The sequence below is a fragment of the Canis lupus genome, chromosome 31, assembly GCF_003254725.2.
Source record: "Canis lupus dingo isolate Sandy chromosome 31, ASM325472v2, whole genome shotgun sequence".
In the NCBI taxonomy this organism is placed as follows: Eukaryota; Metazoa; Chordata; class Mammalia; order Carnivora; family Canidae; genus Canis; species Canis lupus.
Genome location: NC_064273.1, coordinates 5,097,820 through 5,169,908, shown reverse-complemented (window position 1 = coordinate 5,169,908; position 72,089 = coordinate 5,097,820). Strand labels below are relative to the sequence as shown.

At 35.4% G+C, this 72,089-nt stretch overlaps 1 long non-coding RNA gene across 3 annotated transcripts; it reads right to left on the bottom strand.

Moving 5' to 3' along the window:
• Positions 1–22,697: 22,697 nt before the first annotated feature.
• LOC112661808 (uncharacterized) lies at positions 22,698–54,050 on the bottom strand. 3 transcript variants are annotated; one of them, XR_007407569.1, is made up of 4 exons: positions 53,979–54,029; positions 37,923–38,000; positions 31,605–31,682; positions 22,698–24,385 (listed from the first exon to the last, which is right to left on the bottom strand). It is a non-coding gene; the product is annotated as an uncharacterized LOC112661808 (long non-coding RNA). The 3 variants fall into 3 exon arrangements; XR_003137991.2 differs by having other exon boundaries at positions 31,605–31,743; positions 53,979–54,021; XR_003137990.2 differs by lacking the exon at positions 37,923–38,000 and having other exon boundaries at positions 31,605–31,743; positions 53,979–54,050.
• Between the last annotated feature and the right edge of the window lie 18,039 nt (positions 54,051–72,089).

The following is a 72,089-nucleotide window of genomic DNA, read 5'->3' as shown; positions in this document are numbered from 1 at the left end:
GGGATCGAATCCCACGTCGGGCTCCCTGCATGGAGCCTGCTTCTCCCTCTGCCTGTGTCTCTGCCTCTCTCTCTCTCTCTGTGACTATCATAAATAAATAAAAATAAAAAAAATTTTTAAAAAAATACAAAGTAGGAAAGTAGGAAAAAGTGCCACTGTGTCCTTCCCTTATAGTAGGCAACTTATTCTGGAGTAGTCTAAGCAGCAGAAGGAGAGAACCCTTGCTTAGAATAAAGACTTAAATGCTAATTTCTTACTGGATAGATAAATTAACTATTGAACAAATGCATGTTTTAATACTGGAGGAGCCAAAAAAGTATTATGTAACTAAGAGTTATCAGAAATGATATTATCTCTTCTAGTTTCCCTCCAAAATGGAAGGAAAAGGAGCATGTGGAGTGATGAATAGATTGTGGGGAAAATATGTTGTTTTCTGTATACAGTCAATAAGTATCACTATTTATGAAACATATTCTTTCTCTTCTAACCAGGAATTCTATATTATACTATTAAATTAAATATTTATTATACTATTAAAATCTTAAATTTAACTATTAAATAGTTAAATATAAGTATCCCCCTTTAATAAATGAGAAAATAGAGGCTTAGAATAATTAAATAATTAAACCAAGGATACATGATCTATAAAGATAGGAAAGATTCTGATTCAGTACCCAATACAAACATACACAGATTTGGACATTTTATTTTATAAATTTACATAAGTGCTTCACATTTGAAATTTCTTCCTTACAACTCTTAGAAAGATTGCAGAGTGCAAGTACAGGGGATGGCTATAAATAGACATGGTATATCTCTGAAATGTGTCATATCAGGCACTGTGAAATATGGACATAGACAAGAGGTGGATGTGTCCTTCTGTCTACATATCTGTCATCTATCGATTACTTTCATTATTCTAAAAGTGATTTGGATAACTGATAGTACTCTACTTAAAAATATAATTCTACAAATTAAAACTTCTAGCCAATTTTTAATAGCAATTTATTTTTTAAAAGATTTCTGGGATGCCTGGGTGGCTCAGCGGTTTAGCACCTGCCTACAGCCCAGGGCATGATCCTGGAGTCCCAGGATCGAGTCCCACATCAGGCTCCCTGCATGGAGCCTGCTTCTCCCTCTGCCTGTCTCTCTCTCTCTCTCTCTCTCTCTCTCTCTCTTTCCCTCTCTCTTTCTGTGTGTGTCTCTCATGAATAAATAAAATCTTAAAAAAAGATTTCTTATAAAAACCAGAGTTAAAGTAAAATTCTTAAAAGCTATTCTATTTTAGATAGACATATTTAATCTAGTTTCTCAGAATACCATCTTCATGGTTTTTATCTTTTGGAAGCCTAGGGAATCTAATCCCATATGGTCAAAAATTCTTTTTTCAGTTTACTCATTTTTGTCAACTTTCAGTGTAGTGGGTGTTATATTAATTTTGTCAAAATTGTGTGTATCCTTGTGGAGTTTTCAATTTTAAATGGGTAAATAATCTTTCCATAGTGAATTTTTACTACCTTATGTGTCAATTTGACTTTTAAACAGATCACCTGAGAAAACAAAGAGCTTAACATTAGGCAATAGTGGATATCATTTTCAGAGTCACTAAAGGTATTAAGGTTTGTTTCATTCTGGTTGTTTCAAATTTGAAGATAAATGGGCTAAGGCAAAAATCCAACTGTCTAAATAAATAAGAGAGGCATTTGGGGAATGCAGCTGCTCTACCAAGCAGTTGTTATTTCTGTCTTGGTTTCAGAAGGACCAAATTAACTATATATTATGAATCTCATTGAAGGGGCATTTGATGTGAAAATAATTTTTTTAAGATTTTATTTATTTATTCATGAGAGACACATAGAGAGAGAGAGAGAGAGAGAGAGAGGCAGAGACACAGGCAGAGGGAGAAGCAGGCTCCACACAGGGATCCAGATGTGGGATTTGATCCCAGGACTCCAGGATCATGTCCTGGGCTAAAGGCAGGTGCTAAACCACTGAGCCATCCAGGAATCCCTAAAAGAAGTTCTTTTAATTTGTTTCTTCATCTGAGTACTTAAATGAATAGGTATAAATATGTTTTTTTTTAATTTACAAATATGTTTTAACTTTATGTATTTATCATGCATATTTCCAATTAGGATGTTATATTTCACAATTGGAAAAAAAATAAATTTTTAACTGAAAGGGAACCATAAAGATATTAAGGAAAAAATATACCTATGAAAGCAATTGGAGGGGAAATGGTAGAAAACAATGAACAAAGATAAAATGATAAGTTAAACAAAAAGCAATTAAAGAATGTTAATCCAGCATAATACCATGTTCTTTCAACTTCTTAACCAGAGTCTGGTTTATTTCAACTTCTTAACCAGAGTCTCTATTCAAGTCTTATTATACAATGAAGTCTGTATTATCTATAGAAATGTCATATAAAAAAGCCCCAAACATGTATTTTTTGAGGTAATATCTACACAATGTCATACATATAAAGCTTCATTATTGGAGTGCCTGGGTGCCTCAGTTCATGTTGCACTCTTGATTTTGGCTCAGGTCATGATCTCAGAGTTGTGAGATGAGCCCTGGGCTGGGCTCCATGCTGTGCATGGAGTCTGTTTGAGATTCTCTCTTCCCAACTCTCCATCTCTCCCTCTCCTTCTGCCCTCCCCTTCACGTGCTTTCTCTTCCACTCAAAAATAAATAAAATCTTAAAATAAAAGTTTACTATTTGCTAGTATAATTAACTATTTATATTTTTAGGTTGCTCCAAAGTTTTGTCATCAAAAGACATATACAATTTTTAAAAATATAGCTACAGGGAGGAGGGGCAAGACGGCAGAAGAGCAGGGTCCCCAATCACCTGTCCCCACCAAATTACCTAGATAACCTTCAAATCTACTGAAAATCTACGAATTCGGCCTGAGATTTAAAGAGAGACCATCTGGAACGCTACAGTGAGAAGAGTTCGCGCTTCTATCAAGGTAGGAAGACGGGGAAAAAGAAATAAAGACACAAAAGGCCTCCAAGGGGGAGGGGCCCGCGAGGAGCCGGGCTGAGGCCGGGGCGAGTGTCCCCAGGACAGGAGAGCCCCGTCCCGGAGGAGCAGGAGCTGCACCGACCTTCCCGGGGGAAAGGGGCTCGAGGGGAGGTGGAGCAGGACGCAGGAGGGGGGGAAGCCCTCGGGCTCCCGGGACACTAACAGACACCTGCGCCCCGGGAGAGTGCGCCGAGCTCCCTAAGGGCTGCAGCGCGCACGGCGGGACCCGGAGCAGCTCGGGGGGCTCGGGGGCGGCTCCGCGAGGGGGCTGCGGGGCGGGAGCAGCTCGGGGGGCTCGGGGGCGGCTCCGCGGAGGGGGCTGCGGGGCGGGAGCAGCTCGGGGGGCTCGGGGGCGGCTCCGCGGAGGGGGCTGCGGGGCGGGAGCAGCTCGGGGGGCTCGGGGGCGGCTCCGCGGAGGGGGCTGCTGGGCGGGAGCAGCTCGGGGAGCTCGGGGGCGGCTCCGCGGAGGGGGCTGCGGGGCGGGAGCGCGAATCCACCAGCGCAGGCCTCGGAGCACAGGGCGCCGGGACACAGCCCAGGACCCGCCTCCCCCGGGACAGGCAGAGGCCGGGAGGGCCCAGGACAGCGAGGACGCTCCTGCCCCAGCTGAGCAGATCAGCGGCCCCGCCCGGAGCCTCCAGGCCCTGCAGACGGAGAGCTGCGGAGCTACTGCGGGGGCTGACTCCAGGGCTGCAGAGCTGGCCCCGCCACTGCGGTTGTTCCTCCTGGGGCCTCACGGGGTGAACAACCCCCAAGGAGCCCTGCACCAGGCAGGGGCAGAGCAGCTCCCCCAAGTGCTCACACCTGAAAATCAGCACAGCAGGCCCCTCCCCCAGAAGACCAGCTGGACGGACAAGTTCCAGGGGAAGTCAAGGGACTGAAAGTATACAGAATCAGAAGATATTCCCCTGTGGTTTTTGTTTGTTTGTTTGTTTGCTTTTTGATTTCTGTTTGCTTCCCCCACCCTTTTTTTTTAATTTTCTTTCTTTTTCTTTCTCTTTTTCTTCTCATTTTTTTCTTTTTTTCTTCCTTTTTTCTTTTTTCTTTTTCTTTTCTTTCCTTCTTTCTCTCCTCTCTTTTTCTCCTTTTCCCAATACAACTTTGATTTTGGCCACTCTGCACTGAGCAAAATGACTAGAAGGAAAACCTCAAATCAAAAGAAAGAATCAGAAACAGTCCCCTCTTCACAGAGTTACAAAATCTGGATTACAATTCCATGTCAGAAAGCCAATTCAGAAGCACTGTTATACAGCTATTGGTGGCTCTAGAAAAAACCATAAAGGACTCAAGAGACTTCATGACTGCAGAATTTAGATCTAATCAGACAGAAATTAAAAATCAATTGAATGAGATGCAATCCAAACTAGAAGTCCTAACGACGAGGGTTAACGAGGTGGAAGAACGACTGACTGACATAGAAGACAAGTTGATGGCAAAGACGGAAACTGAGGAAAAAAGAGACAAACAAAAGACCATGAAGATAGATTAAGGGAAATAACCGACATCCTGAGGAAGAAAAATCTACGTTTAATTGGGGTTCCCAAGGGAACCGAAAGGGACAAAGGGCCAGAATATGTATTTGAACAAATCATAGCTGAAAACTTTCCTAATCTGGGAAGGGAAACAGGCATTCAGATCCAGGAAATAGAGAGATCCCCCCCCCTAAAATCAATAAAAACCGTTCAACACCTCGACATTTAGTAGGTAAGCTTGCAAATTCCAGGGATAAAGAGAAGATCCTTAAAGCAGCAAGAGACAAGAAATCCCTGACTTTTATGGGGAGGAGTATTAGGGTAACCGAAGACCTCTCCACAGAGACCTGGCAGGCCAGAAAGGGCTGGCAGGATATATTCAGGGTCCTAAATGAGAAGAACATGCAACCAAGAATACTTTATCCCGCAAGGCTCTCATTCAGAATGGAAGGAGAGATAAAGAGCTTCCAAGACAGGCAGGAACTGAAAGAATATGTGACCACCAAACCAGCTCTGCAAGAAATTTTAAGGGGGACTCTTAAAATCCCCTTTTAAGAAGAAGTTCAGTGGAACAATCCACAAAAACAAGGATTGAATAGATACCATGATGACACTAAACTCATATCTCTCAATAGTAACTCTGAACGTGAACGGGCTTAATGACCCCATCAAAAGGCGCAGGGTTTCAGACTGGATAAAAAAGCAGGACCCATCTATTTGCTGTCTACAAGAGACTCATTTTAGACAGAAGGACACCTGCAACCTGAAAATAAAAGGTTGGAGAACCATTTACCATTCAAATGGTCCTCAAAAGAAAGCAGGGGTAGCCATCCTAATATCAGACAAACTAAAATTTACCCAAAAGACTGTAGTGAGAGATAAAGAAGGACACTCTATCATACTTAAAGGATCTATCCAACAAGAGGACTTAACAATCTTCAATATATATGCCCCGAATGTGGGAGCTGCCAAATATTTAAATCAATATATAACCAAAGTGAAGAAATACTTAGATAATAATACACTTATACTTGGTGACTTCAATCTAGCTCTTTCTACCTTAATAGGTCTTCTAAGCACAACATCTCCAAAGAAACGAGAGCTTTAAATGATACACTGGACCAGATGGATTTCACAGATATCTACAGAACTTTACATTCAAACTCAACTGAATACACATTCTTCTCAAGTGCACATGGAACTTTCTCCAGAATTGACCACATACTGGGTCACAAATCGGGTCTGAACCGATACCAAAAGATTGGGATCATCCCCTGCATACTCTCAGACCATAATGCCTTGAAATTAGAACTAAATCACAACAAGAAGTTTGGAAGGACCTCAAACACATGGAGGTTAAGGACCATCCTGCTAAAAGATGAAAGGGTCAACCAGGAAATTAGATAAGAATTAAAAAGATTCATGGAAACTAATGAGAATGAAGATACAACCGTTCAAAATCTTTGGGATGCAGCAAAAGCAGTCCTAAGGGGGAAATACAAGGCAATACAAGCATCCATTCAAAAACTGGAAAGAACTCAAATACAAAAGCTAACCTTACACATAAAGGAGCTAGAGAAAAAACAGCAGATAGATCCTACACCCAGGAGAAGAAGAGAGTTAATAAAGATTCAAGCAGAACTCAACGAAATCGAGACCAGAAGAACTGTGGAACAGATCAATAGAACCAGGAGTTGGTTCTTTGAAAGAATTAATAAGATAGATAAACCATTAGCCAGCCTTATTAAAAAGAAGAGAGAGAAGACTCAAATTAATAAAATCATGAATGAGAAAGGAGAGATCACTACCAACACCAAGGAAATACAAACGATTTTAAAAACATATTATGAACAGCTATACGCCAATAAATTAGGCAATCTAGAAGAAATGGACGCATTCCTGGAAAGCCACAAACTACCAAAACTGGAACAGGAAGAAATAGAAAACCTGAACAGGTCAATAACCAGGGAGGAAATTGAAGCAGTCATCAAAAACCTCTCAAGACACAAGAGTCCAGGACCAGATGGCTTCCCAGGGGAATTCTATCAAACGTTTAAAGAAGAAACCATACCTATTCTACTAAAGCTGTTTGGAAAGATAGAAAGAGATGGAGTACTTCCAAATTCGTTCTACTAGGCCAGCATCACCTTAATTCCAAAACCAGACAAAGACCCCACCATAAAGGATAATTACACCAATATCCCTGATGAACATGGATGCAAAAATTCTCAACAAGATACTAGCCAATCGGATCCAACAATACATTAAGAAAATTATTCACCATGACCAAGTAGGATTTATCCCCGGGACACAAGGCTGGTTCAACACTCGTAAAACAATCAATGTGATTCATCATATCAGCAAGAGAAAAACCAAGAACCATATGATCCTCTCATTAGATGCAGAGAAAGCATTTGACAAAATACAGCATCCATTCCTGATCCAAACTCTTCAGAGTGTAGGGATAGAGGGAACATTCCTCAACATCTTAAAAGCCATCTACGAAAAGCCCACAGCAAATATTCTCAATGGGGAAGCACTGGGAGCCTTTCCCCTAAGATCAGGAACAAGACAGGGATGTCCACTCTCACCACTGCTATTCAACATAGTACTGGAAGTCCTGCCTCAGCAATCAGACAACAAAAAGACATTAAAGGCATTTAAACTGACAGAGGAAGGCAAACTCTCCCTCTTTGCCGATGATATGATAATGTACATAGAAAGCCCAAAAGACTTCACCCAAGATTGCTAGAACTCATACAGCAATTCGGTAGTGTGGCAGGATACAAAATCAATGCCCAGAAATCAGTGGCATTTCTATACACTAACAATGAGACTGAAGAAAGAGAAATCAAGGAGTCAATCCCATTTACAATTGCACCCAAAAGCATAAGAAACCTAGGAATAAACCTAACCAAAGGATCTATACCCTCAAAACTATAGAACACTTCTGAAAGAAATTGAGGAAGACACAAAGAAATGGAAAAATATTCCATGCTCTTGGATTGGCAGAATTAATATTGTGAAAATGTCAATGTTACCCAGGGCAATATACACGTTTAATGCAAGCCCTATCAAAATACCATGGACTTTCTTCAGAGAGTTAGAACAAATTATTTTAAGATTTGTGTGGAATCAGGAAAGATCCCAAATAGGCAGGGGAATTTTAAAAAAGAAAACCATATCTGGGGGCATCACAATGCCAGATTTCAGGTTGTACTACAAAGCTGTGGTCATCAAGACAGTGTGGTACTGGCACAAAAACAGACACATAGATCAATGGAACAGAATAGAGAACCCAGAAGTGGACCCTGAACTTTATGGTCAACTAATATTCGATAAAGGAGGAAAGACTATCCACTGGAAAAAAGACAGTCTCTTCAATCAATGGTGTTGGGAAAATTGGACATCCACATGCAGAAGAATGAAACTAGACCACTCTCTTGCACCATACACAAAGATAAACTCAAAATGGATGAAAGATCTAAATGTGAGACAAGATTCCATCAAAATCCTAGAGAAGAACACAGGCAACACCCTTTTTGATCTCAGCCACAGTAACTTCTTGCAAGATACATCCACGAATCCACGAAGGCAAAAGAAACAAAAGCAAAAATGAACTATTGGGACTTCATCAAGATAAGAAGCTTTTGCACAGCAAAGGATACAGTCAACAAAACTAAAAGACAACCTACAGAATGGGAGAAGATATTTGCAAATCACGTTATCAGATAAAGGGCTAGTTTCCAAGATCTATAAAGAACTTCTTAAACTCAACACCGAAGAAACATACAATCCAATCATGAAATGGGCAAAGACATGAAGAGAAATCTCACAGAGGAAGACATAGACATGGCCAACATGCACATGAGAAAATGCTCTGCATCACTTGCCATCAGAGAAATACAAATCCAAACCACAATGAGATACCACCTCACACGAGTGAGAATGGGGAAAATTAACAAGGCAGGAAACCACAAATGTTGGAGAGGATGCGGAGAAAGGGGAACCCTCTTGCACTGTTGGTGGGAAGGTGACCTGGTGCAGCCACTCTGGAAAACTGTGTGGAGGTTCCTCAAAGAGTTAAAAATAGACCTGCCCTATGACCCAGCAATTGCACTGTTGGGGGTTTACCCCAAAGATACAGATGCAATGAAACGCAGGGACACCTGCACCCCGATGTTTCTAGCAGCAATGTCCACGATAGCCAAACTGTGGAAGGAGCCTCGGTGTCCAACGAAAGATGAATGGATAAAGAAGATGTGGTTTATGTATACAATGGAATATTACTCAGCCATTAGAAACGACAAATACCCACCATTTGCTTCAACGTGGATGGAACTGGAGGGTATTATGCTGAGTGAAGTAAGTCAATCGGAGAAGGACAAACATTGTATGTTCTCATTCATTTGGAGAATATAAATAATAGTGAAAGGGAATATAAGGGAAGGGAGAAGAAATGTGTGGGGAATATCAGAAAGGGAGACAGAACATAAAGACTCTTAACTCTGGGAAATGAACTAGGGGTGCTGGAAGGGGAGGAGGGCGGGGGGTAGGGGTTAATGGGTGATGGGCACTGAGGGGGGCACTTGACGGGATGAGCACTGGGTGTTATTCTGTATGTTGGTAAATTGAACACCAATAAAAAATAAATTTATTATAAAAAAATAAAAAATATATATAGCTATATATAAATTAAATGCATTAAATATAAGACAACAAGTCAGTATTCATGTTCAAATTTGTGTTTCTCATAATTTCTAATTTTTATCATTATAATTTATATGGTAATTAATGAATATAATGAATATTGTAACATAGGCATATCTTTATGCTGGAAACCTCTTTTTCCATTGCCTAATGTAGATTTTTCAGAGATTAACTTTCTTTCTTTCTTTCTTTCTTTCTTTCTTTCTTTCTTTCTTTCTTTCTTTCTTTCTTTCTTTCTTTTTTTAATTTATTTATTCATGAGAGACACACAGAATGAGGCAGAAACAGGATCTTTGCAGGGAGCTGGATGCAGGACTCGATCCCAGATGCTGGGATCAGTCCTTGAGCCAAATGCAGGTGCTCAACCGCTGAGCCAACCAGGCATCCCAGAGGTTAACTTTCAATATGAAATATTTGAAATCATTTTAGGTGTTATACTTTCTACTACTGAGGATCACCAGAGTCCATGTAATTCTTTAACATTGACACAATACTAAGAATGTCTTTTATTGTTTATTACTGTAATGATATTGTTTGAGGTGATATTTGTAAACAAATCTATATGCATTCTATTCACAAGTAGGAAATGCATTGTAAAGTTATATTGGAAAACAATTAGTTTAAAGTATTTAGGGCTCATGATGGTAGAGAGCAGAATAACCAATCTGATTGTACAGAAATCACTTGGTAAATGGTACATTCACCAACCAGAAGTAAAGAAAGATTAAAGTTAATACAATCAATGTTTTAATTCACATAGATATAATTACCACTATTATTGTATTAACTTTAATCTTTCTTACTTCTGGTTGGTGAATTAATTATAATTATATGCTTATAATATAATAATTTGCTCCTGCAGCAAACCAAGGGAAAAGTAGCTGATTGCCACAAATGACCCCAATATGGCAGTAATGGTTAGATGGCTACTGTTCAAATTACCCTCAGCCAAAATTTATCAGAATAAGTCCGTCTCCTTGGGCAGACTTGTATATAGCTTAACTTACAAAAAACTATGTATAAAAATTAAAATCTGTTAAAATAATACATAAGAAGAAAAAACTGTTAAAAGACCAAAAATCTAATTAGTTCTTTATCAACAAACCAAATGAGAGGTTATATTAAAAACAAAGTTGAGGGATCCCTGGGTGGCGCAGCGGTTTAGCGCCTGCCTTTGGCCCAGGGCATGATCCTGGAGACCCGGGATCGAATCCCACGTTGGGCTCCTGGTGCATGGAGCCTGCTTCTCCCTCTGCCTGTGTCTCTGCCTCTCTCTCTCTCTCTCTGTGACTATCATAAATAAATAAAAATTAAAAAAAAAAGATTTAAAAAAAGAAAAAAAAAAGTTGAGCAAAGAAATTGGATTATGGGAGTTGGTTTGTTCTTTATAGGCTTTGATGTACAGCAGTAGTTAAAACTACACCATTGTTCCTAAATATAAAATATAAAATATTAGGAAATATGAGGTGTAATTGTCAGGAGACAATTACCATTTTATTATGCCCAGTACCCATAAGGAGAGAGCATACCACACTATGTAGCACCAAGACAGGGTGTCTCAGACATATTGTGTTGTCCAGAATAAAAACATGTCCAACTTGTGCATGTTGAGTTTATCAAGTTTAAAGATGACATAAAACATGGTTAATACAAATTGTAGAGTTGGCATGAATTCATTACTCTTTGTTCGACATAGCAGACCCTGGTGAGGCACTGCTGAATGTCCCTATGACTCATTTTTTTTTTCTGTTTCTGTTTCTATTCCACCCCTTTGAAAAAGAAAGCTTTCTTTAAAAATGTTACCATGTTTAAAGTAGACTTAGTATCTTTTATTTGTTTTAAGGTCATCTCTGATTAATTACATTAATTTTCCAGTTTAGCTATCAAAAGATAACTCCGTAGCTTAAATAATTTGCCTAGAGTAAGTGGTAGTGATTCAAGGCCAGATACAATCAATCCCAAAGATTATGGTTTGCATTTCCTATACAAGTTTTCTTTTCTTGATTGCTCTTCTTCTGGAAGTGAATCTTTTTTTATTCTGTTTTAATCAACTTGTCACATGTTCATAAATTCCACGCATGAGCAATATTGAATCTTTTTTATTCTTATTAAGAATTCCAATGATCCCCCCCTCTTGAGATTTATTTTAAATTATCAAAAAACCCAAAATCCTACGGTATACTAAATCCATAAAGGGGCATAATCATCTGGAGATGTGACACGTGAGGAGCATTAGTGTTTAGCTAGCTCACCATAGTGGCGTTTTTGTTTGTTTGTTCAATTTTTACTTTGTTTTGTTATATTTATTCTACATTTTCTGGGTTTTGTTTGTTTTGTTTTGTTTTGTTTTTTACTGCTACCACAGCATCACTATTGAGACTCAGGGCGCTGCATTATCATGAGTAATTCTCTAGAACAACCCTAGATCAGGCTATCCAACACCTGCAATGGATTCATAAACTAACTCAACTAACTACCTAAGATTTGCTCAGAGAACATGTATTCAAATATCTGGGTTCTGATGTGATTCATCCTTAGACACACACTCCTAGATCAAGCCTTCTCCCATAAAAACCATATTCTGGGCTTTTATTTTTTTTCTTGGAACACATTTCTTCTTCCTGTAAAGAAATTTTATGTTGGGTCATTCACTGGTATCTAGTAGTTCTTCTAAGCTACCCTGAACTGCCTGCCTAATTTTAGATCTCACTAGAAAATGGAATATTTGGCAGCTTGTTCTAAAGTTAGAGATATAATTACCATACAACCCCCCAAATTCCACTTAGTTATTTAACATAAAAATGAAAACTATAACTATAAAAAGTCGTACAAAAGAGCTTATAGCAGCTTTATTCATAAAGGTAAAAAAATAAAACTAATACAACTGTGCATTAACAAGTTAAATGAATTAAATAATGGAATCTAGTGGTAATTAACAATGAAAAAGAAACAAATTTACCAGAATATGTGACACCTTGAATTCATCTCAAGCATATTTTGCTGAGCAATAGAGACTACATTATAAAATTAAATTTATGTGAAATTCCAGAGCAGGTAAAAATAATACATAGTGAATAATAACAGGTCAATTTTTGCCTGGGCCTAAAAGAAGACATTAAAATTGCCTGAAAATAAGCATAGGACAATATTTTGGGGTGATAAAATGTTCTATTTTGACATTGGTAGTAGTTACATGGGAATATTAGCTAATTTGGGTGTTAAATGAATCGAAATTTTAATATATATGTTAAACTCCTTAATAGATTTTATAAACTGTTTATATTACTGGAAAATAATATTTAAAGGAGCTCTTCCTTGATAATTGAATATATAAAATAAACCTCAATTTCTATAGTCATATTGACCACTACTGAAATATCAGAGTTAAGTTTACATAAAATGGATTAAGTTGTGCAGTTCAAACACTTTTTAACAACCCCAATAGGCATGCCTGTGTGGCTCAGGGGTTGAGCTGTCTGCCTTTGACTCAGGTAGTGATACTGGGATCCAGGATTGAGTCTCACATTGGGCTCCCTTCAGGGAGCCTGCTTCTCCCTTTGCCTGTGTCTCTGCCTCTCTGTCTCTGTCTCTCATGAATGAATAGATAAAATCTTTAAAAAAATCCCCAGTACATTTGTATTCATTTTTCAACTACATTGCTAAAACAAATTAAATTTCAAAATTAACTAACTTTCACAGTTAAAGACTAAATCTAAACTATTTTATTTTCTAATTGATTGTCTTTACTATGGACATTTCTCAGCATTAGGTTTTTAGTTGAAAATGATGCTCTATGAATTCCAATTTATTTATCCAGAATTCATTTCTAAATATATGGTAATTAGGAGCTAAACTCTCAACAATTTAATTTTAAAAATAATTATAAAAAAACTCTTTCTCTTTCCTGCTCTATTTTTCAGCAAGATATATTCATAGCTCTTGGAAAATACTGTACTATGGATTAGCTTTTAGTGTATTTGGCAGAAGTAATTTAAAGATATCTAAGAATTTTCAAGGAACACATTCCTAAAGAAGTTTTTTAAAGATATATTTTTTAAAGATATATTTTCATTTTCTTCTCTAAATTTTGCTACAAAATAAAAATCTGATCCCAGTTTTATAGTTTCTTGATAGTAAAACCAAAATAATGATAATGGACATAAGCTTGAAACACTAAACTTGGGAAATAAAACATTTCACATAAAGTATATTCAAATTGTATTTATGCAATTTACCATTAATATATTTTTGCATTCTAATTAAAACAAGGTTCAAATAGCAGTGGTGTTTTTCAAATAAATAATGCCTGTAAGATATAGTGGTGCTGTGTAACTGGCAGTTATATCTTGAAGACAAAGCAGTAAGTGGTACTCAATCGGAAGATCATCAGGCCAATAATTAAATCTCACAGCTAATTTAGGTTAATTGGGGTAAAAAATAAATTTGAAGTATGCAATATGTTAAAAGTAGGATTGTGTCTTTATTTCAAATAACAAGTGCAACAAATGGCTAACAGCTTCTTGACACAGTAGTCCACCAAATACCCAAATTTAGTGAACACTAATTATTTATGTAAAATAACACAAATGAACATCACTGAGAACTAGAAACTGTCTCTTTCCTAGTTTCTAGTTTCCTGTTTCTTCCTCTATATCACATACTTTGACTTTTTAAGCACACCTTACTTTTAACTACAATCTGTTTCTATATTTTCACAGATCTTTAATGTGTGGAATCCAAATCAATTAGAGATTTAACCTGGCCTTATGATTTCAGTTCAATGCAAATTTTAATGAAATCACTCCTCTCATCACATTATACAAATTTATCCAGAGTCTGATAGCTGAATGAAAATATATCCAAATAAATATTCAAGAAGATTAAATAATTCCTAATTTATAATTAGACTTGTGATTTTGAAGAAATAGTTTTGGCTATAAGGTTAAGTGTCCATTCAAACCAGTAAATATTTTCCTTCAGTTTTGGTAATTTAGAAATATATCTATGTCTGTGTAAGTCTATATCCATTCATGTAATCTATCCCAGATTATTATCTACTAGCTAGGATGTTTATTTATTATTTTTCTTAAGATTTTATTTATTTATTCATAAGAGACACAGAGGGGCAGAGGGAGAAGCAGGCTCCATGCAGGGAGCCCGACGTGGGACTCGATCCCGGGTCTCCAGGATCAGTCCCTGGGCTGAAGGCAGCGCTAAACCTCTGAGCCACCTGGTCTGCCCTTAGGATGATGTTTAAATTTCAGTATTTAGAGGGCAAATATGCTTGTAAGACGAATATAAATTATTAAAAAGGAGTTTATTGAGTCAAGCTAATATTTTTTAAAGATTTATATATTTATTTTAGACCGTGAGATGCAGGGAGGGCCAGCGGCAGAGGGAGAGAGAACATCTCAAGCCGACTCCTTGCTGATTGCGGGACCTGACGCCAGGCTTGATTCCACAATCCTGATCATGACCCGAGACAAAATCAAGAATTGGATGCTTAACCGATTGAACCACCCATGAATATATTATTTAAAAAGTATTCTGGGGGCACCTGGGTGGCTCAGTGGTTGAGCATCTACCATTTGCTCAGCATGATCCGGGGGTGCTGGGACTGAGTCCCACATCCGGCTCCCCTCAGAAATCCTGCTTCTCCCTCTGCCTATGTCTGTCTATGCCTCTCTCTCTCTCTCTCTCTCTATGTCTCTCATGAATGAATAAATAAAATCTTTTTTAAAAAGTATTCTGTATGAAGTATAATTCTTACTCATGTTACATCACCAATTTTAAGGTTAATGGACAATGGTGATACTTTTTTTTCTCTATTGAAAAATGAAAATAGGCAACATTAGGTCTGAAAAATTCCCTCCCTTCCCACACACACTACATTTCTTTCCTGTGGATCACTTCTAATTTTTCTGAATGTATTGATATTACGCTTATTCTGAGTGTTTTATATGTAGAAATGTGTGAGATGATATTCAGCTTGCCTCCTGAAGACAGGTATATTGCTAACACCTGTGAAGTCTTTCAGAGGGAGGAATATCTATAAAAACCTTTCTGTCTGAATCTGCAGTCTGCAGAATACCATCTCTCAGGACAATGATCATACTATATATCAGGAGAAACATATGGCTGGGTTCTTAGCAGCAGATATTTCTTCTAGATATTAGTTTACCTGTAGAATTTTTCCTCAGTGATAGGGAGCTAGTTATCCAGTTATTTAGCTTTTGGACAAGGCATATTAAAAGACTAATATATCAGCCAGGGTTCAATCAGTAATTTAAATGAAGAACACTTAATATAAAGAATGATTAAGTCATGATAGAATAATTCTGAAGATGGAAAGGAATTCTCAAAAGTATACTAAGTCAAAAAAAATAAAAATAAAAAGCATCCTAAGTCTGAGGGAAGGGTTCCTAAAGAAGGAACTTGGAAGGGCTTTCAGACTTCATGCAGAAAGTTGTGATTGTAGCCCTCTGGATGATGCTGCTGTTTACTGGGGAACCGGTTCATAGTTACTCAACAGGCAAAGAACACCCCAGGGCTCAGGTGAGCCAAGGCTGTGGGTAGTATGCAGAAGGAGGGAAGTTGCCATGGCGTATTCCAGGCTCAGGACACAGGGTATTTGCATTAGGCAGACCCCAAGAAATAAAGCTCCAGGGCACAGACCTCTGAGATAGATGGACCTACACAGTGTGTTCAGGTGGTGCTGCAGGTACTATGGGAACTCAGAATTTGAAAGACCTTACTCTGCAGGAGCCTAGCACACTTCTATGTGAAGGTTTGGCTGTGGATGGTCCAGGACACTGTGTAGGACAAAGGTCAAGAGGAGGTCCTACTAAACGGCCAGTCCCTGTAGTGCCCCTGAAGTGCACACATGTGAGGCTGAGGGGTGCTGGAAGGAGCAGGAACCTGGTCTCCAATCTCTCTCAGTCTCTTCTTTTCCTTCCTCCTTTCTCCTCCTCCTCCTCCTCCTCCTCCTCCTCCTCCTCCTCCTCCTCCTCCTCCTCTTCCTCCTCCTCCTCCTCCTCCTCCTCCTCCTTCTCTTCTTCCTCCTCCTCCTCCCCTCTCTTCCTCTGTTAGCTATATATATATTTTTTTTCTCCCTTATCTTCCTCCATATCTTGTCTTCCTCTGATATCAACAGATATCATAACCGCTCAGCTCTCTTTCCAGGGCTAGACTAGAGCCTCCTGGATTTGTTTCTAGACTTTGATCCCACAGATAAGATTTCATTAGGCATCATGGACTTTACTGTTCTGAGACTGAGACGAAAGGAGGAAGCAAACTTCAGCGATAGGGGCTGTGTAGGACCTAGGTGCAGGTGTTTCTCTGCCCTACAAAAGTTAGGAAGTCCAATTGTGGCATGGAGGCAGAAATTCACCAGATTCCATGGAAAGCTGGGGCAATGAAATTGTCAGTAGTAACTTAGGTAAATGAAATATCAGACTTATCTACTTCATTTTCATGATATTAAATAAACCCAGGCATTCTGATATGGCCCCAGGAGAATGAAGATGGTCTCAATAATAACCAAGATAAAATATTTCAGAAACTTAGCAGAAAAATGGGTTTTTGAGTCAGAACTATTCTAACTGAGAAGAAATGAAGTTATAATCTTTGCATATATAAATTCTCTGGACTGATTCTTATACATTCTTTGTCTTTATAGACATCTGTACTCTGTGGTACATAAGATAGGAATTCCTAACACTTGTGAAGATACATATATTTATCCATGTATTTCCTGAGTTCCTTTTCTCGGGACATTATATATAAATGAGGAATAAAAATCCAAATAATATAAGGTTCTTAAGGTGATTACAATATAGAAAGGAATATATTGTCAGAAAAATTTAATATATATATATGTGTATATACATTATATATGTTACACACATGCACACGAAACTCAGTGTCTCTGGGTCAAAGACAGAGTTTATTTTTCACAACAAAATTAGAGCAACATCTCGCTCAATCCCATGTCCCAATTCCCATAGGGGGATGCCATGAGGGTCTGTTGTTTTCTGTATGTACAGTGAGGTGCATCACATGAGGGATATCCAAGATTTTTGGAAACTGTCAGTTTTTGTAGGGCTACTGGTACATATATATTTATTGTCCTTTCTGCTGAGACAGTGAGAAGGCAAATCACCTTTGGGAGAGATGGGACCCCTCTATAGGCTTATTATCCTAGGATTTAAGTAAATGTCTTTGGAAAAGAAAATTTTTAGTGCCATGAGATATCTCTGAGTAGGTGCATCTCCACATCTTCCTGGAGGGATAACATTATCTCCAGCTTCCAAGGCAGTTTGCTATTTAAATGTATTATTTCCTCAGATGGCCTAAACCATTCAGAAATATGAGGAACCCATGGAAAACTGTGTCCAAACAGAAAATCAACAGGTAAACCTTTTTAGTAATGCAATCACAAAGATATTTACAAAGTTGGAGCTCTTAAGCCTCACGTGTGGATGACTGATGGGAAGGTGCAAAAATTACAGATTTAGTCAGAGGTATAGAGGTATAGTTATTCACAGTATTGAAAAACAACCAGGGATCACATGATAAGAGGTAAGGTGGGCACTGTTGATGTACACCAAATTCTGTAGGCCCTTGTAGGCACTCACAAGATTTTGGAATTATTATTTAGAAAGAGGGCAATAATTAAATGATTTTTTAAATAATGCTATCTTGACCAGGTAAGTTATAAAAAGAGTACCTTACATATAATGAATAATTAATTATCTGTTGATTTGATCAAAAATGAGTATGAGAAAGCCAATTAAATCTAATTAGGAGTCTATTAGCATATTCTTGGTCAAGGTAGCAATTGCTTTGCCTGATGACACTGGAGATGGATTGTTTATCTCAATTGTTAATGATGTTAATTTCCCCATACATATGTTAACATTCCTGGAAAATGTATTTTTTCTCTTATAGTGTGAGATATATGTACTACCAAAACCTCAACTGTAGATAATGGATGTATTGTGGGGGAGGGGAGAGTCAAGGCAGAGGCCATAAAGCACTGGTGAGAAAAGCCAAGTGGGGTTTAAATAATGATCCCATGCAACTGAGTGGTTTCACTCTGTACCCAGGAAACCATTTATATCTAGCATGGCTGATGTGCTGGATAAGATAAACCATCGTCATTTAGTGATCAAGGAGTTAGGAAATGGGTGGGAAAGTTCTGGTTCTGTTAGATTTGTTTAGTTTGAAGCAGGGAGTCCATGAACTTCTGCAGAAACAATCAAGTCCTTCAGAAAGAATGGTTAAGGGACGCCAGGGTGGTTCAATGGTTGAGAGTCTGCCTTTGGCTCAAGGGGTGATTCTGAGGTCTGCGGATTGAACCCTGCATCAGGCTCCCTGCATGGAGCCTACTTCTCCCTCTGCCTGTGTCTCTGCCTCTCTGTGTCTCTCATGAATAAATAAATAGTCTTAAAAAAAAAGAATGGTTAAAAGGATGATATAGGGTTTGATATAGCCATACCAAGTGCTAGGACTTAATATAGGGTTGTTGTGGGGCTTTTCTCTTCAGGTTTTTTTTTTTTTTTTTTTTTGGGGGGGGTGCATTGATAGAGTAAGAATACACTCTTGGAACCAGAGGGAAAAACTAGCCATAGGGTAAAGCTACTATGTCATAGATTTCCCCAAAATACTGCAAAATTAGGTATTATTGAAAAATTATTTATGTTCTCAAAGGAGGTTTTTATGTTCAGAATATTATTTAAGTTTACATTGGTTTTGAAACTAATATTCAATTTATTAAAGCTACAAACCCCAAAACTAGCTCTTAAGCTTTTAAGCTGTATATGAATGTTGTATTGCTAAGTCTAGTAAAATTTCACTACTTATAATAATGGGCCTTTAAGAGTGTTTGGTCACATTTACAAACTCAGTTAATTAAACACCTTCAACATTCTAAACTATATTTATAAATTTAATATATTCAATTTCTTTTTAAGTATTCCAATTGTCTAATTAACAAATAAAACCTTCCTGAGTACTTAAATAACTTCTATAAATTTAACATAGTAAGTTAAACCATAAGTTCCCTTAAATGTGTACTGAATATTAAATTAGTAAATCTATGTTAACTTTTTCAATTATGCTTATTAAAATTGAAATTATAAGAATCAGTTTGAATGCTAAAATGTCAAAAATTTTACAATAAACTGTAAATGCTCAAGTAGCAAATGTACATAGTTTCTGAGCTTAATACAAAAATACTAACACTACAGATTTGTTTTAATTCATTTCCATACTAAATTCTAAATCTCACAGGAGTTACTAATAATAATGACTCATTAATAAAAATTATCTTAAAAAATGTTGACCTCCTCATGCAAAATTGGGGGGCTCTCTGAGATTATTTCTTAGAGATTCAATCTGGCCCATAATTTACAATTATGAACATCAATACATTTTTATTCATTTCCCTAACTACCATGCTGAGCCACTTATAGTCATCATATCATAGACTAATAAACATAAAGAAATGGGTGGTCCCATCACCATATTTGAGTCATCATGACCTAATATTCAAATCAAATAAGGGTCTATAAATGCAACCCTACTGCCTCTAATGCCTAGTTGATATAAATAATCTATTTATGCTTCTTACATTATTTTGTCATTTTACCCATGAATGTCAAAATGGTATCCAGTTGAACTCTGTATGTGTCCCAAAGCTTTGTAGTTATAACTCCTTGGGTTATTCTGAGAGAAAACCTACTCGGAGCCTTTGCTACACACTAATCATCTATGATCTGGGCAACATCTTGAAATCCAAAGCCTCTCAGTTACTGGGGATGCTACATATTAACACTTCTGTAGTACTGCTGTAGAGACTTAGATGATTACAAATGTAGGCTGAAGATGTCTAAACTTTCAGTGCCTCATCCTGACCAAAAAGGAAACTGGCAACATCTGTCACTCAGAAATGTGTTACTAAATGTTAAAATAGTCTAGACTTTGATTTCCAGAAATCAAAAGGAAAAAAAAAAAAAAAAAGCTTTGAGATAAACATTAAACGTTTTTGGTCAGGAGAGAGAGTAGTGGTCAAAGTTTTTTTTTTTTTTTTTTTTTTTACTTATTTATTATAGTCACAGAGAGAGAGAGAGAGAGGCAGAGACATAGGCAGAGGGAGAAGCAGGCTCCATGCACCAGGAGCCCGATGTGGGATTCGATCCCGGGTCTCCAGGATCGCGCCCTGGGCCAAAGGCAGGCGCTAAACCGCTGAGCCACCCAGGGATCCCAGTGGTCAAAGTTCTGTAATCAGGTTCCCTAGGTTCAAATCCTACCACTGATGCTTACTAGTTCTGTAATGAAGGATAGTTCTATAATAAACTAGATGATCTGGGGCACCCTATTACCTCATTCTGTTTCAATTTTTGCACCTTGAAAATGGACTATCATAGTGTCTCCTGTATAGAATATAATAAGGATTAATTTAAATGACAACACATTAGAATCAACAGAATTGGTTTTAAAAGCAATCACAGCCTCCAGCCTCATTCCACAACTAGATTAGAATCTTTAAAGATAAGGGGTCTAGATAATGCTAATTAAGAAATGAGAATAGTAACTGGTAAGAGCTTATAATATTTGATTATTATGTGTAGAACCCTAGACCAAATTTATCCCTGAACTTCAGTTTTATTGTCAATGGTACATGCAAGTGGAAATAACTACAACTAACAGTTATTTCTTTCAGATTTTACCAAATAGGTCTTGGAGAACTTAAAGTTATACTCTAAATTTGTCTGCAATCCTCTCCCGCCACCACCCCCCCACCCAGTCCCCTGCCCACTCCCTGGATTATTCCCTACATTTTGTATGTGGCCTTTATAACTAAATATGACAGAATAAGCATTCATATGCTGCCTCCCATGGGGATATTTAAAATCTTTGAGTATCTCTAGAGTGGACACAGAAACTTCCCATGAGTATTTGGATTACTACACATAAAAATCAGAATAAGAGTACTACATATGCCATTCACTAGGTGTGTTATGGGTACAAGAAGATGTCCTAGAACACTCAGCATAGAGTTATCACCTGTGATAATAGTGGATTCTGTTTATCCTTGTTCTTGCTCTTTGATTTCTAATGTCATCATTTCCATTTGTTTTGGAATATTCATTGCAATTTTCATGACACTGTTCTCCTTGCAGAGGTTCTGAACTAGCCAATTCTGATACCTCTAGATTAAGGAATTTAGGAGGGAACTCTGCCTCCCAGTGCCAAGATAGTGCCCCAAACACCTCAATGTCCATGTTGCTGGTGTCTCCTTCAAATTCCTTTCCCTTTCTCCATATGAGGGAGAGACTTCTCCCTGAACTGTTAAAGGATTCTCTGATAATCAAATCATTCCCTATTGTACCTGTGTGGGTCCCCCCATCTCCTGTCAGTTCCTCAGTGGGTAAGTCCCACTGACTTTTATACATCTTAAAACCAGGTTCCTATAATCAGTTCACAACTTTTGGTATCTTATTAGACATATACTGTGTGGTAAATTGTTGTAATAATCCATGTCTTTGGATAGTTCTCACCCATATTTATTCTTGGCCTGCCCATTTGCTTAGTTTATGATCAACAGAAGAGTAGCAACCTTGATGGAAGCAAAGAATTATCATCAGGGCCTTAGCTTTGAAGTTTTCTTTTGCTCTGGAACACGAATAAACCCAGGTTAATTTGTGGAAGGTTAAGAGCCTGCATCCCAGTAAAACAAGTCATCCCAGCCAACTATCAGACATGGAGTGAGGCCATTGATCCTCAGTTGCCAACAGACACATGAATGAGATCAGCAGAATTGTCTAGCTGGCCCCAGAAAAAACTGCAAATTCACAGAATCACAATCAAAATTCATGATTGGAATTTTGAAACCACTAGTTTTTGATGGTATAGCTATTGATAGGTTCAAGTATGTTACAATACTTTTATCACCTTCTGATGTAGGTATTTAATTGTAGGTAATTTAATTTAAATCCCTAATTTAGTTGTGTGTAAGGTGAGACACTCTCCGTCTGCTCTCTTGTTTCCCACCCCCAAATTACATCAAGGTCAGCTGATATTCCCTTTTGGTCATTAATAATTAGGAAGTAAAACCATGGTATCCTTAGCAACATCTTATGCCTAGCCAGTAAGCCCACATTACAGCTCCACTGCCTTTTGGATTAAGAGCCCAACCATGGTTCATGAATATTAAATCTCTCAGGTTTGAGCTCTGTCCTTGGGCCCTTAAACTGTTGTTTGACTCTACCATATAATGCATGGTTGGCATTTTTTTCTGTAAAGGAATAGATAGTAAATATTTTAGGATTTGGAGATTCATGCAATCTCTGTCACAGCTATTCACCCTGGGCATTGTAGCAAAAATTCATCCATAGACAATACATAATAAACAAGCATGGCTAGGTTCCACTATATTTTTTCAAAGACTTTTATTTGACAAAGAGAGAGAGAGAGAGAACAGCAGAGGGAGTGGCAGGCAGAGGGAGAGGGAGAAGCAGACTTCCTACTGAGCAGGGAGTCCAAGGCAGTGCTCTATCCCAGGATCCTAGGATCATAACCTGAGCCAAAGGCAGATGCTTAACTGACTGAGCCAACCAGGTACCCCCTATGTTCCCTATGTTTTTATTTCAAAAATGGGTAATGGAGCAGAATTACTCCACAAGACATAATCTGCCAAACTCTGATTTAAATCATGAATATTCCCATATCTTTCTAATAGCCTTTGTTCATTGTAACATGATTGTTATTCTGAAAGAGAAATGCATTTGAGAGTATTTATGGGGAAGTCAGGAATAGGATTGGGGGTCTTAGGCCTCTAACAGTATTTTAGTCAGCCCTAGCACAGATGGCTTCCAGTAGTACTTGTTTGATATTCTTCCAAACCTTCTCTAACAATTCTGTACTATCCGTAATAAAGATCCCCTGTCTTATGCCCAAAGTAGAAGTATCATCCTTCCCTAGGTTACTCAGAAATGGATTGTTTCCTTAGTGTTTCCACCCTGCTGGAAGTGCCAGGAACCATCAGGCCCAGACAAACTTCCTTCCTTGTGTTTGGCTTCATGCAGGCTCTCAAAGATGGGCCCTACAAATGCTCTAAAGCCCACTTGCATTTATCTGATAATTTAACTCCCATAACTAATGTCTCTAGCATGTTCAATCCTATGCATCTAGTGGTAATGCCCAGCATAGGCTCCATTGTTTGACCTGTACTTACGTCAGACCATGAAGGTTGCAGAGTAAATGGGGCTGAAAATTGCACTGCCTGAGCTCTCCCATCTATTCCATATATATCTTATTGGACTTCCTTTCTTTTATAAAAGCAATCTAACTCTCTTTAGTAATTCCACAAAATGCATATAGTTATATACAACACTCTCTTTTGTCACAAGTGTGAAGGCTATCAGGAAAGCATAGTTCCAGGCTTCTGATGAAAGATTCTTCTCGAACTTTATACTCTCTCAATATCTCCAGCATTATCTATCTTCTAATAGGTGAATTCTACATTATGATTTATGCTGTTGACTAATTCTGTTATACTTTTCTGCTAAGCCTACATGGTATAGTAGAGCAATGGCTCTATTTCTGGCTCATTTTCATTCAAGCCTACTCATTAACCTTATGGGATGAAATTATATTCTCTCTCTACTTATGTGTTCTTATGACCTACATCATCTTGAAGACATACAGTCATTTACCATAAATTCCACTTCTAATTTGTTGCTAAAAATGAATAAACTTGATGAGTGCATGTTACAGAGCATGTACTTTTTTCCATTAAGTAGAATTTCAGTATATAGGGACTTTGGAAATTTGTTCTAGAACAGAAGGATAAGGGAATATCTGTTCTAGTGCTCCTATCTTTCCTTATGTTTTGCCTCCCTTTGAGTTGGAAGCTCCATTTTTCTATGATTCTTTATGTTTCTGTCAAGGAATTCTGGAAACTCAGTTATCCAGTCTCCCCTTTGAAGATGGGTCTTAGAAAGACAGCTTTCCAGTTTGTATAATCCCCTAAGGCATAGTACATAAATTTTCTTAAGTACTTCAGAACAGGAGGTTGCTAAGATAACATTAGTATTGATAAACATTTTGCCTAACAGAAAGATATCTTCTTATCAGATTTTATGCCATGCCCTTTAAGCAGTTCTTCCTAGAAAAGAAAATAAAGGTGAAATGAGAACTCAGTTTTCTAAAATGTGCTCTTATAATTACAAATTTACTTATTTTCTATTTTCTAACTTCTCTCTTCTCTGAGTATCAAAATCAGCAGGAATTTCCAGAGCTTAATAAAATATCTATTGATTGGAGATCCTTTTCTTATGTGTGTAAAAAGTTCAAATAGACTATGCTTTAACGAAATGTTAAACTCTTGACCTAATTGCTTTTGATATTTCTAAAATAAATGTTGAACTGCCTGAGATTCTTTGAGTTATCAGTCTGAATCAGACCTTGTAATATAGCCGCCACTGCTGACTATGTTTGCACCAAATGAACTGAGCTGTCGTATCTACAGTTGAATAAGATGTCAAGAAAATTCATCGAATTATTTTTATTAATTTCATAGCTATTTCTTTCCTTACCCTATGATCCATATCTCCAAAGTATATATTGCCCAGGAATACTTTAGTAAAGAGTATGTGTCCAAATGTTAAAATGTATTTGCCTCTCAGTTAAAATATCCTCAAAATAAGTAGAGGAAAACAAGACAAAAAAAAAAAAAGTTTTGTTTTATTGCAACAATATTAAGTGAAATTTAATGATAGAATACATTTGTAAAGATTTATCTCACCAGATATGTTTTTCCTCCTTTCGCTCTGTCTGAACAATATATAATGCTATTTAGGTATGAGGAAAGATATGTTTGTTTTTTTCTATTAGATATTTAAACTACTCTGTCTTTATATTGTTCATGAGAGAAAGAAATTTGTATGATGACAGGTAAAAATGCACTCACAATTAATTTGATCTATAAAATCCCAATGATGTTATGCATTAAAGTTTGTAATCTTATAGCACATATTCAACATTAAATCTAACATATGTTATTTGCTTTTAGCAATAACCACAACTTGGATACTATTATCTGGGATTTAATGGGTTGCCCTCCAAAATAAAAAATCTTACTAATATAGCATAAGCTATTTAAAATAAATAACTGAGCACCTACTATGTGCTTGAACATTCACTTATCAGTTACTTGAAAACATTCTTATACGGAGATTATACAAATGTGTTTTTATGAAAAGTGAGTGGGAATGCTAAATTTTCTGTGCAACAGACATAATAAATACTCTCCATTGGGGTCTTTTATATAATATACTGAATTGTAAAACGTGGATGTCAGAGTCTAAAATATAATTATTCTAAAAATATGAAGCTACTTTCTTTTTAATCCCTGGCATTTGGTTCCTGCTGATGTTCTATCTGGTATTCCAATCATTATATCTTAATGGTCTGCATCTGATTTGCTAAATTTAAGAAAAAAATCTATTTGTAAATGAAAATAGCAGGTGTTATTTAGATTATATATGAGTACAGCCTTTATTCAGATGTTTATGTTTCCACTTATTTTATATGTAATGAGAAAATCTCTTATCATATTAAAAACTTCCATCATTTCACTTTAATCTCTTATTTCTGGAACATCTTTTCTTACTCTGCTTTAACTGTTCTTCTTCTTTCTCCTTATCATTGACCCATTCATTCATTCATTCATTCATTTGTTGGTTTATTTTTATTTTTTAGGCTAACAATCCTACATAATCATGGAAAGTTTTTAATTAAAAACTATTATTTCTTTCCAATTTTTATTTAAATTCTACTTAGCTAGACACAGTACAATATTGGTTTTAGGAGTAGAATTTTGTCATTCATCACTTACATATAACATCTAGTGCTCAACACAAAAAGTGTTTTCAATATCCATAACCCATTTAGGCCACCCCCTGATGACTTCCCTCTATCAACCCTCAGTTAGATCTCTATGGTTAAAAGTCTCTCATGGCTTGCTCTCCTGCCTTTTTTTTTTTCCTCCACCTCTTCTTTATCTATTCATCAGTCAATGGATGTTAGGACTCTGTCCATAAGTTGGCTATTGTTAATCATGCTGCTGTAAACATCAGGATGCATGTGCCCCTTCAAATCAGTATTTTTGGATACTTTGTGTAAAGACCTAGTAGTGCAATTGCCATGTCATAGGGTAGCTCTATTCTCAACTTTTTGAATAACCTCCATACTGTTTTCCAGAGTGGCTGTACCACTTTGCATTCCCACCAACAGAGTAAGGGGGTCCCCTTTATCCAAATCCTTGCCAACATCTGTTGTTTCCTGTGCTATTGATTAGCTATTCTGACAGATGTGAGATGGTATCTCATGGTGGTTCTGATTTATATTACTTTGATGATGAGTATTTATATCTTCTGCCCGTATCTTAAGTAGATTATTTGGTTTTCTGAGGGTTGAGTTTGAGAAGTTCTTTATAGGGTTTGGATACTAACCTTTTATCAGATATGTCATGTGCAAATATCTTCTTGCATTCTGTAGGTTGCAACCTACAGAATGCCTTTTAGTTTTGCTGATTGTTTCCTGCACAGCAAAGGAAACAATTTCCTTTCCTTTTATCTTGCTGAAATCCCAAGAGAACATTTTTGGTTTTGTTTTCCTGGCCTCAGGAGACATGTCTACTAAAAAGTTCTTACAGCTGAGGTCAAAGAAGTTGCTGCCTGTGTTCTCCTCTAGAATTTTTATGGTTTCTTGTCTCACACTTAGGTCGTTCACCCTTTTGGTTTTTTGTTTGTTAGTTTTTTAGTATTTTATTTATTTATTCATGAGAGACACAGAGAGACAGAGAGACAGGCAGAGACACAGGCAGAGGGAGAAGCAGGTTCCATGCAGGGAGCCCAATGTGGGACTCAATCCCGGGTTTCCAGAATCAGGCCCTGGGCTGAAGGTGGCGCTAAACCTCTGAGCCCCACGGCTGCCCTCGTTCACTCTTTTGAATTCATTTTTGTGTATGGTAAGAAAGTGGTCCAGTTTCATTCTCTATTTTGCTGTCCAGTTTTCCCGACACCACTTGTTGAAGAGACTATCTTTTTTCCATTGGATATTGTTTCCTGCTTTGTTAAAGATTAGTTGGCCATATAGTTGTGGGTCAATTTATGGGTTTTCTATTCTGTTCCATTGATCTATGTATCTGCATTTATATCTGTAGCATACTGTCTCACAGACTTCAGTTTTGTAATATAGCTGGAGTCCAGAATTCTGATACCTCTAGCTCTGCTTCTCTTTTTCAAGATTATTCTGACTATTTGGGGTCTTCTGTGGTTCCATACAGATTTTAGGATTGTTTGTTTTCACTCTGTGAAAAATGCTGGTCGTATTTTGATGAGGATTGTGTTAAATGTATAGATTGCTTTGGGTAGTAGAGACATTTGAATATCTGTTCTTCCCATCCATGAGCATGGAATGTTTTTCCATTTCTTTGTGTCATCTTCAATTTCTTTCATCAGTGTTTTATAGTTTCCAGAGTACAGATCTTTTACCTCATTTGTTAGATTTATTCGCAGGTACCTTAAAGGGTTTTGGTGTAATTGCAAATGGGATTGATTCCTTGATTTCTCTTTCTGCTGCTTCATTATTGGTGTATAGAAATGTAACAGACTTCTGTATGTTGATTTTATATCCTGTGACTTTGCTGAATTTGTGTGTCAGTGTTAGCAATTTTTTCGTGGAATCTTTCAGGTTTTCCACTGGAGTATCATGCTGTCTGTGAAGAAAGAAAGTTTGACTTCTTGCTGATTGGGGTGCCTTTTATCTCTTTTTGTTGTCTAATTGCTGAAGCTAGGATTTCCAGTATAATGTCAAATAACAGTGGTGACAGCAGACATCCTTGTGTTGTTCCTGAGGAAGAGTTCCTGAGGAAAAGCTCTGTTTTTCCTTATTGAGGATGATATTTGCTGTAGGTCTTTCATATGTGGCCTTTATGATGTTGATTTATGTTCCCTCTCTCCCTGATTTGTTGAGGGTTTTTTTTTTTTTTCATAAATGAATGCTTTGTCAAATGCTTTTTCTGCATCTATTGAAAGAAGCATATGGTTCCTAGCCTTTCTTTTATTAATGTGGTGTATCATGTTGACTAATTTGTGAATATTCAATCACCCTTCAGCCCAGGAATAAATCCCACTTGATCATGGTGAATGATCCTTTTAATATACTGTTGGATTTGATTTGCTAGTATCTTGTTGAGAATTTTTACATCCATGTCCATCTGGGATATTGGCCTGTAATTCTCTTTTTTAGTGGGGTCTTTGTCTGGTTTTGGAATCAAGATAATTCTGGCCTCATAGAATGACTTTGGAAGTTTTCCTTCCATTTCTATTTTTTGGAACAGCTTCAGAAAAATAAGTATTAACTCTCCTTTGTTTGGTAGAATACCCCTGGGATGCCATCTGGTCCTGGAATTATTTTGTGGGAGATTTTTGATTACTGATTCAATTTCTTTGCTGGTTATCAGTCCCCTTAAGTTTTCTCTTTCTTCCTGTTTCAGCTTTGGTAGTTTATAAGTTTCTAGGAATTTATCCATTTTTTCCAGATTGCCTAAATCATTGTCATTTAATTTTTCATAATATTCTCTTATAATTTTTTTATTTCTAAAAAATTATTTTTACTTCTCTGGTAGTATTTTTGATGTTTCCTTTCTGATTCATGGTTTTATTTTGTTTTTTCTCTTTTGTTTTTGAGAAGTCTGGCTAAGGCTTTATCATTTTTATTAATTCTTTCAAAAAACCAGCTCATGGTTTTATTGATCTGTTCTACTGTTTTGTTTTGTGGGGTTTGTTTTTTTCTGTATCATTATTTCTGCTCTAATCTTTATTATTTTCCTTCTTCTACTGGCTTTAGGCTTTATTTACTATTCCTTGTTTAGCCCTTTTATTTGTAAGATTAGGTTGTGTATTTGAGACTTTTCTTGCTCCTGAGGAAGGCCTGTATGCCTATGCACTTTCCTCTTATGACTGCCTTTGCTGTATCCCAAAGATTTTGGTCTGTTTTGTTTTCATTTTCATATGCTTCCTTGTGTTTTTGTTTTTCTTCCTTTAATCCTGGTTTACCCATTCATTCCTTAGTACTTTAATAGGATGTTCTTTTATCTGTGTGTATTTGTCTAAAAAAAAAAAAAGCATATTCTGCTGCTTTAGGATGAAATGTTCTAAATATGTCTGCTTAACTGCATCTAGTCCAGTGTGTTACTCAAAATCATTGTTTCCTTGGTAACTTTCAGCTTGGATGATCTGTCCATTGCTGTAAGTGTGGTGTTAAGGTCCCCTACTATTATTGCATTGCTATCAGTGAGTTTCTTCATGTTCATTATTAATCAGTTTACATATTTGGCTCCTCCCAAGTTGGGAGCATAAATATTTACAATTGTTAGATCTCCTTTTTGGATAGACTCTTTTATTTTGATATGGTGCCCTTCTTCATCTCTTATTTCAGTCTTTGGCTTAAAATCTAGTATGGCTACTCCAGGTTTCTTTTGATGTCCATTAGTACGATAGATGGTTTTCCATCCCCTCACTTTCAATCTGGAAGTGCTTTAGGTTTAAAATGAGTCTCTTATAAGCAGTTTATATATGAGTCTTTTTCTTTTAATCTATTCTGACACTCTGTATCTTTTGACTGGAGTATTTAGTTCATTTGCTTTCTTAGTGATTGCTAGATATGAATTTAGTTCTATCGTATTACCTGTAAAGTTGATGGTTCTGGAGATTTTCTCAATTCCTTTCTAGTCTTTATTGCTTTTTGCCTTTCTTTCCCAATCAAAGAATCCACTTTAATATTTAGTGCTGGTTATTAAACCAGTTACAAACTTTAGTTTTTATTTGTCTGGGAAACTTTTTATCTCTCCTCCTATTCTGAATGACAGCCTTGCTGAATAACATATTCTTAGCTGCATATTTTTTCTCATTCTGCACATTGAATATATCATGCCATGCTTTTCTGGCCTGCCAGGTTTCTGTGGAGAGATCTGCTGCCAACCTGATTTGTCCATCCTTGTAGGTTAGGGATTACTTTTCTCTTACTACTTTCAAGATTATTTCCTTATCTGTGTTTTACAAATTTTACTATGACATGTCCTGGTGTTGGCTGGCTATGATTTTGATGGGAGTTATCTGTGCCTCCTGGATTTGGATGTCTGCTTCCTTCCCCAGATTAGGGAAGTTTTCAGCTATAATTTCCTCAAATATGCCATCTATCTGTTTCCCTCTCTTCTTCTGAAACTCCTATGATATGAATGTTGTTTTGCTTTATGGAACATTTGAGTTCCCTAAGTCTACCTTCATGATGTGATAGTTCCTTTCCCTCTTCAGCATTATTATTTTTCATAATTTTATGTTCTATATCATTTATTCATTCTGCTTCTTCTTCCACTCTTTCGTCATTACATCCAGTCAGTTTTGCATCTTGAGTATAGCCCTTTTATTTCAGCCTGATTAGTTTTTAGGTCTTCTATGTCTGTGCTACGGGTCTCTCTAGTCTCTTCTATGCTTTTCTCAAGCCCTGCTAAGTATCCTTAGGATTGTTGTTTTGAATTCTTGTTTGGGTATATTACTTATAACTATCTTGCTTAACTCCCTGGCTTTGATTTCTTCTTGTTCTTCTGTCAGATTCCTGCCTTCATCCTGTGTTCAAGCTGTCTGCAGGTCCAGGTGTGCAGTGCTTCTGTGTTTCATTATAGGCACATGGCTGGGTTTCAAAACTCCAAGTTTTAGGGACATAACACGGTGCAAACCCATGCAGATCTCTTGAAGGAGGGTCTCACCATGCCGTAGCTGGTACTGCTTTGTCCCAGAAAAATAATTGCATGTCCACACTGGGACTTGGATTTTATGGTAAAGCACAGCAAAAGACGACATCCAAGTTAGCTGCCCTTAGCAGGTGTCTCTCCTCATAAGCTAACGAATGGGGTAGCTTAACATTGCCTGCTAGCTCTTTTGTCCCTTGAGAGGCAGTGTCACCTCTCCCAAATGCACTCTAAGAAGGGGAACTGTTTCTCCCAGTAGGACCCAGGGATCCTCAGAGCATGCTGTCCACTCCCAGGCCTCCACCCTCCTTCTCCATAGGAGCACCACTACACTTACCAGCCTTGACCCTGGCAATGGCAAGGAGATCTAGAACTTCAGACTTTGAGTCATCTGTTGCTTATAATAATCAGCCCTTATTTTCCCAGTCAATTGTTTGGGGAGATGTTTTTCTTGTGCAATCCCCTGCACGTTCCTTTATTTGTCTCTCTTTCTCTCCTCTCTTCATGACCAGAGCTCCCTTCTGTCCACAATACCCATGATTCTTTTGCCCCCAAATCATACACCTCCTACCTTCCTTGATGTGGCCTCTTTTCTCTCAATCCTCAGATTGATTTCCTGGGTGTTCAGAATGATTCGGTATTTATCTAGCTGTGTTTGAGGAATGAGACAAACATAAGGTCCTCCTACCACTCCACCATCTTAATTCTCCCTTATTTTAAAAAAAAAAAGTTTATTGAATCATAATATTAAAAAACTTGGATAAATTTGTTTGTAAACATGTACACATACAAATGTATACATCTTGATGAGTTTTTCTTTTTCTCCTTTAAACAGTTGTATAAATGGCTGTTCATCTATAAATAGTTTTCTGAATCATTCTTCATGGAGATAATTAGCTGTTCCATTCTTTGTATTTTAATAGAATTAAATATATTCATTTTAGCATTTTCCCTTATTCTTATCATTTTTACCTCATTCAGTACATTCCATGAGATAAGGGCACTACTGCCTGGATCTGCAAGGTACTATACATTTTTTTTTCCTGCTAAATAAATGATATGAATTATTTATATGAATCTTCTTAAAACATATTTACTGGATTACAAAGTATTTGAATAAACCAAGCACACTGAGACTCTGTTCCTTAATATTACTGGAGGGGCTAGCATCTTATCTATTAAATAATAATAAAAATTTAAATATTTTTTCATCACAAATTTGTAGAAAATTTGGAAACAATTTAGAATATGGGAAAAAAATTTAGTCTCTTCAGTAGTGATTACCAGCAGGAAGCAGATATGTTTGCATACTAAACACAGTTAAGACAATATGGCTAAACCATTTTATAGTCTTATTTTTTAGCAAAAATTACAATTTTGCATAATAAAATCAATAATATAATTTGAAGTGGCTATGTCATAGTTCATATGGTATGATTTTTATAACCCATGATTCAAATAGACATGGGTTTGGAAAAGGAGGTGATAGCAGATATTGAAGACTTTGGATTTAAAATAGCCTCAGTTCTACACTCTACTGATTTTCAAATTACACACATATGTGTGTGTATATATATATATATATATAGAGAGAGAGAGAGAGAGAGAGAGAGGAGAGAAAGAGAGACAGAGAGAGAGACTGAGAGACAGAGAGAAAGAGACAGAGAGACAGAGACAGAGAGAAATATATCCTTGTTTGTCTTGAATTGTCTATAGAATTATCTTAACCTTAAAATATACTAATATAGTCTGGGGCTGACAACTTTTAACCAAATACAAACAGAATTTGGGTGCCATGTTTGTTTCTTTGTTCATAGTCATGTTTGTTCTTAATGATTTTTTAATGGCAAAATGTTACTAAGGAAACAGCCAAGATTGGCTTGAAAAACTTAATACCCAAATAATAAATTATATCATTGCATCCTTTAAGATAAAAGAAATAGGTTATATTTTAGTTCAAGGAAAGTGACCTATGCATCTCTCTTTTTAATATTTAGACTTTAGGAACTGGTCTATTACCCATGTAGTTCATTCACTGCCAACAGAGCCCCCTCCTTAACTGTCCTAACATTTTTCTAAAATTAAACAAATACAAAACATTCTGAGGATTTCATTGTCAGTATTTTGGAAAGATAAACAAAACCAAAAAAGATTCCCCTCCTAGTCACTCCATGAACTATTTTCTATTTTCTTTTAACTGTATGTGGGGGATGAGAAAGAAGAAACAAGTTAACACAAGAATTAAAATGCACTTTATTAGAAGAGTATTTCCAGGCCTGCTGGCATAGATCAGGGTCTGTATTATTTTGGACTTTTCATGAAGCAGACACCAAGACAAAATTAGATGTGCAAGATAAATATTAGATATCACAGAGAGAGAGAGAGAGCCAAGGGAGCCTATGAAAGCCTTTAGACTGTGACTTAGGCCTGACCTTGTATGAAAAAGAGGAAGGAAGGAAGGAAGGAAGGAAGGAAGGAAGGAAGGAAGGAAGGAAGGAAGGAAGGAAGGAAGGAAGGATTGTCAATACCTTAGAATGCACTGCAGGTATAAAAGAATTTGGAAGAACCATTAAAGAGTTCTGGAGTCAACACTGATCATCAGAGAAATCTTTTATTTCTTAGGAATGGCCCTGCCTTAGCATCTCTTATGTGCTTAATCATTGGCTGAGAGCAGCCCAATGGGATACATATCTTCACTGTGAACATGGTGATAATATCATAGTGCATTAGCTAGAGTTATCACTTAATTGCACATACTGCAGTTAGAAATCTGCATTATTATGGCCTCCACAAGGACTTTTGAGGAAAGAACAGTATAGGTGTTGCAAATTAGGAATGTAAAGAAGACTAGGAATGCTTGTAGAGAGATTACTAATGGACTTGGGTAAGAGAAAGTAGTGAAAGGGAGGCAGCAATAGAGAAGAATAATGTCTAAAATGTGTTATTTCCATATTTCCTTTCGATATGCTTTCTTCAATATAATAAAGTGTTCTCTATATATTTTATGTCTGTAGTAACAGGAATAAGGATCATTTCCAGACTCCAGATTGCAGAAACATAGGGACAAAAATGGAAATCCCCTCATAGTAACTATTGGGAAGCTCTCATGGCCTCCCAGTTGAGATGTCTCTCTTTCAGAGAGGGATCATAAAGACTCACAGTACTAGGTTGCATATAATAGGTAAACTATTTTTATTTTTCATAGTAAATTTTAATAATGAACTACAGAACTCTCCCTTTCTTCCCTCTCTTCATTTCCTGATGACTATCATTAAGCAAAAAATTCTCCTAATATTTGCTAGATCAGTATATGTGAGTATTTAAAAAAAATTGTGGGGATGGGGCAGCCCCGGTGGCACAGCGGTTTAGCACCGCCTGAAGCCTAGGGTGTGATTCTGGAGACCCGGGATCCAGTCCCATGTCAGGCTTCCTGCATGGAGCCTGATTTTCCCTCTGCCTGTGTCTCTGCCTTTCTCTCTCTCTCTCTCTCTCTCTCTCTCTCTCTCATAAATAAATAAAATCTTTAAATAATAAAACATTTAAAAATCTTGGCATAAAATTTTAATATCTAAAGAACTTCCAGTAACATTAATAATTTGACCCCTCATACATATAAAACTTAACAAACTGGAAAGCAGTCAGAAGAAGAATAGAATTAGAGTTTATACTTTAAAATATTGCAACTAGAAGATGTGAGAATTGCAAATCTGTGAATTTCTGGCCTGAATGCTCCTCCCAAACCCCAAGGCTGTTGCAAAATAAGTAGAGGAAACTTCATCTTTATCAACTGGAGATGATGGCAAATAGGGTTTAGTATTAAAAGAGTAACTGAAACGTTAAAGGACAAAGTGTGGTATTTAGAAAATGACAGAAAGTGTAAGATACAAACCTGGTGCATAAAATTGCCCATATTCCTGGCTGTCATCTACACTACAGATTCATGAATAAGAGAGAAGAATGCACGGCAAAAATTTAGACAAAAGAAAATGAGGACTTTACTTTTTAAAGATAGAGCTGTACTGAGTGAGATCTGAGATTTTATTGCTTTGTTTAATTTTTTAATTCTGTGCAATTCCCAACTATGCCACCACCAAGGCAAAAGACAGTAGAAGCTTTACAAGCTTGAGATGGCAGCAGGCAGATCCCGAGACTGATAGAATATCTGAGAATCAGCAGTAAATCTCTTAAGAGCAAGAACACCACAGAAATCATAAAACAGGATCTAATGCCACAGCAATCGTGATCTGTAATGCCCATTTTTCAACAAATAGCTACATCAAAGAAGAGGGAAAGTGTCACTCATAACAGGGAAGAAAGATGACCAACAGAAACTGAGTAGAACCAGATTGAATTCATCAGATAAAAATTTTAGAGCAACTATTACATAAATATGTTTGAAGAATTGTGGGAACATATGTATAAAGTTAATGGAAACTGATTTTAATGTGGGAATAGTTGGAGAATCTCAACATACAAATGAGAACTACTCAGTAAATCAAGTGCTGAAAAGTACAGTAACTTTAAATGAAAAAGTAACAACATTGGCTTAATATCAGATTTCAGTTAATAGAATAAATAAGCAAACCTAAAAACAGGTCAAAATATTACACAATCTAAAGAATATAGAAAAAAATTAAAGATAAAATGGACAGAGCTTCAAAGACACTTATAAAGAAATGTCAAAGACACTTGTGAAGAAATGTCAAGTAAGTAATACATGCAATTGAAGTCCTAGAAAGAGAAGAGCAAAATAAAGGGGTAGAGAAAAGTAATATAAAGAACCAAAGATTTCACAAATTTTTCAGAGCACATGAATTTACAAGAAGCTCAACAATAACAAGCAAGATGAAAACACAAAATGATAATAAATGTGCTAAAACTAAAAAATGATAAAAATGTACAAAAATGATAATAAATGTACTAAAAGTCTAAGAAATTTTTAAACAATTACAGAAAAACAAACAGTATATTTCTCTATGTATGTTGGGAAACATTATAATTAATGATTCAATTTTTATCAGAAATTATTCATATCAGAAGGTGTAAAAATGACATGTTCAATGTGCTAAAAATAACAATATTTTTATATATTTTATATAGGGACATCAGGGTGTCTCAGTCAGTTAAACATCCAAATTTTGGCTTAAGTCATGATTTCAGAGTCCTGAGATTGAACCCTGTGTTGGGCTCTGCACTGAACATGGAGCCTGCCTATGGTTCTCTCTCTTCCTCTCCTTCTGCCCCTCTCACCACTGTCTCTCTTTCTAGGAAAAAACAAAAAAACAAAAATATGTATATATATATGTGTGTGTGTGTGTCTGTGTATATTTATACATATGTATAACATACATAATAATATTGTTATTTTCAGCACACTATTGTTATTACTGCCAACCAAAATTTCTATATCTAGTGAATTAATCCATTAAAATAAAAGCAAAATGATGCAGTTTTTACATAAAGAAAAATTTAGAGAATTTATTGCCAGCACACCTGCATGCACTATAAGAAATTCCAGTTTTCTCCCGCTGAAGGGATATGACATGGTATTGATTGTGTAACACATAAATGTGTGAAGAGCTCTGGTTGTAGATTTATTGGTAAATATACACAATTGGAAATAGAAATTAAAGACAATTTGATTTGTTGTAATATCAAAAATAGAACAAACTTTGCAATAATTGAGAAAAATAAATGTATATTTCCTCCATATTTAAAACCAGGAAACATTATTAAGAAAAAATAAAGAACTTAGTAAATGGAAAACTATATCACCTTCATAAAATGGAATACTAAATAGTATTAAAATGTCAGCTCTCTCTAGTTAGATCTATAGATTCAATACAATCTAATTAAAATTCTAGCATTTATATGCAAGTGCAATCAAACTAGAATAATAAACAATTTTGCAAAAAAGTGATAGTTGTAGAAAAGCATAAAATTTGGTTTTAAATTTTACTCTAAATTTTAAGTAATACAGTGCTTCATCAGCAATAGTATATCTATATAGTCCAGTGGAATAAAATTGAGAGTATTGGAATGTATATATTGGAGATTATTGGAATAAATATATATATATATATAATTCATTCATCCAATTCATTCATCCAATTCATTATTGGAATGAATATATATATATATATATTCATTGAATATATAGGTATATATATATATATATATTCTACTGATTTTCAACAAATGGTACTGGAACAACTGTATAGTTGCCAAATCTTTTAAGAGTAACTGTAACTTTTTACATTTCTATCAGAAATGTATGAATAATCCACTTTTTCCATAGCCTCATCAATATTTGGTGTTGTCACTCTTTTACATTTGAGCCATTCTGGTAACCATGCAGTTATAATTCACTGTGGTTTACATTTTCATTTCCCCAGTGGTGTATGTTGTTGAACGTGTTTTCATGTGCTTGTTTTTCTATCTGTATGTCTTCTGGAAGAGCGCCACTGTATTTTTACTCATTTTCTAACTGCATTATTTGTTTTATTTTTACCATTGACTGATAGTTCTTGCTCTACTCAAGATACTTGTACGTTGTCAAATTTGTAGTTTCCAAATATTCTCTTTTATCATATAGCTTATATTTTCATCCTAATATGTCCTACATAGAGCAGAATTTTGTTGAAATTTTGAAAGCCCAAATTATCAAATTTTCCATTTGTAAATCATGTTTTTTTTTTTTGTTCATTTGTAATAATTCTTTGCATAGCCCTAATTATGGAAAGTTTTCTCCTGTATATTTTCTCAAAGTTTTGGTTTCATATTTTGTTTAACTACATGACTGTCTCCATTTGTTCAGGCTGCTATAACAGAAATACCAAAGACTAGGTGGCTTAAAAGCAACAGAAATTATTTCTTTCAGTTATGGTACCTGGAATTCCAATATCAGGAATCAGCAGTTCTATTGAAGACTCTTTCTGGTTGCAAGCTGCTCACTTCTCATTGTATCCTAGTTAGGCAGACAGCAGAGAATAGCAAGCATTCTTATATTTTTTGTAATAAGGGCACTAATCCATTCATGAGAGATCTGCCTTCGTGAGCTCATCTGATTCTAATTACTTCCTCATGGTACCACTTCTTAATACCATTGCATTGTGGGTTAATATTTCAAAATGTTTTTTTTTTTTTTTTTTTGGAGGTACAGAAACATTTGGCCTATAATAATGATTTTTTTAATATTTTATTTATTTATTCATGACAGACACACAGAGAGAAGTAGAGACATAGACAGAGGGAGAAGCAGCTCCTTATGGGGAGCGGGACCCTGGGATCATGATCTGAGCCAAAGGCTGATGCTTAACCACTGAGCCACCCAGGCATTCCAACAATTATTTATTTTTATGTAAAATAGGAGATTTAAGTTCATGTATACTATTTTAAAAATGTTCAATTGCTCCAGTACCATTTCTTTACTCCCTTGAATTGGCTTGGCACTTTTGTCCTAAGTAGAAAGTAATATCAGCAAAATGATGAAAGAGGAAGACCTAGATCTCATTCCCCAACAGAGACAATGACTTAAAAATATATGGCCCAAAAGGCCATTATAAGAACTCCAAAAACCATTTAAGAAGCCACAGTGACTCTAGCAAGTTCAAAGTCAAAAACAGCCACAATGAAATAGGTAAAAAAAAAAAAAAAAAAAAAAAAAAAGTTGTTTTATTTCAACCATGTCAGCCCTTCCCTAACACTGGCACAGTTCAGAGCAATCAGAAAGTACCCAGCTTGTGACTTCTCCTTTGGAAGACAAAGAGAAAGGTGAAATATACATGCATGTATGCAATATTCAAGCTTTTCAGGAAACTTCCAGAAGGACTGATTTATGTCTTGCCCAACTCAGAGCACTGAGAATAAATCAGCATACTTTGGATGCCTTGCCTTCTGAGAACAAAAGAGAACTCACTGGCTTATTGCAGCCCAAAGGACTTACAGTACTATACATTAGAAAGAGCAAAAGAGCACAAGCTCCAGAAAAGAAACTGGAACACATAAACCTAGAGAAGATGCATCTTAATAAAAGGCTTGAGAAGCTGCCAGAGTCTCTTCCCAAGATCATTGGTGAAGGTCTTTTCTCTAAAGTTAGTCTATAAAGAGTGGGAGATGGCTGGGTTTTTTTTCAAATGCAAAAATTACCATACATATAGCAAGAGAGAAACAGGAAAGCATGGCCTAGTCAAAAGACAAAAATAAATCTCCATAAAACAAACCCTAAGGAAAGGTACATCTATGAATTAGTTGACAAAAAATCCAAAATAACCACCTTAAAAGGCTCAATGCACCAGAGAATTCAGACGCACAAGTAAGTGAAATCAGGAAAAGTAGGCATAGGCAAAATGAGATTAATAAGGAGCTAGAAACTATATAAAAATAAGCAAAGAAAAATTTTGGAACTGAAAAATGCAATGACTATAATGAAAAATTCACTAGAGTTTCAACAGCAGACTTGATCAAGCAGAAGAAAAAATATGGTGCACTCAAAAGAGTGTATTTGAAATTATAGAATCGGAGAAATAAACAGGAAAAGAATCAAGAAAATTGGAAAAGCTCAAAGAATTTATGGGACCCCAACATGCAGATAAATTTATGCATTATGGAAATGAATGGATAAGGGAGAGAGAATTTGAAGTGATATCAGCCAAAAACTTACCAAATATAAGAATGGAAATAAACATTCAAATTCAAGAATTAAAAAGTTTCTAACTAGCATAAACCCAAGAGACACATGATCAAGCTGTCAAAAATCAATCACATAAAACTTTTGGAAGCTGAAAGGAAAAAAAAAAATTGTCATGTAAATGGGAACTCTCATGAAATTATCCACAGGTACCTCAGCAGAAACATTACAAAGAAGGAAGTGAGGTGATACATTAAAAGCAACTATAAAAAATGTACCAAAAAAGAATATTATATCTGGCAAAACTATCCTTCAAAAAGGAAGAAGAAATAAAGACCTTCCCAGATCAACAGAAGCTGCCTACTAGACCTGCCTTTAAGGATTGCTAAAGGGAGTACCCCACATTAAAACCAAAGGACAGGGGGAGGCAGGGCAAGATGGCAGAAGAGGAGGGTCCCCAAGTCGCCTGTCCCCACCAAAGTACCTAGATAACCTTCAAATCATCCTGAAAACCTACGAATTCGGCCTGAGATTTAAAGAGAGGACAGCTGGAATGCTACAGTGAGAAGAGTTCATGCTTCTAAGGTAGGAAGACGGGGGAAAAGAAATAAAGAAACAAAAGGCCTCCAAGGGGGAGGGGCCCCACGAGGAGCTGGGCTGAGGCTGCAGTTGAAAGCCCCCAGGACAGGAGAGCCCCGTCCCGGAGAAACAGGAGCTGCACCAACCTTTCTGGTCAGAAAGACACTCCACAGGGAGCTCGGGCAGGATCCCAGGAGGGGTGGGGATGCCCTCAGGCTCCCAGGGACACTAACAGAGGAACTGCACCCCGGGGGGAAGCGCCCCACACCCCGTGGGCGAGCTCCCCAAAGGGCTGCAGCTTGGAGCGGCTCGGGTAGAGGCTCGGCGCAGAGGGAGCTGCCCGGCAGGGAGCCAGATTCCAGCAGCGCAGGCCCGGGAGCACAGGGCGCTTCCCCCGGGCCAGGCAGAGGCCGGGAGGGCCCAGGACAGCAGGGACGCTCCTGCCGCTGGGCAGCCCCGAGCTGAGCAGATCAGCGGCCCCGCCCGCAGAGCATCCAGGCCCCTGCAGACTGAGAGCTCTGGTAGTTACTGCAGGAGCTGACTCCAGGGCTGGAGAGCTGGCCACCCCCACTGTTGTTGTTCCTCCTGGGGCCTCACGGGTAAACAACCCCCACTGAGCCTCACAGTGGCCTCACAGGATAAACAGGTTAAACAACTTTCTCTGAGTCCTGCACCAGGCAGGCGGATGAACAGCTCCCCCAGGTGCTCACACCTAAGAATCAGCACAGCAGGCCCCTCCCTCAGAAGACAAGCTAGACCTACACGGGAAAAACAAATTATTGACCAAGGAGCCCTGGAAAGTTCCAGGAGAAGTCGAGGGATTTACAGTATACAGAATCAGAGGATACTCCCCTTGTTTTTTGTTTGGTTTGCTTACCTCCCCCTTTTTTTCTTTTCTTCTCTTCTTTTTTCTTCTTTTTTTCTTTTTCTTTTCTTCTTTCTCTCCTCTCTTTATCTCCTTTTCCCAATACAACTTGTTTTTGGCCACTCTGCACTGAGCAAAATGACTAGAAGGAAAAACTCACCTCAAAAGAAAGAATCATAAATAGTCCTCTCTCCCACAAAGTTAAAAACTTTGGATTACAATTCAATGTCAGAAAGCCAATTCAGAAGCACTATTATAAAGCTACTGGTGGCTCTAGAAAAAAAGCATAAAGCACTCAAGAGACTTCATAACTGCAGAATTTAGATCTAATCAGGCAGAAATTAAAAATCAATTAAATGAGATGAAATCCAAACTAGAGGTCCTAACGACGAGGGTTAAGGAGGTGGAAGAACGAGTGAGTGACATAGAAGACAAGTTGATAGCAAAGAGGGAAACTGAGGAAAAAAGAGAAAAAAAAATTAAAAAATCATGAGGATAGATAGAGGGAATTAAATGACAACCTCAAAAAGAAAAATCTACATTTAATTGGGGTTCCAGAGCGCCGAAAGGGACAGAGGTCCAGAATATGTATTTGAACAAATCATAGCTGAAAACTTTCCTAATCTGGGAAGGGAAACAGGCATTTAGATCCAGGAAATAGAGAGATCCCCCCCTAAAATCAATAAAAACCGTTCAACACCTCGACATTTAATAGTGAAGCTTGCAAACTCCAAAGACAAAAAGAAGATTCTTAAAGCAGCAAGAGACAAGAAATCCCTGACTTTTATGGGGAGGAATATTGGGTAACAGCAGACCTCTCCACAGAGACCTGGCAGGCCAGAAAGGGCTGGCAGGATATATTCAGGGTCCTAAATGAGAAGAACATGCAACCAAGACTACTTTATCCAGCAAGGCTCTCATTCAGAATAGAAGGAGAGATAAAGAGCTTCCAAGACAGGCAGGAACTGAAAGAATATGTGACCTCCAAACTAGCTCTGCAAGAAATTTTAAGGGGGACTCTGTAAAAGAAAGAGGAAGTCCAAGAAAAGAATCCACAAAAACAGGGACTGAATAGATACCATGATGACACTAAACTCATATCTTTCAATAAAAACTCTGAACGAGAATAGGATTAATGACCCCCATCAAAAGGCGCAGGGTTTCAGACTGGATAAAAAAAAAGCAGGACCCATCTATTTGCTGTTTACAAGAGACTCATTTTAGACATAAGGACACCTACGCCTGAAAATGAAAGGTTGGAGAACCATTTGCCATTCGAATGGTCCTCAAAAGAAAGCAGGGGTAGCCATCCTTATATCAGATAAACTAAAGTTTATCCCGAAGACTGTAGTGAGAGATGAAGAAGGACACTCTATCATACTTAAAGGATCTATCCAACAAGAGGACTTAACAATCCTCAATATATATGCCCCCAATGTGGGAGCTGCCAAATATGTCAATCAATTAATAACTAAAGTTAAGACATACTTAGATAATAATACACTTATACTTGGTGACTTCAATCTAGCTCTTTCTACACTCGATAGGTCTTCTAAGTGCACATTTCCAAAGAAACAAGACCTTTAAATGATACCCTGGACAAGATGGATTTCACAGATATCTACAGAACTTTACATCCAAACACAACTGAATACACATTCTTCTCAAGTGCACATGGAATTTTCTCCAGAATAGACCACATACTGGGTCACAAATCAGGTGTGAACTGATACCAAAAGATTGGGACCGTCCACTGAATATTTTCAGACCATAATGCTTTGAAATTAGAACTAAATCACAAGAAGATTGGAAGGATTTCAAACACATGGAGGTTAAGGACCATCCTGCTAAAAGATGAAAGGGTCAACCAGGAAATTAGAGAAGAATTTAAAAGATTCATGGAAACTAATGAGACTGATGATACAACAATTCAAAATCTTTGGGATACAGCAAAAGCAGTCCTGAGGGGGAAATACATCGGAATACAAGCATCCATCCAAGAACTGGAAAGAACTCAAATACAAAAGCTAACCTTGCAACTAAAGGAGCTGGAGAAAAAACAGCAAATAGATCCTTCCAGCAGAAGAAGAGAGTCAATAAAGATTCGAGCAGAACTCAATGAAATCCATTGAGAAAAACCAAGAACCATATGATCCTCTCATTAGATGCAGAGAAAGCATTTGACAAAATACAGCATCCATTCCTGATCCAAACTCTTCAGAGTGTAGGGATAGAGGGAACATTCCTCGACATCTTAAAAGCCATCTACGAAAAGCCCACAGCAAATATCATTCTCAATGGGGAAGCACTGGGAGCCTTTCCCCTAAGATCAGGAACATGACAGGGATGTCCACTCTCTCCACTGATATTCAACATAGTACTAGAATCCTAGACTCAGCAATCAGACAACAAAAAGAAATAAAAGGCATTCAAATTGGCAAAGAAGAAGTCAAACTCTCTCTCTTTGCTGATGACATGATACTTTACATAGAAAGCCCGAAAGCCTCCACCCCAAGATTGCTAGAACTCATACAGCAATTTGGCAGTGTGGCAGGATACAAAATCAATGCCCAGAAGTCAGTGGCATTTCTATACACAAACAATGAGGTTGAAGAAAGAGAAATTAAAGAGTCAATCCCATTTATAATTGCACCCAAAAGCATAAGATACCTAGGAATAAACCTAACCAAAGAGGTATACAGGATCTATACCCTAAAAACTACAGAACACTTCTGAAAGAAATTGAGGAAGACACAAAGAGATGAAAAAATATTCCATGCTCATGAATTGGAAGAATTAATATAGTTAAAATGTCAATGTTACCCAGGGCAATGTACACGTTTAATGCAATCCCTATCAAAATACCATGGACTTTCTTCAGAGAGTTAGAACAAATTATTTTAAGATTTGTGTGGAATCAGAAAGACCCCGAATAGCCAGGGGAATTTTAAAAAGGAAAACCATAGCTGGGGGCATCACAATGCCGGATTTCAGATTGTACTACAAAGCTGTGGTCATCAAGACAGTGTGGTACTGGCACAAAAACAGACACATAGATCAGTGGAACAGAATAGAGAACCCAGAAGTGGACCCTGAACTTTATGGTCAACTAATATTCCATAAAGGAGGAAAGACTATCCATTGGAAGAAAGACAGTCTCTTCAATCAATGGTGCTGGGAAAACTGGACATCCACATGCAGAAGAATGAAACTAGACCACTTTCTTGCACCAGACACAAAGATAAACTCAAAATGGATGAAAGATCTAAATGTGAGACAAGATTCCATCAAAATCCTAGAGAAGAACACAGGCAACACCCTTTTTGAACTTGGCCACAGTAACTTCTTGCAAGATTCATCCATGAAGGCAAGAGAAACAAAAGCAAAAATGAACTATTGGGACTTCATCAAGATAAGAAGCTTTTGCACAGCAAAGGATACAGTCAACAAAACTAAAAGACAACCTACAGAATGGGAGAAGATATTTGCAAATGACCTATGAGATAAAGGGCTGGTATCCAAGATCTATAAAGAACTTATTAAACTTAACAGCAAAGAAACAAACAATCCAATCATGAAATGGGCAAAAGACATGAACAGAAATCTCACAGAGGAAGACATACACATGGCCAACAAGCACATGATAAAATGCTCTGCATTCAGGGAAAAATGAATCAAAACCACAATGAGATACCACCTCACACCAGTGAGAATGGGGAAAATTAACAAGACGGGAAACAACAAATGTTCAAGAGAATGTGGAGAAAGGGGACCCCCCTTGCTGTTGGTGGGAATGTGAACTTGTGCAGCCACTCTGGAAAACTGTGTGGAGGTTCCTCAAAGAGTTAAAAATAAATTTGCCCTACGACCCTGCAATTGCCCTGCTGGGGATTTACCCCAAAGATACAGATGCAATGAAACGCCAGGACATCTGGCCTTAAACCAATGTTTATAACACCAATGTCCACAATAGCCAAACTCTGGAAGGAGCCTCGGTGTCCATGGAAAAGATGAGTGGATAAAGAAGATGTGGTTTATGTATACACTGGAATATTACTCAGCCATTAGAAACGACAAATACCCACCATTTGCTTCAATGTGGATGGAACCGGAGGGTATTATGCTAAGTGAAATAAGTCAATCAGAGAAGGACAAACATCATATGGTCTCATTCATTTGGGGAATATTAAAAAATAGTGAAAGAGAACAAAGGGGAAAGGAGAAAAAATGAGTGGGAGATATCAGAAAGGGAGACAGACCATGAGAGACTCCTAACTCTAGGAAACAAACTAGGGGTGGTAGAAAGGGGGTTGGCGGGGGGTGGGGGTGACTGGGTGATGGGCACTGAGGGGCCACTTGATGGGATGAGCACTGAGTGTTATTATATATGTTGGCAAATTGAGCACCAATAAAAAATAAATTTATAAAAAAATAAAAAATAAAACCAAAGGACAGTTAAAAACAACACAGAAGCATGCAAAAATATAAATCTCTCTGATAAAGACATGAACATATACAAAATCTGTAATATTATAATGGTGGTGCTCAAATCACATTTTTAAAAGAGTTACTTATTTATTTGAGAGAGAGATAGAGAGAGAGAGACTGCACTGGGCATGAATGGGGGCAGCAGCAGAGAATTCTAAGCAGACTCCCCACTGAGCATGGAGCCTGACACAGTCCTTGATCTCAAAACCTGAGATCATGACCTGGGCCTAAATCAAGAGTTGGTCACTTATCCAACTGCCACTCAGTTTCTCCTAACAGCTCATTTTAAATTCAGTTATAGAATTTAAAAGTTCAAAGCACACAGTCAACTGTTAATTAATATAAAATATAAAAAGAGGTGATATGTGGCATCAATGAAAATGTAGGGGGAGATATAAAGGGTAGAATATTTTTTACTGTGATTGAATGCAAAAATTTACAATAATTAGTATGTTACTGAAAAAATATTTTAGTTAATCCCCATGGTAACCACAGAGAAAATATCTATTGAAGATTTACAAAAGAAAAGGAGAAAAAATAATCAAAGGATGTAAACACACAAAATGTCAGTGAAACACAAGGCATCAAGAAAGGAAAATGACTAAATCAGTAGAAGACATATAGGACATAATTAACAAAATGTCAATAGTAATTGCTTCCCTATTAGTAATTACCTTAAATATAGAAGGATTAAATCTCCCATTAAGAAGATATATATTATGAATGGATTTTAAAAAATGATATCTGGGACACCTGGGTGGATCAGCATTTGAGCATCTGCCTTCAGCTCAGGTCATAATTCTGGGGTCCTGGGATTGAGTCCCACATTAGGTTCCCTGCATGGAGCCTGCTTCTCCATCTGTCATGTGTCTCTGCGTCTCTCTCTGTCTCCCATGAGTAAATAAATAAAATAATTTTATAAATAAAATAATTTTAAAAAATGAGATCCAACTCTACAGTATCTACCAAAGACTTATTTTAAATATAAGGATATACATACACTGATAGTAAAGGGATGGAAAAATAAACTCCATGCAAGTGATGACCAAAAGAGAATAGAGGAAGGGGGAAAGAGAATAGGGGTGGCTATAGTTATATCAGACCAGATACACTTTTATACTTTATACTTTTATACTTTAAATCAAATACTGTCACAGGAGACAAGAATACTATATAATGATAAAAACATCAACTCACTAGGAAGCTATAATAATTTTATAAATACATAAATACATAAATACATAAATTCATGTATATTCATATATATATATAGCAAACTTGATAGGATAGAAGGAAGAAATCATAATATAAAAGTAGTAGGAGATTTCAATGCTGCACTTTCAGTGATGGATAGTTAATCCAGACAGATGATCAAAAGAACTCAAACACTCTAGACCAATACATACATACAGATTCTACCCAGCAGCAGTAGAATGCACATTCTTCTCAGGAGTATATAGAACATTCTCCAGGATAATTATATGTTAGGCTATAAAATAAGTCTTTACAAATTTAGGAAGATTTAAATCATACCAAGCATCCTTTTTGACCACAATGAAATGGAGCTAAAAATCAATAGCAAAATGGACACTGGAAAAATCACAAATATGTGGAAATTAAACAGTACATGCTTAAACAAACAGCAGATCACAGAGGAAGTCACAAGGGAAAGTAGAAAATACCTTGAGACAAATGAAAATGAAAATACAACATCAAAACTTATGTGGTACAACAAAAACCATAAGAAGAGGGAAATTCACAGTTGCAAATGCCTACATTATTAAAGACAAAAATTTCAACTCAACAGCCTTGACTTTACACCATAAGAAGCTAGACGAATAAAATAAACTCAAAGTTAACAGACAAAAGAAAATAATAAAAATTGGAGCAGAACTTGAGATACAAAAACAGAAAAACAAAAACAAAAACAAAATAATACCCGACAAAAGTGGTTTATTCTTTGAAAAATATAATAAAGATGAGAAATCCTTAACTAGACAAAGAATAAAGATAAAAGACAGGTCTCCTTGGTGACTTAGTTAAGCATCTGTCTTCAGCTCAGGTTATAATCTGGGTTCTGGGATCAAGCTTAGAATCGGTCTCTCTGCTTAGTGAGGAGGCCCTTTGCCACTCCCCACTGCTTTTGCTCTCTCAAATAAAATCCTTAAGAAAAGAGAGAGAGAAAGGACTCAATAAAAAATAGAAATGGAAGCATAGAAGAGGAGAAATTATAATAGATATCATAGAAATTAAAAAGAATAATAGATAAATGTGAACAATTACACACCAACAAATTAGATAACATACCAAAAAACGAATAAATTTCTAGAAGCACAAAACCTACTAATACTGCATCTTGAAGAAATAAAAAATCTAAGCCGACTCACAACTATAAAGACTGAATTTGTAATCAAAAATAAAAATTCTCCCCCAAAAACCCTTGGGCCAGGCATCTTAACTGAAAGAATTCTACCAAACATTTAAAGAATTAACACCAATCTTCTTCAGATTCCTCCCCTCAAAATTTAAGAATAATGAATACTTCTAAAAACCTTTTTTATTGGGTTAGCATTACCTTGATGCCAAAACCTGACAGATGTTACAAGTAAACCAAAGACTGATATCCCTGATGAATTCTCAAACAAAATTCTCAACAAAATATAAGCAAACCAAATTTAATAACACTTAAAAGGATTATATATATGTATCTTGACCTAAAGGAGTTTATTGCTTGGAATGCAAGGATATTTTAACATATGAAAACCAATCAATATAATGCACACATTAACAGAATGAAGAATAAAAAACACACGATTATCTCAATGAACAGAAATAACATTTGAAAAAAAATCAATCTTTCATTTAAAAAAACCCTCTAATAAAGAAGGAAATTCATTAAACATAATATTGATCATCTACAAAAAGCCCACAACTAACATCACGTTGAATGGTAAAAAACTGAAAACTTTCTCTGTGAGATCAAGTACAAGATAAGGATGCCCATCGCTACTTGACTTTCAGCACTTCTCGACATAGTATTGGAAGTCCTAGATGGAGCAGTTAAAGAAAAAGAAATGAAAAACATTCAAATTAATAGAGGTAATGACATTCTCTATCCATAAATGATATGATCTAGAAAACCCTAAAGGTTGCACCAACAATTATTAGAACCTCTAAGCAAATTCAGAGAAGTCGTAAGATATAAAATCACACACAAGTCAGTCGCATTTCTATATACTAACAACGAATAATTTTTAAAAAGCAATTAAAACAATCCAATTGACAATAGGATCAAAAAGAATAAAATGCATAGGAATAAACTTAACCAAGGAGGATTTCTTGGTTATGACACCAAAAGCACATTCAATAAGAGCAGACAGACAAATGAGACTGAATCAAATTTTAAAACCTCCATGCTACAAAGGAACCAATCAACAGAATGAAAAGATAACCTATGAAATGGAAAAGAAAAATATTTGCAAACTACAAATGTAAAGGGACTTATTTCCAAAATATATAAACATCTCTCAAACTTAACAGCAAAAACAAAAACTATCCAATTAAAAATTAGCAAAACCTTGAATAGAAATTTTGCCAGAGATACACAAAGCATATGAAAACTTGCTCAACATCATTAGTCATCAGGGAAATGCAAATAAAAGCCAAAATGAGATACTATCTTATTGCTAAAATATTTTTTGTAGCTACAAAGAGCAAACCTTTGTTGTGGCTTTTTTGGTCTGTGCTTATTGGCGTATCTAGATTGCTGGCTTCTTCAGCCCCCATTCTGGGAGACACGAAGCAAAAATAAAATGTTGGAAACTCAAAAAAAAAAAAAAAAAAAAAAACAGAAAACAGAAAACCCTACTGTTCTTTGTGTTCTGGAATAGGTGCAATTTGCAGAGTTTTTAGTTTATTTAGTGTGAGAAATAAAAAAAAATAGTCTAAACTGGCTTCTCAGAAGTGGAAGTCCATTCTTATATCATTTTATACTACTTCCTTACACTTGCCAGAATAATCCTTCCTAGAATAATATCTCCATGACCTAGTCATCTTTCTGTCTCAGGTACCTTGTGCTTACTTTTCAGTAAGTATCAATAAAGGGTATGTTTCTTTAATGAATTTGTAATATGAGTTTCTATCTTGGTTCTATAACTGACCAGCTGTGATTTTGCATAAATAATTTCTTTTCTTATTCTCAGATTTTTATATCTGTAGACTGTCTTTCCAACTCTAGCACCTTGAAAGAGCAACTTTAAAAGTATATTAATTCTAAATACATCATGCTACAATAGCTAATGCCATTCCTTTAAAATTTCTTTGCTTAAAATTCTAAACATCATATAGATTTGTGTTATTACTAAATTGTATTATAAAATGCTATGCACATATCCTCTTTGATAAACATTAGTTTCTTAAACACTTTCTTTTTTTCTTCTTTAGGTTTTATTTATTTATTCATGAGAGACACAGACACAGAGAGAGGCAGACACAGGCAGAGGGAGAAGCAGGCTCCATGCAGGGAGCTGGATGCAGGATTTGATCCTGGGTCTCCAGGATCACACCCTGGGCTGAAGGTGGCGTTAAACCGCCGAGCCACTGGGGCTGCCCCTCTTAAACGCTTCTTAAACACGGAATTAATGATACCTAAGCAGGCATATTATATGATAACTATGCAAAAAGGTTTCTGCCTTGGAATTTTTTTAATGCTTCAATGTTGTATTAGTGACATTATTATTATCACATGTTCCTTCTTATTAATTTTGAGAACATCAATGTTTCTTGAGATTTTTACTATGGATTTAATGAATATATATCTCTTTAAGCTTTTTTATGGTGTCATTTTTTAACATCATTTCCAAAAGGAATAATGGATAAATATTATCCTTGGCCTCCATTTATGAATAGGAATCACATGAATTGCTTCCTAGGATATGTTTCATTATTTGCATCTACTTATTTGTATTTCACTTCATCTGCTCTATAGACATCTGAATGGCTTAATTAACCATCTTCACCCTTGACATTCGAAGAGAGCACGGCCCATTGTTCATATTATTCCTTGTTATCAAAATACCAGGGTCTTGAATGTTTAATACCAGCTGTCATGAATGCTGAATAAGTCTAACAGGTGTAACTAATTTTCTTAAGTTATGAATAATATCCTTTACTTTCTCAATCACTTCACTTTTCTAGAACATTGTCTACTGTGACCTCAAATAAGAGAAACTTAAATATGAAATTGATCACTGTTTTTTAAAACACTGAGAAATATATTAAGACTTTTTAAAAAAGACATTAATTTTTATTAGAATCAGAATCAGTGATGATAAATATTATATCAAATGTTTCTAAATATTTTGTATTATCCATGTGAAAGGAACTGTAAGTTAAAGACTAATTCCATAAGTCTCCCAAATAACAGTCGTATCTTAAAATAACAAAGTCTTGCACGATTTTATAAGTGGATTGCATATAGTGAAAAAACTTTATAAAATGTAGGTTATAACCAATCAAATGTATAATATCACATATTAGTTCCTTTTTTAAGATTTTATTAATTTATTTGAGAAAGAGAACAAGAGTGAGAAGGAGAAGCAGAGGGAGAAGGAGATACAGACTCTCCGCCAAGAAAGGCTCTTGATGTAAGCCTCAATCCCAAGACCCCAAGAACATGGCCTGAGCTGAAGGCAGATGCTTAACTGACTGAGCCACCCAGGCTCTCTTATGACATATTATTTCTATAGAATGTTAATGACCCACATTTAGCTACATGCTTTTTATTTTTGCTTATAATAAGTAATATGCTATTTTGGCCATATTTCTTGATTCAAATTTATTTATTAACATGGCAGAAAAAGTCTAAGGAACAATGCATATATTTCTAATTCTGTCTCTATCATCTATATCCATATTTATATAAACCTGCAATTATAAATGATTAATAAAGAGGCATTAAATTTGTTTCCAAAAAATTGTTTTGATCAATTTGTTGTAGGTGTGGTGGTCAGATATAAATCATTTTGTTACCTTCTTGCAGCAGAGAAATTTTGTTGGAATGTAAAGGTAATAGGGTTGAGGATATAATGCAGATGTGGACTCAGTCCATTAGTATTATTTAGACTTTTTAATTCTTCTAGCAATAACCTAGCAATAACTTAGTATAGAAATAAATCTTTCACATCACATATTATGGGTGCATTTGCTATGACAATATTGTATCAGTTGTTTATTAAGAACTGTCACGTGAAACATAACATATTAGTAGAAGAGTAATTACGCATTTTGAGAGCACCTTGTCTTCCATTTTTATTGTTCCTTGTAAGACTTACTTGAAGCACTATCTTGTTACTTCTGGGAATATTTTAAGGTATAGAGAAAATGTTTATTTTTGCAGTTCATTTATGCCTACAATCATTTTAAAAAGATGTAATACCAAAATGCATCTAGACACAATTAACTATCTAAGTATTGTTTTGTAAAATCCATTATGTGAAAATAGTCTGACAGTTGTCTTCATTTATCCTCCGAAGATATCACCTATGGCAAAATCATGTTTTGAACAACAACAACAAAAATATCCTTAATTGAAATACAATTATTTTGTTCTAATTACACATCAAAGAGTATTCTAAAACAATTTATCCAAATAATATTGCTGATTTTCATTTCCACAGATTATTGATCTAAATGTGGACTATATGAATGTTTTGGGCTATTTTCAGGCCTCATAAGAAAGTTTGTTATTACACTTACCAAAGTTACAGAAATGCTTTGTAAAAGATAACTCTTTTTTCCTAAACATCAATTATTCTGATAGGATGTAATGACTAATGGAATGATCAGAAAAGCATGCATTAAAGCAACAAAAAGCCTGAAAATCCCAGTCATGAATAATCATATACAAAAGAGACTGAAAGAGAATAATTTATATACCATTTCATAAAGGGTTACATAAAATAGAAAGTCTGAAAATTTATATTTATGATATGCTTTCTTGTTAACAATGGCCCTATCCTACCATTTGCTTCTTTCTAATAATATAATCCTATTGAGCACTATTTGTCAGGATCTTCATCTTACAGACAGCTGAGATTTGGAAATGTAAGATGACCATCTTACAGGCAACTTTTGAAAAAGGGAAGTACTGTTTACCTAAATCTTCTTTGAATCTCTTCTTCCTTCAATTTTGTACCTATATTTTACTACATGAATGCATGCAATTTGAATTCAGATCTCACCATAATTCTGAATATTTTATTTAAAAGACTTCTGAATATAGGGATAAATGAAGTTGTAAATTTTTTACTTTATGAAATTTTGCTAAATAATATATTATCCAGTGTCCTGAAATATTTTTTTAAATATAAATGTTCCGTGGTTATGTTATTTTAGAAGTATTTTGGCAAACAAGGGATTTTATTACAGCAGCTGCAGATTGAAAAATATGGCTTTATTACACATAGTACATTTACATGCATATATGGTGAAAAAAATTGTTTGATTTACTTACTGAGATTTTATCTACAAATACTTCCAGACAAATGGTTTGTGTTTGGGACTTTTTTGGTTGTTGTTAAGATAAAGTGTTCAGAATTTTCCATCTTTATTTTTTTAGGATTTTTTTAAAGATTCTTTTTTCCATAGTATTTCAATTTGCCAAGGCTCCCTACTGAGAGAATAACTCCCAATTGTTCGTGATACCCTCTGTTCATAGAAACAAGCCCCTTGCTGTTCAAGTCTAATCTTTGAACAGTGGGGAAAAATAAGTTAACTGTAATTGATTTGTGGTCATCAGCTAGAGCCTTTCAACCAGAAAAATCAACTGAAATTGCTAGTAGCTTTGAAGATTGTCATATCTGTGTTCCTAGTAACCCCATTAAATCCCAAGTTTTTTGCCTATTCTTTCTCAAGTGTTCACTCTTCAAATTTGAATGGCCCAGTGTTCCTGTCTAGAATTGCATGCTGGGTAATTGGTCACCAAATTAAATAAAAGAAGAATTTCTGCCTTTTTTTTCTAAATTTATAGATGTACACTATTAGGCAGGCTTTAAGTATTTCCTCCCTGATTTTATCCCTATTGACATTTCTTAAGTAACCAGAGTAAGATTTACACTATCTTTTCCTTCTGAGAGGATGATTAATTTGAGGCATTTAAATTGCATTTCTGAACAAAATTCTAACTTACCTATAATGTGGTTAGTTCAGTATTTCACTACTTATATTTTGCATTTACTATATAAACTTTTAGGATTTTTTTTTGAAATATTTAATCTCTTTTATAGATGAAAAGCTTTAAAATTGGTGAAAAATCAAGGCTTCAGTAAGTTAAAATAGTTGCCGAAAGTTACAGTGCTAACAAGTGACAGAGATAAGATACAAACCTTATGACAGAGAATCTGCTATTCCTCTCAGTATCCCATACTGCCTTTCTGTATAAATTATGTAGACAATGGATTTTAAGCTCTGTTTAGAATACTACATGAGTCAGAATGTTCCTGAAGAGAATCTTTTTTTTTTTTTTTGACTAAAGTGAAACTCAATAATTGATTCATTACTGATAGGAAATAACTCAAATTTTGTTTTAAGGCCTAGAATGGGACAAACTTGTAAAAATGCCATACATCAAAATGTTTGAAACTCAGTACAAAACAGGAAAAATAAAGACAACTTAGAATCTTAAAATTCTAAGATTCTAGTAGATCATTGCAGAAAAATAAAAGAAATAACTTTTTGAAGTCTTGGAAACTTAAAAATCCATATGATTGTAGATTTTTTTAAATGAATACTAATTATTCAGTAAATCTCTTTAACAAGGTTAATAAATGTAATACTTCTCAGTAATATTTCTGGTTTATCTATTGTTTTTGTTATAGTTATTTCACTCACATTTAAATATGCATTTCCACTATTAATTTCCTTAAGCCCTTTCTAGAAGTAGGTGTAGTGTAAACAGATGACTGAACCTAAATTTGTTAGACTCCCAAAGCCTGGTCTAAGTGCCTCCAGGACCTAAAATGTGGGCTGGCACAATAATAATGCTTAATAATATTTTTGGAAAGAAGAAAGTAAGTAATGAAGTAAGAAATGGAAGTACAAAGAAAAGAAAATTGAGAAGCAGTATAACAGTTTATAGTAGGGTTTTTTTTTAAGATTTTATTTATTTATTTGACAGAGAAAGAGACAGCATGAGCAGGGAGAGGGGCAGAGCGAGAGAGAAACAGGAATGCGGGACTTGATCCTGGGACCCAATCATCATGACCTGAGTCGAAGACAGATGTTCAACTGACTAAGCCCCCCAGGTGTTCCTATAATAGTTTTCTATCCTTCACAACAAATTACCACAACATTAGTTGTTTAAAATAACATATTTATTATTTCACAATCCTTGAGTAAGGTCTCTGAGCACCTAATAGCTGAACCATTTGCTCAGAATCTCATGAAGATGCAGTAAAAGATGTTGGCCACACTGCATTCCTATCTGGAGGCTAAACTTTGGAAGAATCCACCTGCAAATTCATTCAGGCTATTGACAGAATAACCTTCCTGGCTCTCAACTTGAAGCTGCTCTCACATCTTGCTGGTTGTACACAGTGCCTTCCATGTTTTTAACTTACATCATTATTACTCACAAACTCATTTCAAGATGAAAATGGAGCCCAGCTGATACATTGTTTATAGCCTCATGAGATCTCAGGAAAATACTAAGGTTAGCCGTGCCCAGACTCCTGATTCACAGCTACTGGAAACAAAAAATATGAATGAAGAAGCTTTGAAAGCTGGAGAAGTGTCATATCAATATGTTGTTATAGATCATGATGAAGAGCGCGGATTTTATTCTAGGTGTTATTCTTAATCGAAGGCAAGAGACATCTCTTCTCTGTTCCTTCAGTCTCCCTCCAGCTATGCTCTGATAAAGGAAGAAGATTAGGTAGGAACAAAGATGTGGACCTCTATATGTCTTTCCCTTCTTACCCCAGATGCTTTAGGTGCCTGAGACTCAAGAATTTTCTGCCCAAGTAGCTCTACGTTGGTTTTAAAGGCCTACTCAGTTTCATTCTCCAGAAGGCATACTGCATAAACAATGCATTCACTTGAGTCTCAAAGTGTGGCTATTTTCAAGGGGTATAGACATAGCTAGAATGTAAAAGTTGGAATGACCAAATTCATGCAGGGGCTATACCTTGAGATCTTAGGCAAGGTAATGGAATGTGGGAGAAGCAGGGCAGAATTTCAGTGAGACTCTTTGTGCCTGGGGGCCCCATGTGGGACCATATATAGTATAGAATTCTGAGGAAGGTACAAGTTCCAAATTCAAAGCTGTATGATGACATATTGTCAAGGCAGGCAGACAACATATTTTATTTAACATTTTATTATTATTGCATATAACTTAAAATATTCAAACAAATTTCAATATATGGTATATATGCTACCATATCTAATCTTATCTTGGACCCTATCAGTATTCATGACGGTCTTGGTAACACTTATGAGTAGGGAGTGACAATATCTGATTTCTTTAAGAACACACAGGCTGCCATGTGGTGAATGAATTTTAGGGAATTATAAGTAGGAGTAGAGTTACCCATTAGAGGCTATAATAGCAGTTCAAGGGGAGCTGGTAATAGCTCGAAGTAGGTAGGGAAGAGGGAAGCTGAGAAGGGGGCACCTTTGTTACTGCTTTGAAAGGAGACATAATCAAATTTGTTGATGAATTAGATAAGGATGGCTAGGGAAAGTGAGATATAAAACATGATTAGTAGTTCTATGGGTTGAACAGTTCATTTAATCATAATGAGTTTAGTCTCATCTGCTACCTCTTGGAGCTTGTGTAAGAGAAAACTTTGAGGTCGCCTGGAGAAAGGGATATTACTCAGTAATATCTAACTTTTTTACAAATCCAATCATTTAATCTCTACATATCACCTTTTCTAAACATCAGTTTATGTCACGTGTCCTCTTACCCTTGATTGATATATTTAAAATTTTTTTTGTGTCCATTTATTTGAGAAATGCATAGTGTCCTATTATCAAATGCTGAAAGCCAGGGAGAAGCATTTATTTCCACACATTTGAATTGTATTTGGTTTAAAGATATGTAAGTAGATTTATATAACACCTGTGAGGATTTGATACTGTCTGCAGAAATGAAAGACCCACAATAAGAAATGTCAGACTTGTCAAAAAAAATAGGCCTCTCCAGGCATAGAAAAGCAATATTTTTGCAACAGTTCACGTATGTTAAATAACTGATTGCCCTAACCATTAGGCCAATTTGACATATTTCTTAATTCACTGTATTTTACATGAGAAGGTAAAAATGTGTATCAATATCAAAATAACGTGAATAGATTTTGTGCTAGAGAATTGTTTTACTTTACATACAATCTATGCATTTCTATCTTATAAATACAATACTAAAAGCCAGGTTTTATAGTACATTGAATTTTAGTTTCCTTTGTATCTTTTGTCAGTTATATGTAATACCAAATATACAGATGAATATAAAAATAATTGAGAGTTGTACAACTATTATAAGAGTGTTTCAAGATTTCTGGATGATAAATAATATGTTATAATAAATATGCATGTGATAATATTATCTTAATTTGCATGTAGATGTTTTGACATATTGGTAGTTTTGCAGGTTGGGACTAGATGATAATAAAATTTTAAAAGTCAGGGAGAAAGAAGAAGCTTTAGAATTGTCAGGACAAATTATTAAATTAAATCTTGGATGGAAATTGAGTCTCCTTTTGGCCATTAAGTTGATCTATTTAGAGAAAAGACCTATAAATACATACACAGGAGTCGCAGTGAGATACTCTACACTGACCATAAAGAATTAGTAGTTATTACATAAACAATTAATTGCACACTTACTTGGAATATTACTCAGCTGAAGGTATCAGGATTCAGTAGAGAACAGTGGGGAAAACCAACCACTTAACATTTGGCATTAAAGAATGTAGTACATGAAGGAGACTTGGCAGGAACTTCAGACTGAGAACAAAATGAGATAGTACAGAAATAGCAGAGGTTCCTTCTCCCCTACCCCCACCCCTTAAAGAGGGAGTATCCAACAGTATTAAAATTTAAAAATGAGATCAAGTAACTTAAAAGTAATATATATATATATATATATATATATATTTCAATTTGTCAGATGGATATCAGTGTCTGAGCAGCTAGATGATATTGGTGCTAATAGTTTCTGAAGAGTGATTGGGTAAATCCAGCTCACAGTGGTTTAAAGTGAAGATAAGTGGTTGAGAAAGGATGACATCAAATGGAGACCAATATTTCAGGTATTTATCAATGAGACCCAGAAAAGAGTGAGAGTAGTGATAGCTCTCAGCCTGATTTGTGTGCAAATTGCTTTACCTCATCTGTTGTGTCCCTTACTGACTGAATAATTAGCTAAACAATCTTTACTCATCTGCAAAATGGTCCTAATAATATAATCTGAGAGGATGTTTATGTTTACTAGTAGGCAATTTGATGGTGAACATTAGATGAAATGTGCCGATTGAAAACAACTTACGTTGAACTAGTCAATTTGACATTTATTACTGTAACTTAATACTTAATACTTAAAAAATATTTAAGATAGAATGGGCATCACAATTTTCCATTAAATGTATTATTATTTACATATAGTATATGTAATATAGTGATGTATAGTGATGGTATAATAATTTCCACTGATTTTATAGAATTTTGCATTTTTAAAAAAATCTCATGAATTAACTCCTTAATACATCTTTAATAAACTGTATATGAACAAAGGAATACCCTTTAATGAGCAGAGGGTTGATTAGAGTGTCTCTTTCTTTCTTTCTTTCTTTCTTTCTTTCTTTCTTTCTTTCTTTCTTTCTTCTCTTTCTTTTCTTCTTTCTTTCTTTCTTTCTTTCTTCTTTCTTTCTTTCTTTCTCTTTCTTTCTTTCTTTCTTTCTTTCTTTCTTTCTTTCTTTCTTCTTTCTTTCTTCTCTTCTTTCTTTCTTTCTTTCTTTCTTTCTTTCTTTCTTTCTTTCTTTCTCTTTCTTTCTTTTCTTTCCCTTTTTTCCCTTTCTTGCATTTTTTCTTTCTCTGTAGATATTCTAAGTCTACTTTTTTTAAGATACATGAAAAAGAGTAACATTTCACAGAGACAAAGAAAATCTTTAAAAATGGTGGCATATATAACCAAATGATATGTCCCATGGTTAATATGCAAATTTAATCTTAATTGCTCTAATATATTAGATTAGACTGTCGTAGAAAAATGAGGTTAAGAGATAAATTTAAATAAATGTACCCAGGGATGCCTGGGTGGCACAGCGGTCGAGCATCTGCCTTTGGCTCCCCAGATCCTGGGATCAGGTCCCACATCAGGCTGTTCGTGGGGAACCTGCTTCTCTTTCTGCCTGTGTCTCTGCCTCTCTCTTTCGGTGTCTCTCATGAATAAATAAATAAATAGAATCTTTAAAAAAAATAAGCGTATTCAAGCAGACCAAAGGTATTACATTTTTTCCAGCATGTTTCTGCTCTTCTAGGTATGCTTCTCTTAGAATTGTAGCTTACTGAATTACTCTCACAACATTTTTAGTTCTCCACTAAGGAATAGAGATTTTGACCCTTTTTTTTTTTAATGTTTTATTTACTTATTCATGATAGACAGAGAGAGAGAGAGAGGCAGAGACACAGGCGGAGGGAGAAGCAGGCTCCATGCAGGGAGCCCGACGTGGGACTCCATCCCAGGTCTCCAGGATCACGCCCTGGGCTGAAGGCGACGCTAAACTGCTGAGCCACCCAGGGATACCCGCGATTTAGATCCTATTACTAATTGATTATACATTTCTGGGATGCCTGGGTGGCTCAGCAGTTAAGCATCTGTCTGCCTTTGGCTCAGGGTGTGATCCTGGGGTCCTGGTGGGATTGAATCCCACATTGGGTTCCCTGCATGGATCCTGCTTCTCCCTCTGCCTGTGTCTCTGCCTCTCTCTCTTTCTCTGTGTTTGTGTCTTTCATGAATAAATAAATAAAATCTTAAAAAAAAATAAATCCACACATTTCAAGCTAGAAAGCAAGTCTACTGCATGCTTAGAACATCATGTTAGTGAAAGTGTAATTACCTTGGATATCATGAAGTAATTTGGTCACATTGTTGGGCATACTTGAGAATTCATTAATAAATTCCTACAATAGTTTCTGTGTGTCATGATTTAAACAATCAATTGCATGTCACATTTGCTGTTCTATTAAAGTTAAACAAAAAGAGTATCAGAGTATATTTACTAGATTCTAGACATCTTATTATACAACTGTTAGTTATAAACATATATGCTTGGCTTATAATATTGATTTTTATAAAATTGTGTTTAATCACTTTGGATCTATTTTTTCATTTAATTTTTGTAAGATTTATAGAATAATTTATACATGTGTAAGTAAATTTACATAAAATTTTCATCTGTGAAAATATTCCATAAATTCTTAGTTTGCCTAAAAGAATTGCTTAGTTTTATTGAGTAGACAGACATTTACACAGTTGTTTTGAAATGCATTATACTAATGGATATAATGCTCATTTCCATGATGGGGGAATCAAAGAAACAAACAAAAAGTAGAATGACAGATACAGTTGACATTATTAATAATGACATTGCTCCAAGCAAAATCATTTTGAAATGCTACAAAATGAACTTTAGGACTACAATAAAAAGGGCATCAATATTTAGAAAATGGTTGATTTAGACTAACACCCTTTAAACTTAAAAAAAAAAAAAAACTTAAAAGAACACTGGCCAATGTCTTTGGATTAAATTATACTCATCTTCAGAAATAGAAGCTTAACTTTATAAAAGACAAGATATGATGAAATGTAATAGATATAAGACTGCACTACCTCCTCAAATTTTATGTTTTTCAAGGTTTTTCAGATTTTTAAAATATTTTTAAATATTTTATTTATTCATCTGGTAAAGAGATAAAGCAAGAGAGAGAGAGCACAAGCAGTGAACAGGGGCAGAGGCAGAAGGAGAAACAGACTCCCCACTGAGCAAGGAGCCCAATGCGGGGCTAAATCCCCGGACTCTGGGATCATGATCTGAGCTTGAAGTCAGATGCTTAGCTGACTGAGCCACCCAGGTGTCATTCAAATTTTTATTTTAACACCAGTTAACATATAGTGTATAATTAGTTTTGGGAGTGGAATTTAGTGATTCATCACTTATATCCAACACTCAGTGCTCATCACAAGTGCCCTCCATATTACTCATTATCTATTTATCCCTTGTTCCCACCCACTTTTCCTCCAGCAATTGTTTGTTCTCTGTGGTTAAGAATATCTTTTTATGGTTTATATTCCTCTCCCTCTTTTGTTTTCTTTCCCTTATTCCATCTGTTTTGTTTCTTAAATTCCACATGAGAGAAATTCATGGTAATATGGCATTTGTCTTTTTCTGACTGACTTATTTCAATTAGCATAATACATTCTAGCTCCATCCACATAATTGTAAATAGCAAAATATTATTATTTTTATGGCTGAGTAATATTCCATCACATGTGTATATCACCTCTTCTTTATTCATCATCTAATGGACATTTGGGCTCTCTCCATCATTTGGCTATTGTTGATAATGCATAAACATCAGAATGCATGCATGCGTCCCTTCAAATCAATATTTTTGTATCCTATGGGTTAATACCTAGTAGTGCAATTGTTGAGTCTAGGGTAGTTCTAATTTCAACTTTTTGAGGAATCTCCATACTTTATGTCACAGTGGTTGTACCCATTTACATTCCTATCAACAGTGTAAAACGGCATACATATTTAGAGACTAATACATCATCTGTGAAAATTTACTCTGATTTGTTTTCTAATATTTTGTTGTTGCTATTGCTCTATTCCTTTCAAATCAAATCCACTCCTTTTGATAGTTTTTTCCCAGCATTATGTAATTTTATATTAATATTTAGAATTTTATGAATTTTGTTTTATAATGATAATAGTTCCTTAAAACCTTTAAAGGTGATATTGCGTGTATTTATGTTTTACTTAAAATTAAACCAAACCACACTTAACTTTCTTATTAGGATCTATATTTGAACATCACAAGTTGTCATCTAGCATCTAACAAAAATGGTAAAGTTTAGATGCTAATAATACAAACATTTCGGCTTCCTTTAATTTTGATCAACACCAGATAATTAGTTTAGTGACTGTAATGTGTGAGTATTGGCGACATTTAAATCAATGAATCATTGATTACTATACTGAATATTAGAAATGAATACTCATTGAAATTGAATATTCATAATATGTGGATTGACTGAATGTTTAAGAAAGTGTTCAAATTTGCATGAATGTGAAATCAAAGTCTAGCCAAGACTATACCCTGTGCCTTTAGGAATGATAACTAAACCTTACTTCCTAAAATACCCTGTGTCAAGTCTAGGCTTTTGTTTGAAAGACTTCTTCTCAGTGTTACCTATAAGATCAATAGTCCCCTGTCTCTGACCTATTAGTGCATTTTTTTTTTGCATACCCTTCATGAAAGGTGTGTTTGAAACTCCTGAAAGGGAGGAGGAGAAGGAGGAAAGGAGGAGAGGAGAAGGGAGGAAGGAAGAAAAGAAGGAAGGAAGGAAAGAAGGAAGGTACTGCATTGTACTTACAGAATATAATGTGTGAATTATTTTGTACCTTCCTTAAAAAAAACAGCTATTTCTTTGTTAAATATTCTTATAAGATGGTAGCAGATTTGGCTGAGTAATGTTCTGTTGAATAGATAGTAAAATTTCTAGGTGATAAACTTAGATGTCTAGCTGAGCAGACTTCTAAGCAAGTGTTAAAAGCTGAAGCCTGATTTATCTTTTCTGCTTGTATTAAAATGACAGAGGACAGAAATAATGTGAAGAAGAAATTGTTAAGCAAAAAGAAACTAGAACTAGAAATTTGAAAATTTACAGCCTAACTATATTGGAAAAAAAAAATAGCAGAGTATGCTTCAAGGAGAATGCCAAGGGTGGTGAGACAAAAGTTTGCTAAAGAGATTTGGTTTGTGACTTGTGGATTGAATTGACTATTTTAGTTGAAATGCTGCCAGCTTGGATTGAAGGGGAGACCAAGATGGGATAAAATGAAGGAAGACAGTGGCAGGTACTACTTTGACATCTGGGGAATAGGGCAATGATAGTCCAGTTGCTGAGAACTATAATTCTCCTCTCAGCTACCTAGAGCAACACAACCATTTTCCCTTGCATGGCTTAGACAAAGTTTAAGAGAAAATTAATCAACTTACATAAAGTTAGAAGAAATTATGCAGAACTTAACAAAGAGGAAGGTAAAAATGAGAAACATAAAAGAGTAATTAAGAGATGGGAAGGAGAAAACTGTATGTTTTGTTCAAAACATTTTGGGAGTTCAGAAAATTAAGAGAGATAGAAAAGACAGGAAGAGTCAAATACAGAGACTGTAACACAGGAAATATTAGAAGCTATAATGACTGTTAATAAATATCCCCTAGAAACAGTAAATATATGGCTTAACATCAACAGACATTGACACTTAAAAACAATTTTAATGATATTTTTACATCCTTAAAATTATATACAGGATATGTGCATGTGTAGGAAATGGGAAAATAGAATTAAATTACTCTAAGTATTTTATTTTTTAAGAAAAATGAAAATGTAAATTTTAAAATTTGATTTTTTATATATATATATATATATGATTTTATTTATTCATGAGAGACACAGAGAGGGAGAGAGAGAGAGAGGCAGAGACACAGGCAGAGGGAGAAGCAGGCTCCATGCATGGAGCCCAACGTGGGACTCGATCTCAGGACTCCAGGATCCCGCCCTGGGCCGAAGGCGGTGCTAAACCACTGAGCCACCGGGGCTCCCCGGATTAAATATATATCTAAAATGATTAGCAAAAGTAAAAATGGCAAGAATAATTTCAATCTAATGAGACATTGTTCTATCAGTTACTATTTTGTATAGTATTAACTCAAAATTAGATAACTTAAAAACAGTAATTATTAGTTCTCATAATATCTGTGGCTAAAGAATTGAAGTGGCTTAGTTGGGCCATTCTGACTCAGGGTCTGTCATGAGGTTGCAGCACAATAATAATATGGTGCTTGAATTATCTCAAAGATTTTTACATTTGGTAATTGGGATGGGAATACAGAATGAACAGCTCAGAGCTGGAACATCTGTAGCTCTTCAGGAATCTCCTTTTTTCCTTGTTATCTAGCCAGGATGGATAAAGTGGCCAGAACTCTCACTTTTAAAACATGTGTTCTTCTATGGTCAACTAATCTTCAATAAAGCAGGAAAGAATACCCACTGGAAAAAAAGAGTCTCTTCAACAAATGGTGTTGGGAAAACTGGACAACAACATGCAGAAGAATAAAACTGGACCGCTTAAATCATACAGAAAAATAAATTAAAAATGGATGAAAGACCTAAATGTAAGACATGAACCCATAAAAATCCTTGAAGAGAACACAGGGAATCATATCTTTGACATTGGCTCTAGCAACATTTTTCTAGATATGTCTCCTGAGGCAAGGGAAACAAAAGCAAAAATAAACTATTGGGACTTCATCAAGATAAAAAGCTTTTGCACAGCAAAGGAAATAATCAACAAAACAAAAAGACAACCTAAGGAATGGGAGAAGATATTTGCAAATGACATATCAGATAAAGGCCTAGTATCCAAAATCTATAAAGAACTTACCGAACTCAACAACCAAAAAACATAAAATCAAATCAAGAAAAGGGGAGAAGACATGAACAGACATTTCTCAAAGAATAATACAAATGGCCAACAGATACATGAAAAATGCCCAACATCACTCATCATCAGGGAAATAAAAATCAAAACCACAATGAGATTTTATTTATTAAATATATCTCACACCAGTCAGAATAGCTAAAATTAATGACTCAGGAAACAACAGATGTTGGTGAAGCTGTGGAGAAATGGGAACCCTCTTACACTCTTGATGGGAATGTAAACTGGTGCAGCCACTATAGAAAACAATATGCAATTTCCTCAGAAAGTTAAAAAAGAACTACCTTATGACCCAGCAATTGCACCTATTTATCAAAAGGATAAAAAATACTGATTTGAAGGGGCACATGCATCCTAATATTTATAACAGCAATATTCACAACTGCCAAAATGTGGAAAGAGGAAAAAAAATATGGAAAGAGTCCAGATGTTCAATGATGGTTGAATGGATAAAGAAGATGATTGAAAGGAATATTACTCAGCCATGAAAGAATGAAATATTGTCATTTGCAACAATGTGGATAGAACTAAAGTGTATTATGCAGAGTGAAATAAGTCAATCAGAGAAAGACAAATACCATAAGATTTCACTCATATGTAGAATTTAAGAAACAAAACCAATGAACATATGGGAAGGGAAGGAAAAATAAAGTAAAATAAAAACAGAGAGAGAGAGAGAGATAAGCCATAAGACACCCTTAACTCTAGGGAACAAAAGTTTGCAGAATAGGTTTCCTAGGTCTAAGAGTTGCAAGAAAAAGATGTTGGTGAAAGGATTCAAACTTCCAATTATAAACAAATAAGTTCTGGGGATCTAACATACAGCATGGTAATTATGGTTAATAATACTATATTATGTACCCCAGAGTTGTTAAGAGAGTAGATCTTAAATGTTCTCAGAAAAATCAAATGGTAATTATGTGATGCGATGATGAAGGTATTAACTAATGTTATGGTGGTAGTCACTTTTTAACATATGTGTATTAAATAAATGCTTTGTACACCTTAAAAATATATATAAAATAAAACGTGTTCTGAGAGAAATCTAGGTGAAATTCATATTTCTATCACATCACCTTCCACCACATTCTGTTGATTAAACACACACATTCCACTGAAGTTGAAGGGGAAGGAATATCACTTTCAAAGGAGGGTGTCCCAATTTTTAAAATACTCCTTTGATATTTATTTTCTCTATGCTGGTGCCTTCAAAAGTTGGCTGGTACCTTCCCTAAAAAATATTCTACTTTTTAAGGAAGTTTAGAATCACAGCAACCATTGTTGAGCAGAAGGTACAGAGATTTCCCATATGCCTCTGATTTCCCTCACATCAATATCTCTACCACAGTAGCACATTTGTTATAATTGATGAACCTATTTTGACACATTATTATCACTTAAAGTCTGTAGCTTACATTAGGGTTCACTCTAGGTATTGTTCATTCTATGGATTTGCACAAATGTGTAATGGCATGTATCCACTATTATAGTATCATACAGAGTAGTTTTGCTACCCTAAAAATCTATGCTCTTCCAGTTCATTTCCCCCCTCCTGTAACTCCTGAAAAAAATATAAGTAATAATATTACTTATTGTAAGCAATAAGGTAATATTACCTCCGTAGTTTTGAATTTTCAGAATGCTATATAGTTGGAATCATATATTATGTAGTCTTTTCATATTTCATTCTTTAACTTAGCAATTGCATTTAAGGTTCTTCCTTGCCTTTTCATGGTTTAATAGCTCATTTCTTTTTAGTGTTGAGTAATATGTCACTGGCTGGATGTACCACAGTTTATTTGTCCGTTCACCTATTGAAGGGCATCTTGATTGCCTCACGTTGTAGCAAATAAGAATAAAGCTGCAATAGATCTCTATGGGCAGGTTTTTTTGTGTAGACATATATTTTCAAGTCCTTTGGGAAAATACTAAAGAGCAAGATTTCTGGATTGTATGATAAAAATATATTTAAATTTGTATGAAACCACCAAACTATCTTCTAAAATGGCTATCCCATTTTGTATTCCCACTGGAAATGAATGAGAGTTCCTGTTATAACACGTCCTCACCAGCATTCAATATTGTCAGGGTCCTGGATTTTTGTTCTTCTAATAGGCACATAGTAGTAGTTCATTGTTGTAACTTGCATTTCTCTGATGACATATGGATGTGGATCATCTTTTCACATATTTATTTTCCATGTGTAAATCATCATTGGTGAAATGTCTATTAAGGTCTTTAGTCCATTTTTAATCTGATTGTTTTATTTTGAGGTTTAAAGAGGTTTTTAAAATATTTTCGATAAAAATCTCCAGTTAGGTATGCCTTTTGTGAACATTTTTTCATTCTCTTGACAGTGTCTTTTATAGAGGAGAAATTTTTAATGTTAATAAAGTCTAACTTATCTTTCTTTTTTTTTTTTTTTTTTTCCTTCATGGATCATGCCTTTGGTATTATATCCAAAAAGTCACCATAACACCCAAGGACATTTAGATTTTCTCCTATGTTACCTTTTAGGAGTTTTATAGTCATCAATTTTACACTTAGGTTTTTTTTTTAAGATTTTATTTATTTATTTATAAGAGACACAGAAAGAGAGGCAGAGATGAAGGCAGAGGGAGAAGCAGGCTCCATGCAGGGAGCCAAGTACTCAGCCTTAGTTATTTTGTACATATATATAATATATATGTACATATATATAATCCAGATACAATTGAAATCTCAAAAATGTCACTAGTATATATTAGGTATGTTTTAATTTCAGTAATTTTGTTTGAAGAGTATTTTTTAAGTTTAAATGTTTATATATATATATATATTATAAATTTATTTTTTATTGGTGTTCAATTTGTCAACATATAGAATAACACCCAGTGCTCATCCCGTCAAGTGCCCCCCTCAGTGCCCCTCACCCAGTCACCCCCACCCCCCGCCCTCCTCCCCTTCCACCACCTCTAGTTCGTCTCCCAGAGTTAGGAGGAGTCTTTATGTTCTGTCTCCCTTTCTGATATTTCCTACCCATTTTTTCTCCCTTCCCTTCTATTCCCTTTCACTATTATTTATATTCCCCAAATGAATGAGAACATATAATGTTTGTCCTTCTCCGACTGGCTTACTTCACTCAGCATAATACCCTCCAGTCACCTCGGGTCTATAACACCAGTCCATAATACCCTCCCTCACGTCGAAGCAAATGGTGGGTATTTGTCGTTTCTAATGGCTGAGTAACATTCCATTGTATACATAAACCCGCACATCTTCTTTATCTATTCATCTTTCGATATTTATTTATTTATTCACGAGAGACACAGAGAGAGAAGCAGAGACATTAGGCAGAGGGAGAAGCAGGCTCCTCGCAGGAAGCCTGAGGTAGGACTGGATCCCAGATCCCAGGATCAGGCACTGAGCCGAAGGCAGACACTCAACCACTGAACCACTCAGGCTTCCCATCGAAGAGTTTTCACAATTAAAAAAAAAAAAGCTTTTTTTCCTCTGTCCTTCAAAAATATATTTTTAATCCTCTAGGTTTTAAAATATTGTATCTCCTATGAGCCTTTCATGAGCTATGCCACATCACAGATTAATCAATACCTGTTTTATTTTTTACACCAATCACATTTTTCATTATTGGAAAATTTCTCAAAAATATATTTGAGTTTCTACAGGGAGGGGACATGTATAAAATTATATATATATATATATATATATAATTTTAGTCTATATATAGACTATATAATATATATATAGTTGAGATTATATATTGAGATTATATATTTGAGATATATATATAGATATATATATCTCAATCATATAGATAGATAGATAGATAGATAGATAGATAGATATATGATCCTGTAAGTAGAGGATTTTTTGACTCAGATTTTTAAATAACTTTTTGATTGCTTAGTGATCCATAGGAAATAAGAATATCAGCATCTCTGGGTGGCTCACCGGTTTGGTGCCTGCCTCCGGCCCAGGGCTTGATCCTGAAGTCCTGGGATCGAGTCCCACATCGGGCTTCCTACATGGAGCCTCCTCCTCCTCTGCCTGTGTCTCTGCCTCTGTCTCTCTGTGTGTCTCTCATGAATAAATAAATAAAATCTTAAAAAAAAAAGAAAATAAGAATATCACTATTAGGACATTTTTAGGTTATTCTATTGCATCATAATAAAGCATCTTTAGAAGATTTATTAAAGAAGTTGAAATCTTACATAGAAAAAGGAATAAAGGTATGCCTGGGTGGCTCAGTGGTTGAGCATCCACCTTCAGACAGGGCGTGATCCAGGAGTTCTGGGATCGAGTTCCCACATCACGCTCCTTGTAGGGAGACTGCTTATGTCTCTGCCTCTTTCTCTCTGTGTCTAATGAGTGAATTAAAAAAAAGAAGAAGGGGAAAAAATGTTAGAGGTAACATTTTTATTGGAAGATTTTTCAACTTTAAGGGACAATAAATATTACTTCTAATAGTCTTCTCATTCGTTTTTCATGTTCTTGGCCTTTAGCTTTCTGTCCCCTAAATTAAGTTGTATTTTTTTTCATTCTCTTCAATACTTTTCCCCTAGATAGATGGTTAAGCCTGAATCTCTTGAACCATGAGTTTTTTTTGGTTTCTATACATTTCTCCTCTTCTAGAGTTTATGCCATCTTCTCTTCCCAAGAGAATAGCTAAGGGTCATAACTGACATAGGTATATGTTATTTTAAAACAATCACAATAAGACAGACCCTGAATGAATAGAGAAAGTGTATGTTTTCTTCAAGGTCCTTTATATAATTTCAAGGAGAAAACAGTTCAAAATTACATAGGAAGGAAAATAGGAAAGGAAATTTATGAGCTAAATTAGCATGAGACCAATTAGATTATTCAATATGCCTGGAACTTCCACAGAGAATTTGAGATTTGAGATTAAATCATCCATGGAGCCAATGACTCTTTAGAAATAAGCCAATTACATTATTCACTGAATGTGTTGATGACCTAAGAATTTTTTATGCTCTTACACTAATGAAATTGCAGTACTATGTTATATTCTGAAGCTAGCTTCATTTAAAAAATATTCAGAATTTGAGTGTAGAATTAGAAAATAAATCAGGTACATAATAAAACAATCTAAAATATAGCTTTATTTTCTAATAATGATGACTTTACAGATTATTTAGGAGCCAAATGTATAGAAGTTTTAAACATTACTTTAACGTTGTTCATAGATTGCAGAAATATTACCCCAGTCTTCAATAATTAGGGAGCTAAATTAACCTAAACAAAGAGTATTTAGTCAAAGGGGGAAAAAAGAAGTATGTTGATTAACAGTAAATAGAATCACTAAACAATGTTTGTCTGTAGAAGTAGAATTAGTCAAATAGATAAACTAGAAATTAGAAACTTATTTAGATGATTAGCAAATTCTTGTTGAATGTTGAAGGACTCTAGCACCTGCATTTTTTCAACTGTAGTTATTTTTATGACAAAAATTATTTTGACTTGAATAAAAATTACTTCAGCCATAATCCTCAATGACCACACATTCATTCAAAGTCAATATTTCAAGTATATTTCCTTTGTTGTCATTTTTCTTTTCATGCTTCATATCTTTTTTCCTCTTTGAAAGTTATTTAATCATTCTGAGAAATATATATTTTCACAAATCTCTGTATTTATATCCCAATTTCTCTCTAGAAAATAGATATTCAATGAATATATCTGGTACTAATAGATGGATGAATATATAAATTATGGCTGGGAGGAAAATGCTATAAATATTTTTTGTTCTGGGAAATAAAAAAAAATAAAAAAAATTAAAAAATCTGAAAATAAAAAAAAGAATATTCATGGTTGAATTCAATTCTACATATATTTATCAAGGCCCTAGTATATTCTTGTCAATAATAACTATTATAGGCACTCATCATGAAACTAACTTGTCATAAATATAATTTAACAAAATTAAACAGATGGAGATTTAAAAACAGCAGCATGCATTCCACATAGTAATGATAAAACTATTTTTGGAAATTTCAAGGTATTTATCTCTGTGAAATAAATATATTGAAATATTTTGAATGAATTATTGGTAACATAGAAAACTATTAAACAGTATTTAAGTTACACATCACACATCTAGTATTTTTTCTATATTGGTATTTAATAAATTACCTATTTAATAAATTATCTATAGTGATACCTCTATACAATAATTTAGTCTATCAAGGCACTATATTTCTACGAATATACTTTTTCCATAATCTTTTTGAAAAATAACCATTGGTACACTTTCTTCAGGCTTACTATATCTGCATTTAAAGTGAAAATTTAACAAATTATAATCAATGAAGGATTTGACAAAGTGCAATAACTGGAAATTGCCAATAATCTATTTCTAATTTGTATTAAAAAGAAAAATGAGCTGAGTCATTGAATGCATTTATTTTTTTTTTTAATTTTTATTTATTTATGATAGTCACACAGAGAGAGAGAGGGGGGCAGAGACATAGGCAGAGACACAAGCAGGCTCCATGCACCGGGAGCCCGATGTGGGATTTGATCCCGGGTCGCCAGGATCGCGCCCTGGGCCAAAGGCAGGCGCCAAACCGCTGCGCCACCAGGGACCCCCTATTGAATGCATTTAAAAAGAAAATTGCAGTTAGTGTATATTGTGGCTAACAAGCTTTCAGGCACTGAATCATACAAAGGTTAATAATACATGCTTAAGAAGTTGAAGAAAACCTTTATTAATTTTATAGGAAGATTTTCAAATACCGGTGATAATGAAACATATTGTTTCAGACAACTTATCATATTTGGATATGAGATAGAAAAAGATGATACTATTTACCAGAGTTTTCATATTACTTTATCTCAGCACTACCATAGCAGTCTTGCAAATGTTATAAAGAAAGAGAAAAGCTTTGTTTTCTCATATTTGTATAGAAAATTGCCGTAAACATTAGAAAAATTATGGCTATGTAACACACAGTGGAAATATTTAGCAGTTGTTTTCTTGAACCATTCATTACTTAAAAGTAATTGATTTGTTCAAATTACAGTTTGAAGAAACTAGTTGTTTAGCATAATATGTTATTTTTGACATAATAACTTACATGATATTTCTTCTTACTAAATAAATGATCTTGGATTCCCACTTAACATCTTGTTAAAGGCATTATCATATCCCTAAACACACACAAAAAAAACAAACAAACAAGCTTATGGGCATTATTTTCTGTCCCCCTCAATTACAGTGAGTCTTTCAGGGTGTAATATTTTTCTCTAATATGTGACATTAAAGTTTATATAAAAGAAGTAAAAAGAAAGAGAGTGAGAAAGAAAAGAACTAAAAGATCTCTCATGTATGTTTCACTTCTATATATTATGCAAAATTCTTAATATCAAATATTTTAAACTATAATTAAGGACTTAGTATAGCAAATTAATTTACATGACTATTAAACATACTCAAGAAAATTCATTTTTTATTCCAATAAAAAAGGTTCCCTGAAGCTAAAAAATACTTCCTTGCAACAAGACAAAAAAAAAAAAAAAAAAAAAAAAAAAGATACAGTATTCCTAATTGCTGAGCTCTGAATTTGTTGTAGTATTGATGAGCAATGAAAGTTCTCACAGCCTCCAGTCCCATCTAAATGGATTTACTCATGTTTAGCATCACACAGCTACACCTATCCATTGTTTTTTTAAATATATATAAAA